We start from the raw sequence: 68,796 nt of genomic DNA, 5'->3' as shown, positions 1-68,796 counted from the left end.
TCTGTGCTTGTCCCAGGAGGTCCATCCACAGCTCCATCTCCATCCCAAAGACCACCTTGTCACGTTTTCCAACCAGGGATGAGATTTGCTGCCCAGGGAGACATTTGCATTGTCTGGAGATATTTTTGGTTGTCCCACCGGTGAATAGAACCTCCTGCATCTAGCAGGGAGAAGTCAGGGATATTGCTAAACATCCTACAATGCACAGGTTGTTCCCATCAGCAAAGAATTACCTGGCCCCAAACGTCAACAATTGAAGTTGGACCCTTACCTCACACCTTATAAAAAAAAATAACCAAAATGGATACATGACCTAAATGTAAAACCTAAAAGTATGACCCTTAGAAAAAACATAGGGCAAAATTTCACAATGGATTTGGCAGTGAGTTCTTTGATATGACACTAAAGGCACAGACAGCAAAAGAAAAAATAGACAAATCGGACTTCATGAAAATGTTAAATTCTTGTACGTCAAGAATTTGTACATCAAGATGTACAAGGGCTTCCCTGGTGGTGCAGTGGTTGGGAGTCCGCCTGCCAATGCAGGGGACACGGGTTCGTGCCCCGGTCCGGGAGGATCCCACATGCCGCGGAGCAGCTGGGCCCGTGAGCCATGGCCTCTGAGCCTGCGCGTCCAGAGCCTGTGCTCCGCAACGGGAGAGGCCACAACAGTGAGAGGCCTGCGTACCGCAAAAAAAAAAAAAAAAAGGCACTATCAACAGAATAAAAAGACAAACCACAGAATGGGAGAAAATATTTGCAAGTTATATATCTGATAAGGATTTAATATGCAGAATATATAGAGAACTCCTGAAACTCAACAGCAAAACAACAATTCAAAAATGGGTAAAGGACTTGAATAGACATTTCTTCAAGGAAAATATACAGATGGCCAATAAGCACATGAAAAGATACTAATCATTAGGGAAATGCAAATCAAAACTACAACGACATACCACTCCACACTCCTTAGGATGGTTTCTATCAAAATAAAAAAAGCCAGAAAATAGTAAGTATTGGCGAGGATGTGAAGAAATTGAAACCCGTGTGCACAGTTGGTGGGAAGGTAAACTGGGGCAGCCTCTACGGAAAACAGTAGGGAGCCTACTCAAAAAATTAAAAATAAAATTACCATATGATCCAGCAATTTCACTTCTGGGTATATACTCAGAAGAATCGAAAGCAGGCTCTGGAAGAGGTATCTGTACACCCATGTTCACAGCAGTATTAGTCACAGTAGCCAAAGTGTGGAAGCAACCCAAGTGTCCATTGGTGGATGAAAGGATAGCAAAATGTGATATGTTCACACAATGGAATATTATTCAGCCGTAAAAAGGAAGGAACTCCTGACACCTGCTAAAATATGGATAAAATCTTGAGGACTTTATGTTACATAAAAGAAGACAGTCACAAAAAAACAAATACCTGTGATCCCACTCACAGGACGTCCCTAGAGCAGTCAACTTCACAGAAACAGAAAGCTGGACGGTGGTTCCCAGGGGCTGGGGGAGGGGGAGTTAGTGTCTAATGGGACAGAGTTTCAGATTGGAAAGATGAGAAAGTTCTGGAGTTGGATGGTGGGGATGGTTGCACAGCAACATGAATGTACTTGATGCCACTGAGCTGTGCACTTAGACATGGTGGAGATGGTAAACTTCGTGTTATGTGTGCTTTACCACGTGAAAGACTTGGGCGTAAAATGCCAACAATGCTAAGGTTGAGGGACCCTGGATGAACCCTCCCAGCAATCTGCCAACGTCCCTCCAAGTCCTGCACACGCCCGTGAGTGTCCCCACCCCCACCCCCGCCCGCCACCAGCGCTGAGGCCACTTCCACACCCACGAGCTGCTGCAGCTGCTCTTCACGGCATCCCGCCCCCGTGTCTCCCCATCTGCTTTCCCTCATTTTCTCCTGCAGTCTGTGCTGCCGCGTGGACTGTCCCCCTTCAGCTGAAGGCTTCTCCTTGCTATGTCGTTTGTGTTTGTAGCACAGGTATGCTTTTGCTTATCCGAAAACGTCTTTATTTTGCCTTCATTTTGGAGGATACTTTCAGTGAGCATAAGATTATAGGTTGGCAGGATTTCTTTTCTTCTGCCACCTTTCAGACGTCATTCAATTTTCTTTTTAAATAAATAAAATCATTTATTAAGAGCATGTTACATTGGCTCAGGAATATGCAAATAAGAAAATTAGACTCTTACTTCAAACAAAAACTTTGGATTACTTGTCTTTTTCATACTGATTCCCAGAAATTCTAGTTTTCTGGATACTAATATCTGTTCTATGAATTGCAAATATCTTCTCACAGTCAATAGCTTTTTCTTTCTTTCTTCCTTTCTTTTTTTCATTTCTAAGGTGTATTTTCTTGAAGAGGAGTTTTAAAATTTGAAACTAACTTAACGATAAACCTATCTTTTGAGGTGTTTTATTTCACTTATGGTATTTTCCCTCCACCTGGAAGACAACATGGTTCTTATTTAGCTTTGGTCTAGCAAACTTGTAAGTATTTAGTCAGTTCGCTATAAGCTAATAAGTAACCTCAAAAGTGTGGAAAATGACATTCTCATCTTGAGACAGGTCACCTTGTTGCCTGAGAAGTATCTGGTCCAGCTCTGCCCCAGAGGAGGGGGTGTCCGTACAGCAAGAGAGTGGTGCCTTGTCTCTCCTTAATCGTAACAGGAACATAAAAGGCCATCCCAGTATCACAGAAATAACACAGTAATAGCTCCTACCTCACTGGCTGTGATAAAGATGAGCTGATATAACTGCTTACACTGTGTGCCCCACTGTGTCAGCTTCCTTGTTCTTTTCCTAAGGGGCAGATACGCTGGGACCCTGAACAGTGTGGGTGGTCCAGGCAGTGTGGGTGGTCCAGACAATGTGGGTGGTCCGGGCAGCATGGATGATCCATGCAGAGTGGGTGGTCTGGGCAGGGTGGGTGGTCCGGGCAGGGTGGGTGGTCCGTGCAGAGTGGGTGGTCCGGGCAGGGTGGGTGATCCACGCAGAGTGGGTGGTCCGGGCAGGGTGGGTGGTCCATGCAGAGTGGGTGGTCTGGGCAGGGTGGGTGGTCCATGCAGAGTGGGTGGTCCGGGCAGGGTGGGTGACCCATGCAGAGTGGGTGGTCCGGGCAGGGTGGGTGATCCATGCAGGGTGGGTGGTCCGGGCAGGGTGGGTGACCCGTGCAGGGTGGGTGGTCCAGGCAGGGTGGGTGATCCATGCAGAGTGGGTGGTCCGTGCAGAGTGGGTGGTCCGGGCAGGGTGGGTGGTCCGGGCAGAGTGGGTGGTCCGGGCAGGGTGGGTGGTCCGGGCAGGGTGGGTGGCCCGGGCAGGGTGGGTGGTCCGGGCAGGGTGGGTGGCCCGGGCAGAGTGGGTGATCCATGCAGGGTGGGTGGTCCGGGCAGGGTGGGTGGTCCGGGCAGAGGAGAGACAACCATGGAGACATCAGGCTGTACCCCTTTCCCCAGTGGGCTTTCCTCGAGTGTGGCTTGAGTGCTGGTCTGGGCGCCGCTCCGGCATCACAGCCAGGCCGTAACCCTGGGCGTCGTCTGGAAAACTGCTGCTGCCCCGGCGGCCTTGCCCTCAGCCTCTGCACCGGGAAGCAGCGGCTGTCCAGCAGGTGGCAGGCCCGTCACCTCCTCGCTGGGGCCACCAGCCCCGAGGTCCCCTCCCGCTGCTCGCTCCTTCTCTCTCTTCTCAACCCACCGCACAGAAGGAACGGTGTTGTCCTGACATTTTCCTGTTTCTTGGGAATGTACGTGCTCCTTTGGTTTATTCTCACAAGGTTTTTATACTTAATCAGAATTAAGGGTAGGAGGTCAGAATCCAGAGAGCACAGCCGAGAGCCCTCCCAGGAGCTCCAGGAGCCCTCGGGGTCCCTGAAAGGTGGCATGGGGGCCGCTCTTCCATCCCCGTGTTGGGGAGCAGGGGCAGACTCAGGAGGAGGGGCCTGGGCACATGCTGGTACTCTGCCCCCCTCCTGCTGGCCCCGCCATGGAGACGATCCAGGAGCACGGAGGTCGGCTCCCGGGCCAGCACTGGCCTCCAGAACCCCGAATCCTCCCCTGGCTTCTGCAGTCAGTCACGGAGAGAAGAGATCCTCCCAAGCTCCTCATGAAGACAGATAAGTAACTGTAGCTTCTTTTTCAGTATCAAAGCCCCCCACACGCCACTTAATGTTTCAACGTCCTCAGCTTGGGGAAGATTAACAAGTGTGACTCCGTAAGAAACGGTAGAGACGCCGGAGGGTCTTTACCTATTCCCTCACCGCCAGCGCAGCGGGGCCGTGGTGCACTGCCATCGTGGCACTGCCAGGAAGTGGGCCCGCGAGATCTGGACACAAAACCTGTGCTGGCCTCCCGCCTGCTTCCACCGGTCAGACCCCTGAGCGTCCATGCTTCCCTCGGCCCGACCCCACATCTTGGCCGCAGCCCCTGGTGGCCCAGGCACCTTGGGGAGTAAAGGTGCATCCCAGGGTCACCTGGAGGCCCCAGCGTCACTGACCTCCTGGCAGGCAGTGAGCTCCCTGCCTGCCGTTCATTTCCATTTCTGGCTAACGTTCCCTACAAATACTGGGGCTATGGTCTTATCTTTACATCAGATGTTTTGAATGGTAAATATCCAATGAACACGAAACAGCTGTGTCGCCCTTGCTTTGGTCCAGAATGGAGGCACGTCTGGGTTTTGTTTGTGCTCGAGAGAAGCTCTGGGGCCCAGCACTTAGCCCCGTGGTGGTCGCGCTGGTCTCTTCTCTGAAAGGAGCTGGGTGTGGGCACCCGGGGAGGGATGGACACGGCTTACTGTGTGTGGCAGGGTCCCTGGTGGGGCCCGGGGCAGAGGTGTATGGGGAGAGCTCTCGGACCCGCAGCTCTGGGCCCCTGGCGCGTCCCTGCAGCCCAGCCCAGCTGGCTGCCCTGCTTGAGGTGGGCCGCCAACCTTCCCTGGCGGGGCTGGGAGCCGTGGCCCTTCGGGGGCACCTGGGCAGCTGCCCTGCCTGCTGGGGCTCGGTGCTCACGCAGGTTATTCACAGGACAGCAATGCGAGGGACGCCGTGCAGGAGGTTCATAAGAGTTAAGCAACCTCGCGAGGTCCCTGGGCGGGAAGACCGCGCGCGCCTCGCCAGGGCACCGTCCCAGGTGTCACCCCCTCTGGGGCTCGTATTTATAGGAGGCTTGTGCCGTGTTGAGCATGGTTATACAAGTGGCCCAAAATTCCTTTGAGAAGGAGATGGGGTGAACACCCTAAATAAACAACCGGAGGGATGTGTTGAAAGGTAAAGACGCGTTTATTTCCCTCGTCATAAACCTGCCGTGGTAACGGGGCAGCGAATTCGGCGGCCGGGGCGCCTGCCGAGGCCCTCGCTGCTTTCGGGACCTTCTTGTAGACACGTGCTGGGCGGCTGGTATGAGACTCCAAACTGGGGAGGAAACGCCGGAAACAAGAGAACCAGGGGCTACCCCTCCTCGTGCGGCTTATTCCTGGCTCTCTCTGAGCGGGCCTGGCCGGTGCCCACAGTTCAGTCTGCAGCGCAGATGCTGGGCAGACACTGTCCAAATAACTCTTCTATTTGCTTGTAGCCATGTGTGTTCACTGTAAAAAATCTGGGAGCTGTAGAGAAGTATAAGTTGACGAAACAAAACCGCTCCCAAGTCGTGTGGTCTGGAGCCTGTCAGGACCTCGACGCACGGCCGTGCAGGCAGCATCCACGTGTGTGGGACCTTCTCTCCTCTGCTGTCAGCATCACGTTGCACACATGAGGTCCTGATTTTTTTTTTCTCCTAACATCACATAGTGAACATTTTCCCATGTCATTAAAATTGCTTGAAATTTTAAAGGAAGCTTAACATCATCAGATGAATACGCTGTAATTTATGTAATCAGTCCCTTGTTTAGGTTACTTACTGAAATGCATTTTATGGACCCAAGTGTGTGTCCGTGTGCGAACACTGACCCTTCAACGCCCCCATACCCAGCCCCAAGTGCAGATCCCACATGTTTCCTCCCCTTTCTGGTGACAAAGGGACTCTGTAAACTGTGCCCAGTCCAGAGACAAGACTCTGCCGGGGCGGTACTCAAGCTGGCATGGAATGGACACTCATTCACTGTGCACTTGCTGCCAGAGGACCCGGGGAAGGTGGCACCTGCAGAAACGGGCAAGGCCACCAGGTCAGGAGGCCGGCGAGACCCACAGGCCACAGCCACAGAGGTACCGGGTCGTTTGTCCCTCGCAGCTGCCCAGCGTGATATTTGGGGCAGGGGGGGTCCCTGTGGCTCTGGTCTCCTGGGGGGCAGGACAGCAGCCCCAGCACAATGGCTGAGGGACCAGCAGCCTCGGCTCCTGGTGCAGGTGTGGGCAGGGCCGGGGGCTCTCACCTGGCGCCTGGGCCTCAGGTGAGCGAAGCAAAGAGCCCCTTGGGTTCACCTGAGCCAGCAGCACCGCCCACGGTGGTCTGTCCCCAGGGCAGGCCACTGGCAGGAACCCATCCTGACCGTACTGCTCCATGGGCCTGGCTGCTCTGGGCCGAGCGGCCTGCAGACAGGGACGTCAGCAAGGCCCGCACAGCACCGGGCAGCACCGCCCAGACAAGCCGCACCCCGCCGGGCCCCGGGGGCCAGCCTGCCCCGTGCCTGGGAACACGGCCCCACACCTGCCTCGCCAGCCCCTCCCCGGCTGCCTGCCTAACAGCCCACGTCTCTCACCCCCTTTGCTGGTGCCAGGCTTGAACAGCCTTGACCCTGGGCCCCTGACCACACCCCCGGGCTGTGCAAGTGGCTGGACAGTGCCCGTGGCCCTGAGGTGAGCCCGGGAGGGCTGAGCCCCGGGGTGCTGATAACAGCACTTGAAGGTAGGGCTTCCCCTCCCCGGTCTGGCGGGCCCTGGGGGCGGGGGGGCCAGGGCCTGACCCCACTGCCTCCCGAGGGTGTCCGCTCTGCCGGGGTCAGGGTGGCAGGAGGGAGACCCCGGTCTGACGAGGCGCTCCTGGTCCCTCAGAGCCCCCGGAGCACACCCTCTGCCTCCTGGGCCCCCGGCTGGGCCTCCCTTCTGCCGGGGGTCCTGGGTGCCTTCCTGCTGGGTGTGAGCGGGCAGGAGATAGCAGCGGGGGGGACCCACGTTTCTGACCATCTGGAGGTTCCAGGCCCCCGGGGTGAGCTGTGGAGACAGCGCTCCTGCCTTGGCTCCCTAGCAGCAGGCCTAGCGCAGGAATAATGGGGTATCACGAGGTCCACGCCTGTAACTCTGGGGACTTTACTGGCAGGAGGGGCCGTCTCCCAGGCCCACTCACCTGTCTTCTAACAGCACCAGGCACGTGGTGCCCCAGCGCAGAGCAAGGCCACAGTGAGGTGAAGGGCAGAGGACGGTCCAAGGCCCCCCAGAGACCTGCAGGCCGGCTCCAGGGCAGGGCGCTGGCAGGATCTCAGCCTGGGCAGGCGCTGCCATGAGGTCCGGCAGTCACACGTCGTGGAAAAGCCGCGCGTGGGTTCCCCGGGGTCAGGGTCACGGTCACGTCATGGCGGGCAGGACTGCAGGGCCGCCTTTCCCGATAAGCCCGTGGCAGTCGCTGCGAACCTGGAGGGACAAAGTCACTTTCCTGCACGGCCTTCCCGGCACCTGCCCGGTACCTGCCCGAAGCCGCCAGAGGCCACAGAGGCCGAGCCTGCCGGGAACCCAGGAATCCACCGTGGGGTTGCGGGGACGTCCCCACCCTGCGCCCCTTGGGGTCCAGGGCCGATTCTCTGGGCTCTGTGGTGGGTGGTCCTCATGGCCTTGAGGGGGTGGGGAGGCGGGCCTTCAACCGGTTGGGGGCCGCATGGGCCCGGGGGCAGGAAGGAGGCCCGCTCGTGTCGGGGGGGGGGGGGGGGGGGGGGGGCTGCCACGCCTTCCCGAGAAAGGGCTGGGCCTGCTCTTCATCAGCTAAGATATAAGCAAGATAAGCAAGATAAGCGGCTTACCCTTGGGGAGTGGCCGGCCGGGCCAGCCTCTGCCTCCTGGGAGCCCCGTATCTGATGGCTGAGCTGCAGGCGTCACCACCCTCCCGCTGCTCGCACAGTTATAAAGCATCGAAGTCACACGGGGTGAAGACGTCCTGGGCGCCCGGCCCCTCCCGCCGCAGCCGCTGAGCCTCGAGCCTGCGCGTGGCGGAGCGAGCTTGGCTAGAGGTGACTTGATCATAAAACGATTGGCAGATCCTCAGCCCGAGCGTCCAGGCAGGAGCCCCACCCGCTATCGGGAGCCCTCGGGGCGGTGGGGGCAGGCCTCTGCTCTGAGCTCCCTTCTCCTTTGCTGCTGAGGGCGTCGTAAACCACCACGAGAGGCTAACAGCTGGGCGTGGGCAGGGCAGAGACTCCGGGGGCCCCTGAGTGGGCGTGCGGCCCAGCTCCCAGCCCTCGGGAACAGCCTCCACCCCACAAGCGCGGCCCTGACCACACTCGCTCTCTCATCCAGTGGTGACGTGGCCCCAGGGAGTGTCCCCAGAGGAGGCCTTGAGGCCTGCGGAGCAAAGCCCTCGGGGACCCAGAGCCGATGGGCGTCCAGCTGCGGCTCCCTAAAGCCCCGGCTGCCCCACTGCCGTCCAGTGCCCCATCCAGGGTGCTTGTGCAGAAAACCCAGAGGCATTACCGCCTGGGCGGGCTGAACTTGGGCACCGGTATCTTCCTAATAAACAACACGTGAAACAACCCTAGATGATCTCTCTTCACAACTTTAAGGTAAAAGACACCTGCTCTGACTGAAGCAGCTCTGCTGGTTCTGCTTCAGAGCCTGCTTCTGACACGCGCTGTTCGCACAGATTGCACAGACGGGGGCTGCCGGCGGGGCTGCAGCTGGGGCTGCGTCTCCCCTGCGCGGCCCTTCCCGACCACCCCCGCCCTCATCCCCCATTCGCAGGTTCATCCTGCACACGCGGGCACCAGGGGACCAGCACTGACTCGGGCAGAGAAACCCCGGCACCCAGCTCTGCGTCAGGGGGGACAGACACTACAGAAACAGAAGGGGTGCGCTGGGGGTCGCGGTCTTCAAGGCTGGAGGTCAGGGGAGGGGGCGGTGCTGCTCAGCACGGTGTGAGGACGGGCCTGCAGGGGGGCGGGCAGCACAGGCTTTGCGGGGAGGGCAGCTCTCACAGAGGCCAGAGGCGGGGGAGAGGTCAAGAAGAGGTGTGGGCGCAGGGGCCAGGTCTCAGGTGGGCTCTGATTTCTCCAGGGGGCATCAGCAGGAGGCTGATGGCCCGCCCACCTTTTAAAAGGATGGCCTCACCTCCTACAGGTCAAGGGCCTGGACCAGACCAGGGAGCTGTCACCAGCCAGGTGTCACGACCCCGCACGGCCTGTGGCCATCGCCACGTTCTGCTCATGCTGGGGAACTGACTGAACGCACTGTCCTGTGCAGACACACTTTGTTTTCTTTTCCTACTTTTTAAGACTTAATTTTCCTAGAGCAGTTTTAGGTTCAGAGCAAAACGGAATGGAAGGTACAGAGAGTTCCCACATACCCGCTCCCTGCCCCCCCCACAGCCTCCCCCATCATCGACGTCCCCCCCAGAAGGGACATTCGTTCCGACTGATGAACCTACACCGGCTCATCGTCTTCACCCGAAGTCCAGCTTACACTGGGGCTCACTCTGGGTGCTGTACGTTCTATGGGTTTGGACAAATGTACAGTACGTGTGTCTGCCTTTATGGCATCACACAGAGTAGCTTCCCTGCCCTAAAACCTGCCTGTGCTCCCCCTGTTCTGCCCTCCCACCAAACCCCTGGCAACCACTGATCCTTTTAACGCCTCCACAGTCTTGCCTTTTCCAGAATGTTCTAGAGTTGGAATCCTACAGGATGCAGCCTTTTCAGATCAGCTCCTCTCACTCAGTCACATGCATCTAAGGTTCCTCCACGGCGTTTCATGACTCTGATACCTCGTTTATTTTAAGAGCTGAAAAATATTCCAGGGTCTGAAGGGCACCTTGGTTGCTTCCAAGTTTTGGCAATGATGAATACAGCTGCCATAAACATGTGTGCAGGGTTTTGTGTGGACATAAGTTTGCTACTCCTCTGGATAAATCCCGAGTAGTGGCGTGATAATGGATCAGATGCTGAGAGAATGTTTAGTTTTGTAAGAAACCACCAAACTGTTTTCCAAAGTGGCTGCACCAGTTTGCATTGCCACCAGCAACGAGTGGGAATTCCTGTTGCTCATTGCCTGTGTCCCAGATAGTGGCTATTCTGATTGGTGTGTAGTGGTCTCTCGTTGTTCTAATTTACACTTCCCTGATGACATATGAGCGGAGCATCTTTACATAGGCTTACGTGCAGTGTGTTTCTCTTCTTTAGTGAGAGGTCTATTAACGTCTTTGGCCCATTTTCTAATTGGGTTGTTTGTTTTCTAAATGTTGAGTTTTTAAGAACTCTTTGTGTAATTTGGATAATAGGCCTTTATCAGATGTGTCTTTTTTTTTTTTTTCTTTTTTTGGCTGTGTTGGGTCTTCGTCGCTGCACGCAGGCTTTTCTATAGTTGCGGCGAGCGGGGGCTACTCTTCGTTGTGGTGCCCGGGCTTCTCGTTGCAACGGCTCCTCTTGTTGCGAAGCACGGGCTCCAGGCTCTCAGGCTTCATAGTTGTGGCGCAAGGGCTTAGTGGCTCCGCGGCATGTGGGATCATCCGGGACCAGGGCTCCAACCCGTGTCCCCTGCATTGGCAGGTGGATCCTTAACCACTGTGCCACCAGGGAAGCCCTACCAGATGTGTCTTTTGCAAGCATTTCCTCCAGTCTGTGGCTTATCTTCTCATTTTCTTGAAACTATCTTTTGCACAGCAGAAGTTTTTAATTTTAATGAAGGCCAGCTTATCAATTATTTCTTTCACGGGTCATATCTCACTGTTGCATCTAAAAACTCATCTCCAAACCTGAGGTCATCTAGGTCTCTCCCATCTTGTTTCTGGGAGCTTCAGAGTTTTGAGTTTTCCACTTAGATCCCTGATTCATTTTGAGCTGCTTTTTGTGAGGGGTGTGAGATCTGTGTCTCAATTCATCTCCTCTGTGGACATCCGTTTTTCCAGCACCATTTGCACCCTGGCTGACGTGATGCCCCTGAGGCTGCCACCTCCCGGAGCCACTCTCCCTCAGAGTACGAGCTGGAAAAAGCGAATCTATCTGAATATTTCCTTGAGCACATCAGTGATTGGCAGGGATTTCTTAGGGAATGAATACAAATTTTGCTTTGAAGCCAAATATGACTGTTGGATTGTCTGCTGTCCCAGGCCCCGTTTCCCGAGGGTGGGTCGCTGGGCGAGTGTAGAAGCAGGTCTCAGGACTGGAGCCCAGGGCCACAGGGCACAGGTCCTGCTCCGAGGGGCTCTTGCCTGGAACCAGCGCCCGCCGCCACAGAGGCACCTCTGCAGCGGCATCGCAGGCCGCGCTTTTGGGCTTAGCTGCTCCCTCCTCCTGCTCTGGGTCCTGGAGCCTCAGTCTGAGGAGATGAATGTGACTTCAGGGCTCTAGGGGATGCTACAACCTTAGGCCTGAGGGTCCAACAAAGTTTCTCATTTCCTTGTTGAAATTCTCCCCAGGGAAGACGAACTGGGTGACCTGGTGCAGCTCAAAACTGCAGCGGGACCCCGGGCTGGAACCACACTGGCCTCGGTCCACCCGCAGGGCATTCCACCACCCCCAAGAGCGCCTGCGGCAGGACCCGGGGGAGGCCTGCTCTCGGGTGGGCAGGGCCAAGAGGCAGGGCCCCAAACTGTCCTTGGTGAGACTCGTGCTGGGCATTTCAAGAAAAGCTTCCGTGGTCATGGTGAGAAAGCCACAGAATTGTGGGTGCCGGCCCTACCTGCTGCATGGCCAGGTGGGACCTCCCTTGGAGACACGGCCTGAGCACCTGGCCTGGCCACAGTGGGTGTGCAGATCTGGAGCTCCCAGGCGCCACCTGAGCTAACAACTGCCTCCTCTTAGAAGGGGGCTCGGCCAGTTGGCACCCCCTGCAACGCAAAAGTGGGGGACGGGGCTAGCGCCTGGTCCTCTCCTGGGACGTGGGGAGCCAGGGCGGTGTGATGGGCCCGGCACGCTGCTTTTTCACTTGAACCCCAAATAAGATGTGGCGGCGACTCCACCAATGCAGTCAAATTGTAACAACGCACCATGATTCCCCACAACTCACCCACAATTTCAGTCTGCCTACAGGCCAGAGGGATGGCCTTCAGGGAGAGCCGGTATCAGCTCGGCTCAGCCCCGGGCCGGCCCCCGCCCCAAGCCCCGCCCCCAAGGCCCTTCCCGGCCCCGCCCTCTCCTGCGGCTCTAAGGGGGAGGGGAGCTGAGAGCAGCCAGACCGAAGGACGAGGGCACAGAGGGTCAAACGGCCGGCACAGCAGCGCGGGGGGCAGATTGAGGGCACCGTGCAGCCCCGTGCCTGGCCTTGACACTCACCCTGCTTGTGAGGACGGCCTGCTTGTGACGGGGCTGGTCCAGATGCCGCCGCTTCCCCTTCTCCAGTCCCAGACCCTGGGGTCTCGCTGACCCACTGATTCTCAGGCAGGGACGCCCCACCTCCACGCCTCCGCTCCCCCAGCTCCCACTGTCCCCACCCCAGCTGGCCCTCCCTCCACTGCTGGGCTGGCTGGAGCCCGCCTCCTCGTCTGACCCCACTGCCAGGGGGCCCGCCCCCCCCCGCCCCCCGGGGCCGCAGGACAGACCCCCAGGTGGGGCTGGTCCACTCGTGCCTGCCGCCGGTGGGCACATTCTCAGGCTGGGGGCCAGAGCCCTCCTCTGGGCAGACTGTCTCCAGGCCTGAGGCCTTTGCCGGAGCCGCTCGTGGACACCGTCGTTGTGGTCACTGTGGATGAGCCCTGTCTGGACTGGCTTCCCGACAGGCAGTGGGAGGGGCAGGGGGAGGTAACCCGGGCTGAGCCCGCTCAGGACAAGGAGAAAATGGACGGTGTGCAAGTCGAGCCTGGCCTCTGGAGATCCCCGTGAGGAGGCACGAGGGAGGGGGTCTGCAGCTGGCCTGGGGGCGACAGGGGAGGGCCCGAGGTAGGAAAGAAGGCTCGGGGGCTCAAGGGAGGAGCCAGAGCCCAGGGGAGCCTCAGAGATAGGCAGGGGCGGCTTCTCCAGCCACCAGGCAGAAGAGACAGGCCTTGGGGCTCAGAGCGGGCGTCCTCCCCGCACTCCTGTTGCCGTAGAGGCAGGGGTGGCCAGGACAGCTCCCCGCATCCAGGGAGGGGGCTCTGATGGGGCCTTCGGGGAGGCTCTTTGGCCTGAGGCTGGACCAGGGGCCACCTCTCCTTGGAAGCCGCTGTCCTGAGGCACCCTCTGCCGTCAGCGTGAATTAGCAGGAGTTAATATGTAATTCTGCAGCCCGTGGGTATATTGCCAGAACCAGGCTATTGTCTGATAAGGATTGAATGAGAAGAAGGAGGGAAAACACCTGATAAGAGCCTTCTCCCATTGTGAGGCGCACCAAGGTCAGGAGGGGGTCCGGGGGAGGGCACAGACCTGCCCCTCCACCACCCAGGTGGGGCCGCACCTCCGGGACCCCTGGTGTTCCACCGATGTCCGCACCGCCCTTGGGGGACTTTGCGGTGATAGCTCAGCGCTGGTCTATACTGAAAGTGTCGAGTTATTGTGTTCTCACTACTCTGTGCTAACGGCTACCCTGGGCCACAGCCTTGATGAGGGGCTGGTCACTCAGGTCACCCGGGGTGCCCCGGCCTTTCCATCTCCATGGGCTTTTCCCTCCTGGCTCACAGACAGCAGCCCTGAGAGGCAGGGTCAGGGCGAGTGGCTGTAAGGTCACCCATCGCACGTACAGGCAGTTCCCTTCCTGCTGGCAGGTTCCAGTGGCAGGTCGGGCAGAGCACAAGCTCTTGGGGTTAAAGTAAGAACATGGTGCGTCATAAACCGGGCTCATGTCCCACCCAGCCCGAGCCCAGGGCCCTCACGCCACCTGTTTATGGGCCCGGCTGCCAGCGGAAGTAGGGCTGGTGGCTAAGGGCCCGTGCCTTCTGCTCCCCAGAACGATTCTGCCAGGGCGGGGTACTGGCCTCTGGGGCACCTCCGGCTCCGCTCAATGCCCCCGCGTGCAGGTCACACCTCCACCCTCCTTCCTGGGGTGATGGGCACCCTTGGGCACGGCCCCCTCTCAGGCGAGCAAACCTGGGAAGGAAAGGGGGGCACCGTGCATGTTAGAGAAGAGCCCCCGTGGACTATGACTGGGAGCGCCCCCCACAAGCTGCTCAGAGGTGTGGACTCACAGGAATCACCATCCGGAGTCTCAGGACACACGCGCTCACACACGGCTTTGCTGTCGGCGTCCGGTCCTGGTCGAGGACAGCCTTCCTGCCCTTGGTCTCCCGTGCTGCCAGCAGGTGGAGGGTGTCTGCCCGGGAGACGCCATGGGGCCGGGCGTGGGATGCCGCTGCGGTGCTGGCAGCCTCGCCTCCGCCAGCTGATGGGGCCAGGCCCACGGCTGGCAGAGCTGGGCCCCCCCGAGAAAGCCTGTGGGTGCGTGCAACCTCCTCCAGCCACCTGCACCGTGACCATCACGCACGCGACACGAGGTCCACGCTCTGCGGCTTTGTGGTGTCAATGAAAACACTGCTGTGTTGGTCAGCAAATGTCTGGTGGTCACCTGGCCGGCCCGCTGGAGACGCCATCTCCCCCGGAGACGCCGTCCTCTTGCCCGAGCACACGTGTGCAGACACACTCTGGGGCGGCCGCGGCCACACTGTCCACAGGTGGACAAGGCTGAGAGGCGGTCCAGCCGAGGTTCTCGGCGTGTCTCCTGAAACCTGCTGGCCAGGGACTCATCAGGGTTCCCGGTCGCCCCAGGCCAGCTGCTCCCCACCGCCAGGCCTCCCCCTCAGCCCTCATGCTTCTCCCACTGTGGACTCTGGGACGACGGTGCTGGGAGGTGAGCGGCGGGGGGCTTCAGGCCGAGGTGTGTGGGTGCGCACCAGGGAGGGGCGACTGCCACAGTCGGCGGCAGGCAGCCCGTGAGCAGAGCGCCTGTTACCCAGGGCCGTCTGGGCAAGTTCATAAACCAGTTGCTGTTATCACCATCACTCTCCTTCAGGCGAGCCAGCCCAGCTCAGTGGGGCACGTTCACTGTGGCTAAGCTCTGTGCCGGCCCCATGCCCAGGCAGTGGCTTCACTGGGACCATCACAAGTGGCCTTGGGTGCCTGCAGAGAGCACCTTGCTCCTGCACGGGTGGACAGTCGCCCACACCTCTCACTCACTGAGCCCAGACACTGGACCCTCACGTGGAGCCCTCGGGCTGGGCGCTCTTGCCATCACCCCATCTGACAGATGAGGTATTAAGTCACTCCCCAAAGGCAATACAGCCAGCCAGAGCAGGGGCAGGATTCCCCCAGGCCCTGGGGCCGGCGCAGGCCCACCCTCCACACTGCTGCCCCTCAGGGAGAACGGCCACGGCCAGGGCAGCCGTGGAGGCTCTGGGGGCCTGGCTCCAGGGCCACGTGATGCACGGTGGTTCACCAAAGCCTGCAGCTTCCTTGCTTTATGGTGGGATTAGGCGGCGTGGACGGGGCTCATGGGGCTCACTGTGCATGGGGTTCCCGTGGGTATCGAGTGAGATCAGGCACGCAGTGGGGGCTAGCGGCTGCTTTTATTTCTCTGTGCATGTAACTCCCGATCTCTAAATAGGGAAGCCCGAGCCGATGAGCATATTCATTTGCAGGCAAGCACGAAGGCCCATCCGTGTCCTGAGCCAGGGGCCCAGGGGGCAGGCAGCAGTGTGGCCGGGGAGCCGTGCGGCTGGCTCACAGACATGCACACGTGTGAGCAGGCCACAGATTCTTCCTGGTACCTTTTCTTAAATGCCAAAGGTGTGTTAAATGAAGGACACCTTGGCCCCAACACAAAGGAAAACTCCACAGACTCAGGAATTCCCCGCCACAGTCCACGCCGTGAGCTGGTTGTGGGCAGACGATATGCATGTGATAAGGTGTCAGAGTCGCAGAATTACTGAGAAAATATTTTCACGTGAGGGAAGTGGTGAGCAAGCATCCACTTGCCTCTTGCTCTTCGGTCGGTTTTGGCCGGCTGCGGCCCGGCGAGCCAGCCGGGAGGGGGCCCAGCCTGGCTGCTCTGCGGGGGGACCCCGAGCAAGCGTCCAAGAAACACACCCTTGTTTTCACACGCTGAAATGCAGGAGCAGGAGGGATTGATTTGTGAAAATATTATTCCTGAAATCTAAACCTGCCGCTGGTATTTCCCGGCAGCCTGGCTATTTGGGCATCTCCCATTCGGGATGACAGCATTCACCCTGGGCTTGGCTGGAGCCGCTCAAGGAAGCACATTTGAACTGGGGAGGAAAAACTTGAATTTCCATATTGTCTCCCCCGCCTCGCCCCACATCTCCGCAGTGACCTTTGCACCCGGCTGGCCTGGCCGGGGGTGGCGGAGGGGTGGGGTGGGGGGGGTGACTGCTGCAGGAGGGGTGGGGAGTGGCCCTTCCACACCCTTTCTGGGGCCACTAAACGGTGACTCAGATGGTGTTTCTTTCCCAATTCTTCCTCAGAATTACACTCAATAAACCTGGCGACTCTATTTCTGGAAAGAAGTCCGGTCTATGTCCCACACGGCCGTGTCTCCTTTACAACCCCCAATTGACCTCGGTCCAGCCAGGGCCAGCCCAGGACAGCCTGTCCTCACCGGTGCCTTTGCTGCCTGGCCCGGGCGGTGCTCGGGCCAAGCTCCAGCTCAGGAGTGGCAAGTGAGGATGGGCTGCATCCAGGATGGGGCAAGTCCTCCCCGGCGGTGGGGTGGGAACGGAGGCCAGAGGGCATGCAGTTGGACTCGGGAGGGGTCCCCTGGGCTGAGTCTGAGCCACCAGAAGCTGGTAGGGGCCAGAAGCTCCACAGCCCAACACCCGAGCTGCGGATGGGAGGCCCGCTCAGGCCACTCCTCAGGGAGACGGGCTCAGCGTCCCTTCCCTCTCCAGACTGGACCTTGGCCCGTGAGACTCTCAGCCTAGGGGTGTTGGCTCCTGCCCACGGGGTCCCCGCAGACAGGCCACCCTCACGCGCAGCCTAGGGCTGTCTCTCTGCGCAGGTTTCCCAGTCTCTCAGCCTCCCTCGATCTGCTTTCACCCTCATTTTACAGATGGGGAAACCGAGGCACAGAAAGACCATGTACCCAACAGTGCTCCACAATCCCCATGAAAGCACCAGTGTCCTGGGAGCCTGGTGCGCAGTGGCGCCTGGCAAACCTCATGCCACGAGCAGGTTGCCGGACATAGGCAGGATGCACTGGGGACGGGGCAGCAACCTGCAGAACGCTTCCAACAGGCCTGTGACGATGTCCACTGGGGGACCGGGAGACAGACTCGCCCCCCTCGGGGACAAGAGCTGGTCTCGACAAAGCATGGCTCAAGGCCCAGTCCTGGAGTCCCCGGCCGTGGGGCCGGCGAGAGGCGTCCCTGGAGAGGCCCTGGTGGGGGTGCGGGACTGGCAAGGGTCAGCGGGTCTCAGCCGTCTCAGGCCCCAAGGGGCGGAGCAGGGGAGCGCTCGGCCGACGCGGAGTGTCCCCGCACGCAGTACAGTCCTGTGGGAGGTGCGCTGAGGACAAGAGCAGGTTCGCTGAGCCCGGCTGACCGCGGGGCCTGGTGGCCTCCCGTCTTGGCTTCTGCGTCCCCGGGAATCCAGCACACACCCTGAGAGGGCAGGTCCCTGCTGGGGCCAAGGCCGGGGCATCTGGGAGCCTGGGGACAAGCATGTGGGGTCGCCCTGTCCTCTGGCTCCACCCCGTCACCAAGGAGGCCAGCAGCCCCGCTCCCCCAGCCGCTCCTGGCCCCGTGGCCCCGTGGCCCCTGTGCCCTACAGGGGAATGCCAGGGTCTTCAGGGACCAGGCGGCCCTACCTTGGGTCCCCTTCCTCCAGTGGGGACGGGCTCCTCCAGAGCCCTTATTTCTGTTTGGGGGTGTTTCTCAGGGGAGTCTGAACAAACAGCTGGGCTCAGGCAAGTCTGGGCCAGCAGGGGTGGCCCCTCATCGGCATGCTGCACATGTCAGCAGGGCAGGCGGAAGGGATCCCCAGACCCTGGGACAGGGGACACGCTCGTGCCCCGCAGCGTCCAGGCGGAGGGCCTCCCACGGCTGGGAGGAACGGCCTGGGTGCACAGTGGGTGCCTGGGCTGGGGTCGGCCTCCTGCCCGGACACGGATGGGTGCCCTGCACCGAGCCGGCCCCGCCTGCACCCAGGCCGAGGACTCCGCGAGGGTCACTCGGGACGGTGCAGGGACAGTGTGTCTGGGACCCTCGCTGGCAGGGAGCGGTGCCGTTTTCACAAAAGCACCAGCAGAGGCGTCAGGCCAGAGGGAGCAGGGCCGTCCTGACCGACCTCGCAGACAGAGCCCTTTGTCCTCCCTGTGGCCCTTCTGACGAAGGCAGGCAGCCCTCGCCTGGGGGCCTCGAGGGAAGAGGCTGTTGGGGGCGGGCGGACCTTGGCTGTGCCCTGGACGCCGAGTCCCCCAGAAGCCGCCCTGTGCCAGGCAGTCTTGCATGAGTGGCGTCGCCATCTGAAAGGCTAATGTGTGCAAATGAGTGTTCTGCTCACCGCAGCCCTGCCTAGGAATGTGCCTCCCCGCCACACATCCCACACGCTCCTCCCGTGAAAACTTTCCATCGTCAGCTGGTCCCGCCGCGCGCTGTCCTCGGGGAAGCCTCCATCCAGCTTCAGGCAACACCGGAGCTGGTCAGAGAGCTTGAAGGGAGGCTGGGGGCAGCTGCTCCGAGGCTCAGGGGGACAGGGGTCGGCGGCTGCGCGCTCACCGTCGGCTGGTTTCAGGACTGAGACTCTGGTCGTCGATTCCGCCTGTGAGTCCCCATGGGCACCCCGGCCCGAGCCAGTGTGAAGCTCCCCACACAGGAGCCTGTGGCATTCATGGTGCTTCCTAAATGGGGACAGTCCCGCTGGTGACAATGACAGGCCCCCAGAGCCAGCCAGAGCGCCAGCCTGAGTCACGACAGAGGCAGCCGGGGGTCCAGCCCCGTGGCCTCCCGCCACCCCAGGGCCCCGCCTCTCCAGGTTCTGCAGCTGCCCAGGCCTCCCGGCCCCTCTAGGGTGTGTGAGCCCAGGGCTCCCAGAAGGCTCCTGGCTCTCTGAATCCGCAGCCGGCCAACCAGACACGGCTCACACTTAAGAATGAGGGTAAAAGGACAGATGCATGAATCTGCTCACGGCCAATTTCATACATGTTAGTAGGAGTTCTAAAGTCACTCCTGGAGAAATCTCTCTGGATTCTTTTGGGGGGGGGAAGGGGCGTGGTCGGGGGAGCCATGCTGCACGGCTTGCGGGATCTTAGTTCCCCGACCAGGCACCGAACCCAGGCTGCCGCGGTGAAAGCACCAAGTCCTAACCACTGGACCGCCAGGGAATTCCCACTGTGGATTCGTGTAAAATAACTGCTGTCGGGGTGAATGTGTTAAGAAAGCTGGCGCGTCCCCGGCGAGTGGGGCTCGTCCCGGAGGACAGCAGCCCCTGCGGGAACACAGTGTTCGCTGGGCGGCACCCAGCTCCGAGGTCCGGAGCCTCCTAAGCCCTCTGCACACACCGTGCTGGCCCCAGACAAAGCCCAGCTGCCCTGCTCTCCCTGTCTGGCTATTGTCACCTGGCCTCTTAGGCGAGTGTTTGCTCTGGGCCTGGCCTGATACTATCGATCGTCAGGTGAAGTGGGGTTGCGGGTGAGGCGGCAGAGGTTTTCAGTCCCAAGGGGACCCACCGTGGTGCACATCGTGGGGTGCAGATGAGGCCACCGAGCCGTCCACACCTGTGCTCCGTGGTGGGCGGCCACCCGGGAGAACTCGGGCTCGTCAACATAGAGGAGACCTGGCCCGAAGCAGGTGGGCGTCTGGGAGCGGGTGTGGGCCCAGCGGCTTCCCGTGTCAGCGGCTCCAGGCCCTTCTGGTTTCAGGGGAAGCACGGAAAGTAAAGGCATCGGAGAGTCTGAATGCCCCCCTGGAGGGAGGATGCGTGTGGGGAGAGTGTTAGGGCTGGGACGCAGCTGCCCGACGAGTCAATTCCTTTCTTCTTCAGTCACGTCCAGCAGCCGGAGCGACGTGGCGCTGGGGGGCAGACCCGACGGCGACTGGGGCCCCCCCAGCCCATTCTGAATGCCCCTTCACTCACGTGGGTGCAGCCCTGCGGCCCCAGGACTCAGCGCCCCATCCTTCCTGGGCGGGCACTGCGAGTCCCCAGCCAGCACGCAGCCTGGGGGTCTGTCTGCATGGGCTGCAGCCTTTACTTTGGGGGTGAACGGGCCCTCCCAGAGGGTGGGCCTGGTAGGACTGGGCCGGGCCCAGGACAAATCCAGCGATGAGGCTGACCCAAAGGCTCAGCCCAGCAAGACCACTGCATCTGGCCCAGACACACCCCAGAGTCCGCGGGGGCTACTGGGCCTGGGAGGAGGCCAGAGGACGTGGCCCGGATGACCACTCACCTGTGAGAAGCCCCAGGAACTCCAACGACAGCCAAATTCTGTGTGAACGGTGACTTGGAACGCCGCAGGGCAGAGGCAAGCAAGACGGGACCACAGGAACTTGGGGTGGCGGTGAAGTGGTCCCCATGTGGCCGCTGCCACTTAGACTGGCCCTGCTCTGTGTCTCCAGGGCTCATGCGTGCCGTTCTGACATTTAGGCACGAGGGTCCACTTCCCATGGGTCGGCTGGGCAGCCGGGGCGTCGTTGCTACATGCAGAGCCTAGTGGGTCAAGCAAATCTCTGCTGAAGGGAAGTGAATATAAAAGGGGAACTCCTGGGGAAATTAACTGGCCCAAAAAGCCGAAGAAAACATTCGAGCACATGGAGACATTGGAGCTAAGTCTGAGCAAGTGATAGAGCAGAGGGGAGCTGTGGCCCCGGCGGGGTGCTGTAGGTGACAGGAAAGACAGGCACGGCAAGAAGCCCACGGCAACGCCCAGGTCCTGAACCCGGCGATCGCCATGCGCACGTGACTAGTTACGAGCAGATGCGTGAACGTAAACCTTGATGAGAAAACAAAAAATGCACTTTAAATATAAAGACAGATGGAAAGCAAAATGCACTTTAAATATAAAGACGGCTGGAAAGCAAAACAAAGGACAGTGATTCTCCATACACACATTAACCAGAAGAAAACTGGTGTGGCTACACGAGCATCAGAGGAGACTTCAGGCAAGAAGTATTAGGAGAGAGGAAGAAGGACCGTCCATGATGACACAGAGCCAATTCAACCTGAAGACACAGCAGTCCTCAAACACAGCTTAAACCATGGAAAGCAAGAGCTAATAGAACTAAAACGACAGACAAAGCCATCGCCAGAGAGGAAGGTTTTAACGTATCTCTCTCAGTTACTGAAATTAGTAACAGTATAGATTTGAACAACACAATTAACCAATTTGACTAAACAGACTAATATCAATAATAGAGCCCTACGTCCTTCAACTGCAGAATGTACACTCTTGTCAAGGGTGCATGGAATATTTACCAAAATAGCCCAGGTTCTAAATCACAAAGCAAGTTTTAACAAATGTAGAAGGATTGAAATCACACAGTGTACGTTCTCTGGTCATGGTGGAATTCTATTAGATCTCAACTACAGAAAGATAACAGGAAACACACCCAAATATTTGAAAATTAAGCAACTGTCATAAGCGAAACACTTATAAGTAACTTTTGTCAAAGAAGAAATTACAATGGAAATTGGAAAATATTTTGAACTGATAAGAAAATGCACCATATTAAATCCACCAGAATATCAGAGGGGGCTTTATAGTTTTTTTTTTTTAATTGAAGAAGTCACATACTAAAAAAAAAAAAAAAAAAAAAAAGGGAGAGGGCTTCCCTGGAGGCGCAGTGGTTGAGTCCGCCTGCCGATGCAGGGGACGCGGGTTCGTGCCCCGGTCCGGGAAGATCCCGCATACCGCGGAGCGGCTGGGCCCGTGAGCCATGGCCGCTGAGCCTGCGCGTCTGGAGCCTGTGCTCCGCAACGGGAGAGGCCGCAGCAGTGAGAGGCCCGTGTACCGCCAAAAAAAAAAAAAAAAAAGGAGAAACACTGAAAATCAAAGACCTAAGCTTCCAGTTCAAAAAGCTAGAAATAGAATATCAAATAAAAGCAAAGAAAGAAGGAAAGAGACAATGATGACTATGAAACAGAAGATGGAACTACAATAAAGTCAGCAGGACCAGAATCCAGTTCCATGAGAAGATTCATGATGTTGAGAAACCTCCGGTAGGACAGATCCCTAACAAGGAAGAAAACAAGAATGACCAACATGCTATGAGGAACTTTGTGTCAATAAACATGATATTTTTGATGAAAAGGGCAAAAATCCTTGAAAATTCAATTTACCAAAATGGACACAAACAGAAACAAAAAGTCTGAATAGTCTGAGATTTATTAAAGAAATTAAATCTATAATTTAAAGCTTTTCCACCTAGAAAAGTCCAGGCCCGGATGCTCCCCTGGAGAATTCTCCAACAGCATCTTGCACATTTCGTGATAGATTTTTTCCTAGGTATTTCGTATTTTTGATGTTGTGTAAATAGTCTTTTTTTTTTTTCTTTGCAGTATGCAAAGTGTGTGCCCCAGACCGGGGCACAAACCCGTGTCCCCTGCATCGGCAGGCGGACTCTCAACCACTGCGCCACCAGGGAAGCCCCTAAATAGTACTTTTAAATTAACTTTTAAATTACTTTTAAATTAACGTTTGGACTTCCCTGGTGGTGCAGTGGTTAAGAATCTGCCTTCCAACGCAGGGGACAAGGGTTCGAGCCCTGGTCAGGGAAGATCCCACATGCCGTGGAGCAGCTAAGCCCATGCGCCACAACTGCTGAGCCTGCGCTCTAGAGCCTGAGAGCCACAACTACTGAGCTTGTGCTCTAGAGTCCGTGAGCCACAACAAGAGAAGCCACCACGATGAGAAGCCCGCGCAGCACAACGAAGAGTAGCCCCAGCTTGCCGCAACTAGAGAAAAGCCCGTGTGCAGCAACAAAGACCCAATGCAGCCAAAAATAAATAAATAAATGAATTTTAAAATAATAATAATAAAGTAACTTTCATTCTCTAAAGAGTTTGTTGCTGCATGTAGAACTGGAGCTGGTTCTGTAGCCAGCAGCCCTGCTTGCCCACTTCTCCTTAATTCTAATAATTTGTCCAAGTCCTTCTGGGCATTGCTAAGAGTTCTGCTTCTTGTCTCTCTTGTCCTGAGTGGATTTTCAATTTCACCAAAGTCCCTTTCTGCCTCTGTTGATGGTCACCCACTTTCTCCCCAGTCTGTCAAATGATGGTCACAGGCTGGTTCTGGGGGCCGAGGGCTTAGGAGGGCCCAGCTGCGTCCTGCAGGCAGGGTTTCCTGGCCACTGGGCTGGCCTGGAGGCCGGGAGGGCAAGTCACCAGGCACGGGGTCCAAGCATGCCCCCACCCGAAGGGTTTTCGTGGGGTCTCAGTGCCAGGAGCACGGTCTGCGGTTTGGGGTCCCAGGGTCATTTTCGGGGAGCCGGTGCCTGGTCCCTAAGGAGTCCCAGCTGGGGGAGGGCATGGGATGTCAGGGGCATCTGTGGTAGGGGTCCCTCCCATAATGGGGGTCTTGCTTCCAGAAAAGGGGTCACTGAGACCCTGCAGGGAGGGGTCAGGCCCGGAGAGTGGGGGTCCCGCCAAGAGTCCCCAGCGTCAGGGCTGCAAGGACCAGCTGGGAGGGGAGTGGCATCAGTGAGAGAGGGGGTTGGGGGTCTTTCAGGTCACTGGAGTCAGGGAGGGTCTCCGGTGTCCTCGAGGGTGGGGAGGGGAGGACAGGCGTGGCCCCTGGTCAGGGTCGGGGTCTGCAGCCGGCCCAGCCCCCGAAGTCCAGAATGTGCATCGCCCTGGGGGGCCCATGGGGGCCTAGACCCTGTGGCGCAGCCCACAGTTCCCAGGACCTCGACCCCACCTTGGACCCTGGCCTGGCCATCCTGGCGGTGGGACAGTGCTGGGGGTGTGAGTCCAACCCCAAGGGGGGCATCCTGGGGGCACTTGGGACAAGATAGCACCTGCTTGAATGTCCAAAGGCTCCTTCCCTGCAAGCTCGGCCTTAGGCCAAAGGCTCCAGGCTCACCTGAGGCCTCAAAGCCTGACAGGCAGACCACAGAGGAGCTGGACTCACAGTTTGTTCGAGAAATGCAATTTTGTTCCAGCAATCAAACAAGAGAACATAAATATTCAATGATGGTGATTTTGGACAGCTCCCAGAGGGGCTGTCACCTGGACAGTCCCTGGCACACAGTAGGTGCTCAGCAGAGGGAATAAGGCAGTGCAGGAGCTCCTGGGTAATAAAACCTTCAGAGGAGCTGGAGTGACCACTGGGTAGCGGTGAGGAAGCCCTGTGTGCAGCCTCCCACATAAAACATAAAAACGTGACTCTCATCCCTGTGTGTCGTCAGCAAAAGCAGTAAGTCTCTGCCTCTTTATGCACAAGATATTTTTCACCAACGACATGAACGAGATTCATAACCAAAATTACCATGATGGACTAGATGCGATGTTTTCCATTTTTATTTTCTTAATTTTGCAGACCGGTTACTTGCATTTTTTTAACTTTTTAGGTTATGTTGTATGGTTGTGGCTTTTCCATGGGTGTTATGGACTGAACTGTGTCCCCCGGAAATTCCTATGTTGAAGCCCTGACCGTCCACTGTGATGGTATTTGGGGGCAATTAGGGGTAAATGAGGTCATAAGGGTGGGGCCATAATCCAATAGGATCAGTGGCCTTATAAGAAGAGAAAGAGAGAGAGCTCCCTCCCCGCTCCCGCCTGCACTCTGAGGAAAGGCCACAGAGGACACAGTAGCTGACAGCCAGGAAGGGGCTCTCACCAGAACCAGAACTCTGTCAAGCCTTGGCCTTGGGCTTGCAGCCTCCAGTTCTGTGACAAAATAGATTTCTGTTGTTTAAGCTCCCCTGTCTGTGGTGCTGTGCTCTGGCAGCACAAGCATCTGTGTGCAGGCAAACCTACAGGTGATCCAGGCCGAGGGGGAGGGGAGGGGAGTGGGGGCAGGGGGCAGAGAGGGGAGGCTCATGGCTGCCTGATGGCCACTGTGAGTAGCGAGTTATCAGGGTCCTGAGGACACTTCCCAACACGCCCTGCCAACCCTCCTCCCCAAACGCAAACTGCCCTCTGGGTACATTTGGCCTTGCAGGTGTGTCCTGGTGTGGATGGCAGCCTTGGAGTGGAGTCACTGCAGCCCTGCCTAAAATCACCCCCCAGTTAGAAGCGAGGAGGTCATGGAGGCTGCACACCCACCCACGGCCCCAGCCCACGGGGTGACACTGGAGAAGTGGTCGAGGGGAGGTGCCAACAGCTGGGCGTGGGTGTCAGAAGGGAAGGCACAGTGCACACTCCGTGCCCCTGCGCTGGCTAGGCTCACAGGCAGGCTGGCCTCCGCACCGTTCTTGACCATCTGCCCCGGAGATGCTGTCATCCTACAGGTGCCCACAAATGCAGCCAAACAGCCACGCTTCTCACCCGAGCTCTGCCTCCCGTGTGAGGCGCTCCAGCCTCTGCAGGGGCTTTGGGCTTCCCGTCCCCTTGTCCTTGGGCATCTTGTGGTCACCTCTGCAGCACCCCGTCCAACGGCCAACGATGGCATCACATTCCTTCTGAATCCGTGAGTCCACAGGGTAACGCTCTGCTGCCCCTTGAACGGCTTCTTGGGTCTCAGAAGCAGTCCCACTCAGGAGAGATGCCATGAGTTCTTAGGACAGGCTCTTGGTGAAAACCCCAGAGGGTGACATGAGCGGAGGGTCACTGGGCAGGCAGCACAGCACACACTGTTCTGGTGGAGATGTGGCTGTCCCGTGCGATGTGAGGGCGCTGTCTCCACAGAGGCCACTCTTCTGAAAGGCTTTGCTCAGGAGCCCTGACAAAGGGACAGGGGCGTGTGCTGGGCCAGAGGTACCCCAAGCTTGTCTGATGGCTCTGTCTCCGGGACAGGGGGCTGAGGATGGGGCCGAGGATGGAGCTCCGGACAGAAACATGGACACGGCTGAGCCCACCACAGCCCACTGCACCGGGCCACACCCCTGGTGCTGGGCGCCGTGCGCCAGACCCTGTGCTCGGCCCAGTCTAGCCCCGACAGCAACCCTGAGGCTGGCCTTCCTCCCCCTACTGAGCACCCCGGGCTACCTCACAGCAGAAAGTCCTCGAAGGGCACCCAGTGAGGACTGAACCCCCGGCAGCACCTGCCCAAACGGTCTCCCAGTTCCCCCCACACACACTCAGAGCTCAGCCGCCCACTGAAGCAGGATGCGAACCCGCTGTCTCTCCACTGCGCCACTGGTGGCCGCTTCCCATCAGCAAGAAACCGGGGAGAAAACCCGAGGGACAGGCATACTGCTCAGGTCTCCTGGGACTCCGACATAGACTCAGATACTAGAAGATGCACCCGCCCGCGTCCCCACCCACCTGCCCACCAACCCATCTGTCTTCTGTCCATCCAATCAGTGTGTCCTGGGTGCTCTGTGGGTCAGGCAGTGTGTCAGGAACTGGAGAGGCAGCCAGGAGTCTCACGCGCTTTATGGAGCCCCTCATTCAGGGAACGATCTCCCCACGGGGAGGGCAGGCCTGGCTGGAAGCCTGGAGGAGGGAGCCCGCGTGTCACAACTGTGAGATGCGATCAGCTGTGGTGGGAGGAGAAGGCAACACCTCAGGGAAGGATACCCAGAAAGGGTCTCCAAGGAGGTCAGGGAGGGAGCGAGTCCTTTCCTCTAAATAGGAGGGTCCCCAGACGGCCGACAGGGCAGGTGAAGGGGGCGGGAGGGAGGCTCTGAGCAGCTGCGTGATGGGCACAGGTGCTGAGAAGAGGCCAGGTTTCTTCTGGGTTCTGAAGGTGCGGCGGACAGGTACGCCGGGGGATCGGAGCAGGGCGCCTGCCTCCTAGGCCTGGGGCAGAAACCCTGGGAGAGGGTATGCCCGGTAGGTACTGAGGCTGCAGGGCGGGCCTGGGAGGAAATGAGGGCTGTGCTGGCCTCATCCAGGGCCCAGGTGAGCCATCCAGCTGACAGCACCAGCCAGAGCAGGTGGAGGGCTGGACGGGGAGCCGGGGTCAAGCCCCGGGGAGGAAGGGCCGGGGGTCCCCCTGCTGGAGGTCTGGGGGGTGGGGGGGGCTGGGCTCCCGGGTCGGAGGGGAGGGGCCCCTCATGCAACGCACAGGGGCAGCCCTGGATGGGGGAGGGCAGAGGGACTTGGTTTCTCCCTCACCAAGGTGCAGTGGGGAGGCCCTGGTTTCTGACAAGTTGTTGACCCTGTCAGGAACTGCAGGCTCCAGGCGGAGACACAGCAGGGGCCTTAAGGCCTGGCCCCTTCTGACCGCAGGCCTCTAGTGGGTTCGGTGCAGCCCCAGGCCCCCGCCTTTAGGGACGAGGAGCGCCTCCGGGTGAATGTGCCCACAGCGGCCCCAGGCAACTCAGGACTGGAGCCAAGGGGCGCCCGAGGCACCGACGCCCACACCCGGCAGCTGAGACCGCAGGGACCCCGGCGCTGCCCTCCGCCCCCAAGGGAGGCGGTCGCCCGGGCCTGCGCCCTCCAGCCCCGGGCGCCAGAGAGGGCGGGACGCAGAGCGCGCGGGGCGGGGAGGGGGCAGGCCGGCGTGGGTAGAAAATGAGGCTCCCAGGGCGCGGGGGTGGGAGGCGAGGTCTGGCGGCCCGGCGGGCGTGCGCCGCACGCCGGCGGGCGGGCCGAGAGCAGGCGACTCCGGCTGCGCTCTCGTGTGCGCGGCGAGGGCGGGAAGGCTCCGCCCCGGGGAGGGAGGGGGCGCCGGATTAAAGGCCACCCAGGCGGGCGGGGACCAGGACAGCAGCCCTCACCCAGAGCGCACTCAGCTCCGCGCCGCCCAGCGCGAGTCCCGCCGGCCCCGCTGGTCCGGCGGCCCCGGCGCGGCACGTCCCGCAGAGCGCAGCAGGGCTCTCGCGACCGGAGCATCTGGACAGGGCGCTGAGCGGTGGCGGCGATGTCAGGGCGCGGGGCCCCGGGCCCCGGATGGGGGCTGCTGCTGGCGCTGCTGGCGCTGGGCGAGCTGCCGCGGGCGCAGGGCGTCGAGGAGATTCCTGGCGGCGCGCACGGGGAGAGCCAGGGCTTCCAGGTGGTCACCTTCAAATGGCACCACGTCCAGGACCCGTACATCATCGCGCTCTGGATCCTCGTGGCCAGTTTGGCCAAGATCGGTAAGCCGGCCCGGGCTCCGTCGGCGCGCCGCGGCTTCCCCCCCCCCCCACCCGCTGGGTCTGCGGGTCCCTTCCTGCGCCCCCGGCGGACAGAGCCGGCTGCCTGCGCCGCCTTCTTCACGCGCTCCGCCGGGTCCGCGGTCTTCCCTGTGGAAGGGGCGCGTCCAAGGTCGGTTGCCCGGCGGTCCCGTCGGGGAGCGTCGCGGCCAGCCCCGGGGATTCGGCCCTTGGGTCGCTCAGGGCGAGGCTCGGGGACTGCGAGCCTGGCCGGGCCCGGAGTGGCAGTGCTCGTGGCCGAGGGCTACCCGGTCCCGGCCGGGCGGGCGCAGCCTCCTGAGTCCCCGCGTCCCCAGGTCTCCGCGGTCGGGACTCCCTCTGCCCCATCCAGGCCAGCAGACGTCGCGGACTGCTCCGCGCTGGGGCTCCCGCAGCCAGGTTTTCTGTCCGTCGGGCTTGTCGGGGCTGTTAGTGCAGGAGAGAGGGAATGTCCTTGCCTTCAAGCGCCGGAGCACTCCATCCCCAGTGCAGAAAGAAAAATGGTGTCACCAAGATGAAAGCCGGTACCGTCCTATTTATAGGAGCAAGTTTTCCACTGACGGTGTTTCTCTCTTCAAAATCCTGGTCTGTCAGATTTCTCTCCTCCTGACTGGCTCCACTGAGCCAGCAAAGTGGGAACTGCAGGTAACTCCCGGGCAAGGTGACAGGAAGGTCAGCTTTCTTAAGAGCCTCTGAGGACCAAAGTTTCAACGTGTTGATCAACACCAGGAAGGGTCTTCCGTGAGGTGTCGAAGATGTGAGGGCAGGTGTAATTAGTAGGTGGAGCAGGGGAAACCCTGTGAGGGGGTCTGAGGACTCCCCCCTCACCACAGAGCAGCCGGACGGGGATGGGTCCGCAGAGGTTTTGGAACGGGGAGGGGCCGGGGGTGCTGGCCTCCTCAGCGGGGCCAGGAGGGGCAGGCTCTGGGGAGAGGCGGTCAGAGGACTTTGGACCTGGCTTTGGGGGTTCCTGGTGTTCCCTGGCGGCTGGTTGCGGCTCGTTTCTCCTTCAGCCCTGCCCGCCCTGCGTCCTGCTGTGCCAGCGACCTCCCTTTAAGTCTCTCGTTTTGTTCTGTTTCTTTCAAAGCTCTCCGGCCCCTCTGCCTCCCCCTTTTTCCTCCGGTGTGTGTTTAGTTCCTTGGCCCTGCCTGCCCGGTCCCTGTGCCCAAGCCGCCCTCCACTCCTTGGCTTTTTTGTGGGGGATTGTGATGTCAGGAGTGAAATGTCGGCTCCGAGAGGCGGTCTCACGTGCTGTGTCCCCTCTGGGTGTCTCTGCCGCAGGGGACTTGCCGACACTGGCCACTTTCTACTGGCCACTTACGGGGCAGGTCCAGCCTCACCCTGGGGCTCTAGGAGCAGCACCCCGTCCTGAGGCTCCCCTGGGAGCTGACCGGTTTCTGGGGCAGAGCGGGGGTCTCCTCCTCAGCCCCCTTCTCTCTTCTGTGAAACCACAGATATGTGCAGGGTGGACCCATGACACTCCGGGGGTCCCCACCTGGGACCTGGAGCCCCCCTGTCGTGTAGAGCGAACATGTGCTTCCTGTGCAAGCCCAGCCCCAGGTCCTGCACCTGGAGGTCCAGTGTCTGTCATTCACCCAGGAAGAGCCTGCCCCGAGGTCTCCGGAGCGCTCAGCTCCTCCAGAGGGGACCTTCGGGGGGGGCGGGGCCCCCTGCTCCCACCAGCTCCGCCTCTCGTGGGCGGGGCGGGCCCAGAATGTGTTTGTCTGTGGCCGCTTTAGTAGCTCCGCCTCCCCTGGGGCTGCTGGCCCCATCCGAGGGGGAAGGGGGGCCAGCTTGGGTAGAGGCTCGGTGGGGGGCTGTAAGGGAACACGAACAGGACCCCGGAGAGAAGACCCATGGGGCCGGCCTAGCTGGCCTGGGAGTGCCCTGCCCTGGGCCAGGCCTGGCCCCGACGCTGCCCACGCTGTCCTGCACTTGGAGGGTCCTGCTGTGACGGCAGAGGGTCTCGCCCGTGAACAGGCTGCACAGAGGGCCCGTTCTCCCATCTTAGAAAGCAAGCTGGGACCCTCCCCAGGCCCAGCCCCCTCCCAGCCATGCCCCTGTCCTCTGGAACCCACTGCACTGCCCCTGCCCAGGTCCCCGAGGCTCTCCGGGTGGCCCAGCATGGGCTTCACGTGACCCCGCCTCTAGCCCAGCAGGTGTCTCTGCACAGACATCCCCCCCCCCCCCCGCACCTGCCGGAGAAGAGGAACAGGGGTGGTTGCGGAGCTCACAGACGCCGAGGCCCCAGGTCCCTATTCGCAGACGCATTGGGGCCTGCCGGGTCCCTACCTGCTGTCGCATCTTTAGGAGATGCAGAAGGGGATGAAGCCGGGGGGGGGGGGGGGGGGGGGAGTGGGCCCGCAGGGCCGAGGCTGAGGACCCTCCTGCGCTGGGGAGCGTCTGCCCCTGGGGCCGCGGGTGGGACGCGTGCTCCCCAGGGGGCCTCGAGTCTGCAGCCACTCACACCAGGGTCAGTCTGGGCCTTGGACCAGGGTGGACGCCCTCTCCCTCAGCCTGTCCCGCCTCCTCTGGCCTCCTCTGGGACCAGCGTCTAGTGGGCTGGGTGGGCGCGCTTCGGCCGTGCGGATGGCGAAGCTGTTGCAGCGGTGGGCGGGGCCCACCTGGGGGTGGGGTCCAGGCGGCTTCGGGGGACAGCCTGGAGGTGGCGGGTGACCGGGATAGGTGCTCCTGGAGGCCGCCAGGGAGACCCCGTGTGTCGTGCTCTGGCGCCGAGCCGGTGGGTCGAGGGCTCCGCTCACTCCTGGCCGGAGCTGCTGGGAGCGGTGATTCGGCTTCTGAGCTGCGGAGCCAGAGGGGCAGGCGGAACTCGCCGTCTCTGCTGTTTCTCCTCTCCCTCTCCGTCTCCTCTCTCTCTAAGTTGCCCCCCCCAGAGCCCACCCCCAAGGAGGCAGGGGGCTGCCCCCACACCCCGGCAGGAACACTTCGGGAAGAGCCCGGAGCCCGTGGGTCCCCCCGGACCCAGAGAAGGAAGCAGCTGGGGTGGGTGGCGCTGGCCCAGGCGTGCCCAGCGGCCGTGGTCCTCTGAGATCCTCGGCCTCTCCCCCATGGCCCCCGGGGTTTTGTGAGTGCTTCTGTTCCGTGCTTGGTCACCCCCTCCCTCTTCACCCAGTCTTGGAGGAAGAGACCCCGGCGGGGGGCGGGGTGTGTCTTTCCTGACCAGCAGAAGCCGGACGTGGTCCCCCGGGCACCCTGGGGAGTAGCCAGGGCCTTTAGGGTCACGCGTGCGACCCTGTCTGCACACTTTACCCGCTCTGCCCCTCGAGACTGCAGCACCTTGGCTCCTGGAGACGCAGGTCCCTCTTCCCACCTGTGCTCCAGCTGGAGCTCAGCCTTGGGGCCACGCTCTGTTCGGCTGCACGTGTCAGCAGCTGCCTTATCAGGTCAGACTCTGCTCTCCAGGCCCCTAGGCCCCGATGCCCGTCACTTGCAAAGCGCCTTCACTGTGGCTTCTCCTCTGGTCCAGCCCCAGCCCTTGCCAGGGGAGGGGCACAGCCCCCGGGTGCTGGGACACCCATGGCTTCTGTCCAGAGCACCTGCCACGTCGGTGGATTTCTCTGAAGTTCAGCCTTCGGGCGCTGGGTGTCTGCCCTGGGTTGTGCTCCCAGGCTGTCGGGGAGTGGTGGACAATATTTACCTCCTTGGGTTGACACCAGAAGCTTGTGGTTTTCGCTCCATGTGCTCTGGTCCTAAGACCAGAACCCCCATCGCCGCACCCAACCCCTGTCCCTCTTTCCTGTGGGCTCCCCGGCGCCCTCCACCATGCTCTCCTCCCTGTTCCCACCAAATTTCCCTTACACCGCAGCGTGAGCAGCAGGAGTCTTCGGTGGACCCCATCCTCCCAGGAGTAGACGAATCAGTGGGCCCTAGTGGACCCCAAGCCTGGCAGGACAGATGGAGTCAAGACCCATCATCCAAGGTCTTGGAACCAAGACCTCTCCCAAGAGTGTCTATGGGAGGGACATTCTGTGCTGAAAGTGTAAAGTCTCATTTGTCAGGAGCTGCCCGTGGGAGAATTAGCCACGGGCTGTCAAACAGTCCCCTGCATTTGGAGCTAAGGTACCTTTGTGGAGTATCCTGAGGAAGAGGGGCAAAGGTTGGGAAGTGCTGATAGCCCCAGTCCTGCTTGCTTGGCAGAAGGAACTCTCCAGGGATTTTCCCATCCAGCCCACTCCCGCGGTCCAAGAGAATCACAGCAGTGTTCCCAAGACTGCAAGTCCCAAAGGTCGCTGACACCTGCCGCTGGGCTCTCCCAGTCCGGTGCCTCATCGGCCTCACGTTTATTTCTTCCCAGCGTCTGAGTCCCTTTTGACAGCAAGTTTTCCCAGGAGCGCGTGGCAGAGTGGGGCAGGGGGCTCAGTGTGCGGTGGGCCAGGTCAGGGCTGGTGGTCCCGGGCTCCCTCCACGCCTCCTGCCTTCCCTCTGAGAAGGGACTCCTCCAGCCCTCTCTGTGCTGGAGCCCAGAGTGGGTGGTGACCTCCCTGGGCAGAGGTGGGCACAGTGGTGCCCCGTCCCCTGCACCAGGAAACCTTGGAGGCGCCTGGGCGCTTTCCTGGCGTGAGGTCCGCTCCACTGGGGTGGCCTTGTGCCCAACCCCCGCCTGCACCTTCGCTCCCAGCCAGCCCCGGCCTCCTTCCTGACCTTGCTCGGTGTCTCCTGCCCCTTCACCATCCCTTCTTCATACTGTGAGGTCTGTCTCCTCCATCTGCCCAGGGCAGGGGGAAGAGGGGTGTTGGCGGAACCCACCACCTTGCCTGCAGAGGCCGTCCCCACCCAGCCCTGCCTACAGAGCCCATCAGACTGGGGGAGTTGAGCTCCACGGGCCTGTGGGCCGGGTGGGGATGGGGAGGCACAGTATTAGTGGGGGGGGGGATGGGTAGGGGACTGGCGGGGTGGCAGAGGCCCAGGGAGCGCCGGGCACGGGAGCAGCAAGTCCCCGTGGGTGCGAGGCTGTGGCCCTGCCGGCTTCCCTGGGTTCTAGCTGAAGCCCGGCCGCTACCCCTGTCCCCCCTGCGGCCAGGCCAGGAGCCCCACCCACCAGCATCTCTCCCCCCTCCTCTTCTGAGCTCAGAACCCTCCAGCCCACTGGGGTCTTGAGGTCGCCCCCTCAACACTGGGGTCTGGGCTCAACCAGGTCAGCTCTGCAGAGGCGGGGGCTGCATCTGTTCGTTCCCGCGTGTCCCCAGCGCCTGAAGGCCGGCCTGCCCCGGCAGCGCTCCTGCAGGTGTGTGTGCAGACGCGTGTGCTCGGCCGGACGCGCGCTGGACGGGTGGCTGGACGGGCGTGTGAGTGGGTGAGGGAGCGGACACTCCACGGTGGTGTGAGCTTCCTCCAGACCCTCGAGATGCTAAGCTCCTTAGCCAGATTCTCGACCGGAATTGCCGCACGGGCACACCCGGTGACCGCCGCAGGCCGAGGGCAAGGCCGCATCAGCTTGGAGCACCGTGGGCTGTAGGTCTGAGGCGGGGAGCGCTCGCCCGCGCGAGGCCCGGCCTGAAGCAGCTCCCTGACGAGCTGAGTCGGTCAGTTCACACCCAGTCCTGCCTCCTGGAGCAAGACAGGGCAGAACAGGCCCGCGGGTCCGCTCGCAGGCCGCAGACAGACGCCCGCACGCCCTCTGGGCGGAGCCTGGACTCGGGCCCCAGCCGCGCGGTGTCCCCGGCCCGGGACGACATCTGGGCTCGAACGTGTGATTTATTCTATTAGTGCGGCCGCAATGCTTGATTTTTAGCGGCCACGGCTCTGAGCGCTGGTTTAACATTCATCTTACAAACCTTAATGCTGCCACGTGTCCGGCACTGCTGCAGGCCACGAGGACACGGCTTCCCACGAAACAGACCCAGACCTCCCTCGGGGTGTGTCACACCCCCCGGAGCAGGCGAGTTCAGCCGCAGGGTGCATGCGTCGAGTCCTGGCGGAACAGGGAAAGAAGGCAATAGCGCAGGTGGGGAGGAACGAGCCCTGAGGGTTAGGGGGACGTTTCCAGGGTCCAGATGGCCCTGCAGAGGCCCTGAGGTGGCCGTATGGGGGCATGTTTGCGGGGCAGCTGAGGAAGCCCCCCAGGAGAGGGGTGGCAGGTGAGGGGCCAGCGGGTCCACCAGCCACACGCGTCCCAGCGAAGTGGGGCCTTGGAGGCTTCTGGGCCGAGCACCCTTGACCCCTCTGGGAGGGACAGGACCCCAAGGGAGAGATGAGGGTGGGTCGGACCCATCACCCCCTGAGCTGAGCTGCCCCGTGGTGGTGTGTAATGTTTGCACAATCCCTCTGATTTTGTAAGATTCTCCCCATAAGCATGTTCAGGACAGACAAGCCGGAAAAATGGTGCGTACCTGCTCGAGGATTGGAAGGGAGAGCCAGGTCTGCCTTCCGGAGACTCTGAACAAGGTGTCTGAGCACTAAGGGCCCAGCCAGGCCGTGCTGCTCCAGCCTCTGCGCCCCCGGCGTCCCAGGACAGGGAGGGGCCTGGTGCTGCCTCGCCTCTGCCAGGACCCCGCCTGTAGGGCCAGGGCTGAGGTCCCACTGCAAGGCACTGGGCAGCACCTTGAGGTCAGGGGTCTTTCCTTGGAGCTGTCAGGGGTCTTTCCTTGGCGCTGGCCGCACCTCAGGTCCACATCTGTGAGCTGAGCGTTCGCTCATCGGTTCTAGAATGAATGGAGAGGCCCCAGGGTTTGCTGGACACCGGGGTTCAGAGTCCAGGCTGAGGGCTCAGGTGGTGGCCAGGGTGCGGGCTTCCCCTCTGCGGGGCAGTCGATCGAGATGGGCTGCAAAGGGAGGGGCCGGCAGAGCAAGAAGGGCTGGCGGAGGCAGGGCCGGGCGGAGACGCCAGCCCCGGGGCCCCAGCGCTGGCGGGTGGGAAGGTGTCAGGGCCGCTCCAGCTGCGGTGGGGGGTGGTCAGGGCCGGACGGTGGAGAGGTGGGACAGGCTGGAGGCTGTGGACTCGGGGGGTGTTGAGCTGAGTCACCCCAGGCCCCCGGTTGAACCCTCTGCTTCCTGCACAGACGTGGCCCTGGCGGGGTGGCCAGCTGTCGGCTCTGCAGGGCGTCCTGTGAGCCTGGACCTCCAGCCTCCAGGGCCGGGGGCAGACCAGGGTCCTCTAGGGCCCACCCTGTGCTCGCGGAGGAGGCCGCGGGCTGGAGGGCAAGGGCCAGGCTCCGTTTCCTCCTGGGTATATCAGGAAGCCTCCGATGAGTTCACCACCTGCTTAGCTCTCTTGCCAAAGTCCAACTGGTTTTGAGTTCTCAGCTGGGAAAGGCCCAACATACAAGCTGGAAGCGGCTGCTTCTCACAGCTCTTGGAACCACACAGAGGGTGGGAACCAGCAGTTCACCGGGGCTCTGTTTCTGCTCAGGTGTAGCGGGCCCTAGACGCGGGGGCACAGCGAACACAGGCCTGCAGCCTCCCAGCCTGCTTTCCTCGGAACGTGGCCCGCACGCGCTGGGTGCTCGCTGTGGACCCATCGAGGCAGGGCCGCCCAGAGGCCTTCGCACCTGCATGTGTGTGCTGGTGCCCGTGGGTTGAGGGTGTCACCTGTGGCACTAAGATCTAGTCCCCAGATGCTGGGGGCCTGAGGACCTGAGGTCCCCTCACGTGCCTCTGGGTCACCCTCTCCCTAGCAGGGTCTGTGAGGAGTGGGTGAGACAGGCCTGGGGCTCTGGTCGTGCTCACGTTGTCCTCACCCCACACAGCCAGCGGGAGCACACGGGGCCGTGAGGAGACCCCCGGGCCCCACTCCAGCAGGAGAAGCTGGGCTCCCAGGGGCGTGCTGGGAAGAGCCTGCCGGTGGGGGAGGAGGCTTGGCCCCCCGAGAGCTGTATCCTGGGGTCACAGAGGCCTTTCTGCTGCAGAAGCCGCCAGGCACCCCCAGGGCAGGGCCCCAGAGCAGGCCTGGGGGCGGCGGTGGGAGGGGTACGGCCTCCCTCCTGCTACTTTGCACAGGCCATTTCGGAGGCCAGGCTCTCCGGGAGGCAGTGTCACCCCCACGCAGCACCTGCAGTAACTCAGTAACCGGGCAGAACGTGCGAGGGTACCTCCACGTGTGACTGCTAACCCTAACCCTAACCCTTCCACATCCTGAGGCAGCAAAACCTTCATCCTCCTCCTTCAGTTGCCAATCCGGACGGAGACCCGCTGCCCTGTAGCCTGGGGTGGGCGTGTCGCCGGCCTCAGACTCTCATCAGCTTCTGGGAAGCCTGGCGAGACCCCCGGTCCTCAGTCCGGTTCAGTCTCCTGGGGGTCGTCGGCCCAAACATCTCGAATCAGAGCTCCTGGGGTGAGGCAGGGACCAGGCCCAAGCTTGTGGGTCTCCAGGGCGGGCAGCAGATGGTCGCTGTCCTGAGCAGACGCCACCCGGCTAGGCTCCTGGAGGCTGCCTGCAACCTCACAGAATTTGAGGACTCCCCAGGGCCCCCCACACTCTTGCACCTGCCTGACACCTCTGACACCTCAGCCTCCTCAGCAGGGACACGGCCAGGTTCAGCATCTCCCTCAGGTGCAGACTTAAACAGGTGCTGGCGGACATTCTGTGAACACTAGTTACCCTGCACAGCACCCGGCCTTAATAAGAGGTCAACGAACAATAGTTGAATGAAAACGAAAATGCCAAGACAGCCACACAATAACTACAGACACTAAGTCTGAGGTGGACGGTGGGAGCCAGGACCTCGCGGCACCAGCAAGGGCAGGGGCCAGTGTCCTTTAATGCCGGGGAAGGAGGGGACTGGGCAGTCCTGCCCCACACACACCTGTTGCCTGCAGCCTCCCGGTTCCCACCTGCCCTGGGATGGGAATGATTTTGTGGACTCGGCAAGGTGCTGGCTTTTACCCAGTGAGTTCCCAGCTGGAGAGGGTGTTGCATGGAGCTGGCCAGGAGTGACCTCTCTGTGACCTGGTGTCGGCCCCAGGCAGGTGCACCTCAAACCCCGGCTGTTAGGTGACCCTTTCGGTGCTGGGGTCTCCAGTACAGTGTCGCTGGGATTTGGGAGGGGGGGTCATGTGACCGCCATTTAGCAATATAATTAGCGAACAGAGCAGGGCTCAGGGGTGAGTGTGTGAGGTGGGGCCTGTGGGCACACACCCACGTGCAGGCTGTGAGGGTCCAGCCCTCCCCCGCTCATTCCCCCCAACCCCATACAGCCTACCTTCCTGGGGACAGACTACAAAAGGAGGGCAGTTTTAAGCTTCTGAGAAGGCCCTGGATGGAGAATGCGGCGTCTCTTGTCAAAATCCTTTACTCATTAACTTGCTAGGACCAAGAACGTTCCGATGTCAAGGGCGCCCTCAGCCCCAAGCCCTGTGCACGGCCTGCCTCGGGGGCCTGAGGGGAGCACATCCTGGCCCAGCACCCCCTCTGCCTTCCGCCAGGGCGCCCCAGGGAGGCCTGGCAGATGCAGGGTGAGCACACGTGGCCGGCTGCCCAGGGGTGAGGACAGGCTCCTTTCGCCAGACCGGGGGGACAGTCCAACCCGACTGCCCACCCGGTCCCATGCTCTGGGACCCTCTTCCCAACACGCCCATCCCCCCGGCCTCTTCCAGCTGGTGCGGGGGGCAGAGACCAAGGGAATTTGTCTCTGCAGCCCCCGCAGACCCCCACCTGGCCCTCAAGGGCACCCAGGGAACTGGCATGCGAGCAGCAGCTCCAGCGGCCTTTCCATTTACAATCCTGGTTTGCTCACGATCTGGAGAGATTCCTTTCAGTGTTAACGAGCTGAACATGTCTGGAAGGCAGGTGGAGTGAGCGCCCCCCCAAGCCACCAGCTGCAAGTCACTGCCGTCCTGAGCCGTGCTCGTGGCCCGTGGCCACGGGATCTCGGGGGAGGGGGGCCCGAGGCGGCCAGGAGAGGAGCGGGAAGGAGGCCGGCTGCCCGGACGGCCTGTTCTCAGAGGAGGCCTGGCCCCAGCCCCGCGCCCGCGGTGGCCGCCTCTGAGGACAGGCCGCCCGGAGCGTGTGGGACCACCGCATCCCCGCCCACCCCCGCCTGCAGGAGCCCCGGGGCCCGCACTTAGCTCTTCTCAGCCTAATCCACGCAGGCCCCACGGCCTGACTGCGGGAAGTTAAAGTTAAACGAGACAGATCGTCCGCTGTCCGGGAGCAAGGTCCTCCGCTTCGCAGCCGTGCACTCACCTGCACCTCTTCCCGGCAGCCTGGCCTGGGCCCACCCACCGGGGGCCCCCGGGGTGTGCGCAGGGGCGGGTCGCAGGGCTCGCCGCCTCGGCTCTCGCCTCCCGTGGAGCCCCCGGGCTCCGAGGACCCTACGTCGGGTGGTCGTCGGGGCCCCTCCTTCGGAGCAGGGAGAGGCCCGCAGGGGGGAGGAGAGGACGCTGGTCCTGGCGGCGAGGCCGGGCGCCCCGGGCGGGACTTTCTCCCCGGGGAGGTCCTCTCGCCCTGAGTCGCGCGTGAACGGAGCTCCCGGATCTCGGCGAAGCGCCTTGTGCCGCAGACTCGAAGGTCTGAGACTGCCACGCACCAGGGCTGACCGGCGCTGGACCGCGGGTCCGGCACGTTGCTGGCTTTGCCGTCGTCGCCGGGGCCGCCAGAGCTGGTGTCTGAAGCTGGTGCCGTCCCTGCTCGCGCACACCCACGCTCGCGCACGCCTCCCTCACCCCCTGCCCTCCTTGGCGCCCCGCCGCCGCACACCCCTCAGTGGGCAGGCCCCCTCCCGGGCTGGCGTCCCGGGTCCCGGACCTCACTCTGCTCGTCCGTGGGACCCCTCCCTGTGGATGGCAACAACACCCTTTGCAGTAAAAAGTGGGGCTTTTGTTTGTAAAAGTTCTGGGGGAGCCTTCCCGTCGTGTTGGCGCAGTAGAATCAGGACGGATGGTTGACGCTGGCGGGAAGATGCAGGCTGACGGACCGGGTTCTCCCTCTGGGTGACAAGCAGGCGTGTTGCCCAGCCCGCCCAGCCCGCCTTCTCGTACTCAGTGTGTCACCTCCATCCCTGGCCTGGCCTCCTGAGGCCACATCCCAGCGCTAGGCCCACCCTCCAGAGGAGCACCCACCATGGCTGCAGAGATGCTGGCTTTTAAAAATTAGTACACTGAATATTTGCAGTTGTAAATTTACAGGATCATTGAGCAGAGAGTCCAGAGAGTTCCCTGTACTCCCATCCCTATTCCCCTCCCCCCCCCCCACGCACACAGTTTCCCTATTGTCAACATTTTGCACTGGCATGGATCATTGGTTACAATAGATGAACCCATATCAATACGTTATTGTTAACTGAAGTCCAAGGTTTACATTAAATTTCCATCAGTGTCATACAGTCTATGAGTGTGGACAAATGTCTAATGACGTGTATCTACTTTTTTATTTATTTCTATTTTGTGGAATCTTAGTTCCCCAGCCAGGGGTCAAACCTGGGCCCCTTGCATTGGAAGCGCGGAGCCTTAACCACCTGACTGCCGGGGAAGTCCCAGCCACTGAGGCTTTTACCGTCTCCATGGTCTTGCCTTTTCCCGGAATATCCTAGAGTTGGAATCCTACAGGATGCAGCCTTTCAGATGGGCTTCCTTCACTCAGTCACAGGCATCTCATGTTCCTCCACGTCTTTTCATGGCCTGATGGCTCACTTCTTTTCGGTGCAGAATATTCCACTGTCTGGACGGACCACAGTTTATCCATTTCCCTGCTGAAGGACACCTTAGCTGCTTCCAGGTTTTGACAATGATGAATACAGTTGCTATAACCATCTGTGTGCAGGGTTTTGTGTGGACATAAGGTTTTAGCTCATTTGTGTAAATACCAAGGAGCACAATTGCTGGATCACGTGGTAAGAGTGTGTTGAGTTTGTAAGAAACTATTACGCTGTCCTCCAGAGCGGCGACGCCCTTCTGCATCCCCACTGGGGTTCCTGGAGCTCCACGTCGTCACCAGCAGTCGGTGTGGTCAGTGCCTGGACTTTAATGATTGTGGAGGATGAGCAGTGGTGCTGTTTCCGTGTGTGTTTCCAACAGCGCGTGGTGTGAGTGCCTCTTCGTGTCCTAACTTCCATCTGCACTTCCTCTTTGGTAAGGTATCGTTTAGTCTTGGGGCCCATTTTTCAGTTGGGTTGTTTTCTGATTGAGTTTTAAGAGTTGTTTGTATATTTTGGATACAAATCCTTTATCAGATGTGTGTTTTGCAAATACTTCATGCCTGTCTATGACTTTTCTCATTCCCTTAGCTTTCACAGACACTTCATTAATTTTAAGGAACCCCAACTTATCAGTTCTTTCTTTCATAGATCATACTTTTGGTGTTGGGTCTAAAAACGCATCTCCAGACCTGAGGTCATCTAGGTTTCTCCCGTCTTATCCTCTGGGAGTTTCAGAGTTTTGTAGTTTCATTTTAGGTCCCTGATCCATTTTGAGTTGATTTTTGTGAAGGGTGTGAGGTCTCGATTCATCTTCTGTGTGGACATCACTTGTCCCAGCACCATTTGTCGAAGAGACTGTCTCTGCTCCGTTGCGTTGTGTTTGCTCCCTTGTCAAAGGTCAGTGACCACATTTATAGGGTCTGTTTCTGGGCTCTGTTCTGTCGGTTGATCTCTATGTCTTTTCCGTCCCCGACACCGCACTGTCTCTGTTTCTGTAGCTTCACAGTAAGTCCTGGAGTCGGGTGGCGTCCGTCCTCCAACTCGGTCCTTCTCCTTCAATGTTGCCTTGGCTGTTCTGGGTCTTTTCCCTCCTCTCCATGTTAATTTGAGAATCAATTTCTTGATATTCACTTACAATAACTTGCTGGGATTTTTTTATTGGGGCTGCATTGTATCTGTGGATTACGTTGGGAACTGATATCTTGACCATATTGAGTCTTCCTCTCCATGAATGTAGACTCTCTCTCCATTTATTTAAATCTTCTTCAGTTTCTTTCATCCAAGTTTAGAAGTTCTCCTCATACAGGCCCAGCACATATTTTGTTAGATTTATACCTAAGCGTGGGTTCTTTTGGTGCTGATGTAAACGGTATTGTGTACTGAATTTCAAATTCCATACATTCAGTGCTAGTTTATAGGAAGCAATTGACAATCTATATCCTTCAGGCTTGCTATCATCACTTACTAGTTCCAGGAGTTTCCTCTGGATTCTTTGGGGTTTTCTACTCAGATAATCATGTCACCTGGGAACACAGCATCTGCCCTGCGGCCCCGCCCCCAGCAAGGCCAGTGTGCTCGCCCTGTGGCTCCTGGCTTTGCTGCCATGTGTTGGGCATTTCAAGCTATCTTGGCCGGGACCAGACATGAGGTGGGCGAGGCGGGAAGGAGCTGTGATGTGAGCTTCCCAGATGTGGGGAACCTGCCCCCACCCACGTGTTGCTCCCTGAGTTCTGACGTTCCCACCAAGGTTTCAGTGCCATACACTGCTATGACGACACGAGACGTAGCCTGGAATAGCACGGATCACTGTTCCATTTCCTGCACAACCGTTGGTTTTACCTAAAGTTAATTATTGTCTGGGGTCGGTGGTGCTATTTTCTATGTACTTAGTGACTCCCTGCCCCAGACCCCTGCGGGCTGCTGCCCCCGACACCAGGTCCCTGGGCTTCCCTCTGCCAGACACAGCACCGGCCCTCCCGTCACTCTGCCCTCCACGGGGCACCCCGCCTGGCATCCCATGCCTTCTGTCTTGGGGAGCCCCTCTTTGGTGGACTCATTCTCCATCAAATGTGACTTTCCCCCCTTCCTCTGGGGACTGGCTGTGCAGGGGAGGGTGACATCGACCGTCCTGAGCAGACTGATGACCTACTGGATTCATGCTGGGGACCCCCGCCCCTCTCCCCTCCCTCCTCCCCCCTCCTCTCCCCAGTAATGATGTGCTTTGAGGCAGATCTCATTTCATCTGTCGAGCTTGGTCCCTGGAAGCACAAGCCTTTCATCCGGAGACGTTTGTGGCTGCTTCGTCCGTGTCTCTCCCTCTGTCCCTCTTCTAGCTCCTTCTGAGAGAACCTGTGTCGTCCTCTTTCTACTCTTGAATGTCCTCTCCTGCATTGGTGTCTCTGTCTTTTTCCTCTGTCTTCTGAGAGATCCTCTAACTTCATCTTCCAACACCTCCGTTGAGTTTTGTTGGGTTTTTTTAGTTTTTTTTTTCTTGGCTGTCAGGTCTTAGTTGCGGCACGCGGGATCTTCGTTGCGCCATGCAGGCTCTTAGTTGCAGCCCTCAGGCTTCTCTGTAGTTGTGACGCGCAGGCTCCAGAGTGCGTGGGCTCCGTAGTTTGCAGCACGTGGGCTCTAGTTGAGGCGCACAGGCTCATTAGTTATGGCACACGGGCTTAGCTGCCCCGTGGCATGTGGGATCTCAGTTCCCCGACCAGGGATAGAACTCGCGTCCCCTGCCTTGGAAGGCGGATTCTTTACCGCTGGACCAGCAGGGAGGTCCCTCCGTTGAGTTTTTAGTTTCTGCTCCCATATTTTCTCATATAAACAGGAGTTCGTAAATCACTGACTGCACCCTTCGGCCTAGGATGCAGCTCCTTTTCCTGGTGTGGACCTGCCTCTCCCGGCAGTGTTTCCTCACTTGCCCTGCTTTACATGACTCGGCCGCTGGCTTTCAAGCCCAAGACCTCCCATGCCCCACTCCCAGGGGGGCTGATCAGGCTGGGTCCGCGCACAGGGGGGCCGACCTCACGGTGCCCAGCAGGGAGCGCGGGGGCTGCAGGGGTGGGGAGGCCAGGATGCCAGCGTCTTCAGACTGCCCCCCTTCCTGCTGGCCTGGCCAAAAATCTAAAAATAAAGAAAATAAATGACACCACTGCCCTTTTGTTTCCACCTTCCTTGCAGGAATCTGATTTTCATCTTTACGACAGCCCAGAAAGGTCTAGACTGTCATCTTATGATAAAGAAACCAAATCTAAAAGGAATAAAATAATAACTTGCTAGTGACCAGCAACACAGGTCCCTCAGAACGGAAGGCCCTCGAATGTGCAGAAACCCTGTCTCTTGACCCCCCGACAGGTGCTGTTCCTCTGGGTGGCCCCAGCATGGGGTGGGGGGCAGCTCCTGCCCTTGGTCCTGACCCCCCTGCACGCATTTGGGCCAAACGATGGGAACCTGGGGGTGCAAAGCAGTCCCAGTGAGGGTGTTGGCTGTGCCGCTCGCCCCCAGGGACAGTTTACATGGCTTAGTCCAGCTTTTCTCAAGACCCGGTGCCCGTGCAGGGTCCCCTGATGGTCTCCCCGCCTCGGGAGCCCTTTGCCCCCTGCAGCACGGTGTCCATATCAGAAGTCAATAGTCCCATCACTTCCTGCTGCTCTGGGTCTGGGCAGTGGCCTGTGACAAAGTCCTGGCTTCGGGGCCAGTGCTGGGAGCGCCCTGATAGCAGGGGCTGCGGTGATCCGGCAGCCACGTGAATGGCAGACGTGGTTTATGACACCTTGGGACATTGCCCACACACTTTATCTGCACAAAAGACATCCTCAGAGAAAATTTTTCACACAAAGGTATAAAGGTCAGCGAGATGTAACGTTGCTCCTCTGCAGGAAATCTGTTCCCAGATTCCCCGAAGCCACGCCAGAGTGGGGCATCCTGCATCCTGGCCCCGGTGGACTTCAGTGATTGGATCACTGCAGTCAGCCTCCAAACCTCCAGCCAGCCAGCAGCTCCACTGAGGTCAAGACTTTTCTCACCCACCATGGCTCCCTGTGATGTAACTAACTTTACGTTCTTAAATCCTAGAACTTTGAAGAATGCCTTTCCTGGTTTGTTTAGCCTCCAGGGCCAGCAGCCTCCAGCTTCCTCCTTCTGTGAAAGCAGAGTCACCGAGCACATGCCATCCTGGGGCCCTTCTTACACCTCCCGCAGAGAAAGGGAGTTTGTGTGGTCCCCGCGCCGGGATCTGTGTGATTCTGCTTTGGAAACCTTACCTCCACCTGCCTTTGCTGTTTCGCTGCTGTGCCTGTCACAGCTCAAGTTCAATGGCTTCTTCTGTGCAGTCAGGTCTCAGTGACCTGATTAGCAGCTACCTGCAGCAGTCGCGCCCCGTGTGTCATCACCCTGACGCCGTCAGCGTGAACCATCTGCCTTGGCTCTGCCGTGGTGATCTGCTTGGGCCCAGCTCTCCTCTTCTGAGAGCCTGGCCCCAGACCCCACCCAGCTCACCCCGAAGTCCAGGCGCCCACTTCACCTCTGACCTGCCGCTTTTAGGCCCTTCCCGCACCCAAACTTACCTGCCCTGGACCCTCAGCTTCACTTGAAGACAGAGAAATAGAAATCATCTAATCTGAAGTAGTTCTCAAGTCTATAAATTGATACCTTTCATCAAATTGGGGCCGTTTTTGGTCATTACTTCTTCAGATTGTTTTCTACTCCATTGCCCTCTCCTCTCCTTCTAGGACTCCAATTTCTTCTGATATTGTCCCACAGGCCACGGAGGCGCTGTTTACTTTTTATCTTTCTTTGTTCTTCAGATTGGATCATTTCTACTGCCACCTCTATCTGCTGTTAAGCCTATCCACTGACTTTTTTATTTCGGTGATTGAATTCTTCAATTCTAGAATTCCAGCTTGGTTCTTTTAGATATCTTCTATTTCAAGGGCCAGCAGACCATGCCCATGGGCTGGCTACCAGTTTTTGTAAATAAAGTTTTATTGGAACACAGTGGTGTTCATCTGTTTATGTATGTTACGACTGTTTTGTGCTATAGTGGCAGAGCTGAGTAACTGAAAAACAGAATGTGTAGCCCACAAGCCTAATTTACTATGTGGCTCTTTTAGAAGAAAATTGCCAAATCCTGCTGTATTCCACTGCTGAGATTTACTGTTGTTAATTCATTACAAGCATATTCTCCTTTACATTCTCGAGCATGGTTATAATAGCGGTTTTTACGTCCTTGTCTGCTAATTCCAACATCTGGATCATCTTGAGGTCTCCACTGATTTATGGATCCCATTTTCCTGTTTCTTCATATGTCTAGTAATTTTGGTTTGTTTCCAGGACACTATGACTGATACATTGTAGAGACTCTGTATTCTGTTATGTTCCTCCGGAGAGCATTGATTTTTGTGGTGGGTGTTGTTGCCGCACTGTGGTTTTGCCAGGACTGGACCAAAACTCCAGATGTGTCTCCCTGTGGTGACAGCAGCTGAAACCTCTGAATTTTTAGCTTCTGCTGGCAGCTCAGGACCTGCCTCTCTTGTGTGTAATTCAAGGACCAGCCAGAGATTTCAAGAGTTCGTGCACAGAACTTGGGGTTTGGCCTCTCAGGCTCTTTCCTTTCTGGGATTTCCCCCCTCTCTTTTCAGCTCCTGTGGTTGCCCTGACCTCTAGCCTCTGATTTTTCAATCCAGTCAGACTGTAGGTTTCTATTTGAGTTTTAGCTGCTCTGCATGGCCCCAGCTGGGACCTGCCCTCTGAAAAAAAGCCATAAAAAAACAAGGAAAAGTGTAGAGCCCATCTGGTGTCTGCCTGCATTTACTCTCTCTTCATTGTTGTGTTTGTTGTGGGTATTTTTTCCAGAGCTCATGGTCATTACCCAGAGGACAGTTGGCTGGACAACTATGGACAGTGGGTCCATTGCTGGGACAATGGGAGCTACTCCACTGGTGCCCATCCATGAGCTGTGATTGTCATGAATTCTTCTCCCAAGTCTTTAAGTCAGAGCCAATCATGAAATCATAAGAGAGAAAAGCTTAAAATGTGTGCTTCCTCGTATGTGGAGCACTTAGGAGCGGGCTGACACAGAAGAAGGATGGAAAAGCCCCTTGGGGAGAAGGGCACCGTGGGTGGAGCGGGGCTGGCGCTGGGGCCAGGCCACTCACTCATGGCTTCACTTGACAGCGCTTGTTAATTATTATCATTAATGTATATAATTATATGTGACATCACCAGTCACACCTGCTGTGTGGTTGCTGCCTGCCCTGCAGGGGATGGCATCTGGGTGGATGTCTCTGAGCACAGGACGGGGGTCCTCGGGCCAGTGCCTGCCCTGGGAGGGGCTTCGGGGACTCCACGGCGTGACTGTAGAGAGTGCTGGAGAGTCAGCGCTGGGAACTGCGTGTGTGTCTGTGTCCCTGTGTGTCTCTGTGTCCCTGTGTCCCTGTGTCTTGTGTCCCTGTGTGTGTCACTGCGTGGGTGAGTCTGTGTGTCTTTGCCCCGAGTGTGTGACATTTCAGGTCCCACCCGGACCGCTCGTCCCCCCGAGCGGGGGGCTCCCCTGTGCGTCCCAGTGACTTCCCGTCCTTCTGCTGGAAGCGTCTCACCGTTCATCTGGTTACTTTGAAGCAGAGCTGGACTTACCGAGGCTCGTATGTGTTAAAGTAAAACCAAGAGATTTACTGCGCCGCTGCATCGCGTGGACTCAGCTGAATCCGGCCGAGCAGTCCCTGGGGGCGGTGGCCACAGAGGGCCTGACCCTGGGCCCCGGGCTCCCGGCCGCGTTCTGAGGGGCGTGAGGGCCATTGGCAGCGACCTTCCGGTGCCCGCCCTGCCCAGGGCCCCCTCCAGAATGGCGGGCTGGTCGCAGGGCCTCCGGACCTTTACCGTCCGTCCGAGGGTTTGTAATTAGAAGTAAACACACGTGTCTCTGCTCTTACCGTCCTGCAGCCGTGCTTAATTAGCTGTGACTCCCCAGGCCTTGGCGATCAGAGACCCGTGGGCTCGCAAGTCCCTGTTGGGAGGCCTGGCGGGCGGGCAGCTCCGGCCCGGCCTCATGCGGCTCCACGGGGCCCTGCCGACGCGGCGCCCCTGCATTTGTGCTCCACAGAGACTGTGTCCTGTCTCCTGCGGTCGTTGGCGCTCTGCGGGGTCCCGGGTGTGTGTCACGTGCTCTCCCTGCATCGGCACCCGTAACACTTGTGGGGTCCCAGTCGCCCGCGAAGCTGCTGCCCGTGGGTCTCGGCCTGGCTCTGGCCCCGCGGCGGACGTGCACTTGGGCCCCGCGTGGGCCCTTTACACATAGGGCGCGGGAGTCCCTCGAGGCCTCAGGCGGCCTCCACCCTCCCAGCCTAAGGGTCGGCTTCCCAGCAAATGCGGGCCCCATGGGGAGGGCTGCCCCCGCCACTCGCTTCCCAGGGGCGCGGCCCCAGGACACAGGCCCTCGATGTCCGTGGCCCAGGCTCTGGGTTGGCCGGACGTGGAGGCCCCGGAGCTGCAGGGCCCAAGGAACCGAGGTGGCTGCTCTGAACTGCTTCGCGGGCCCTTCTGTCTTTGGAGGCAAAGGAGGCGAAGGTTGGGAGGGACATCAGGACCCGCGCTGCCGTTGGGGTCTCTTGGCGAGCAGGCCCCCGGCAGGTGTCCCCAGCAGGGGCCGGGGTGCCAAGGGGTGGCGGCGATGAGCCCCTCCACTGTCCTCACAGCTTCCCCAGAAGACCCGGCCGTCCGGGGCCGCGGATGCTGGAAGGAGGGGCCCAGCACGTGCTCTGGCCGCCGTCTCCACCCCGTCATCCCCGCCGTCTCGCAGAAGCTGCGACGTGCGTGACTGTCTGTCCTAACCATGCACAGTCCGCGGCCGAAGGAAGGGTCCGGCCCCCAGGGACCTGCCCCACCGGGAGCGGCCTCCCTCCCGGCTGGCGGACAGCGTCCTCAGGCACACATGGGCGCCCAGGCACCTGGAGCTTGGCCCACCAACTCCTAAAACGCCCATTATGGGCTTAATGGCTGAGCCACTAACAGATTGCCATTTAAGATCAATCCAGTCTTCAGTTTAATTAGCTCATTACAATGCGGACTGCCGTCTGATGGTGGTCACGGGAGAGCCGCCCGCGGGCCTGACCGGGCCCAGCTGGCAGGACGGCTCGTGAAGAATTCCCATGAAGCAGAGACCCCGGAGCTCTGGGCGAGGACGGAGAATGGGGCCCCCTGCACACTGCTGTTCCCCCTCCCCCCAGACCAGAAAGACAGACCAGGAGCCAGGGGCCAACCTGATGCCAGCGACCTCGGACCACAGGGGAGGGGCAGCGCCGTCCGCCCCGATCGCTCGCTCGAGGGAAGGCGCGTGGACCCACACAGGCCGCAAGTGCGCGTCAGGCCGTTCCCCCCACACCTGAGAGGCAGAGGATGCGGACGGAGCTGCGTGACACGGGGCGGCAGGGACTGACGCGGAAGCGGGGGTGGGGAGCGAGGGAGGGAGGAACCCCCTGGAATAAAACGTCACCCAAGAAACAGAAGGAAAGTCTCCGTGGAGCTTTACATCACAGACAAGGGTCAGAATACAGATTCAGTAAGACAGGAGCTCAAATTGAGACAATAAAATGGTGCTGGAAATGTCAAGAGCATTTTCCCGGCTGAGAAAACTGGAAAAGAACTAACACGGGGAGAGCTGAGCAATAAGCTCGGGACAGCAGGAACCAGACGGAAGGCTTGGAGGCAAAGCACCGGCCGGACGAAAGGTCTGAGAGATTGTGGGTGGCAGGCAGGTGGAGGCAGCCGCTGACTCCCTCCTCCCGGCACGCTCGCTGGACCCCACGGGCCTCCGCAGTCTGCCTGGAACCGACTGCGAGCAGTGAGCGCGCGGCACACACGTAGTTAGCGCGATGCCCTCGAGGAGCCGGCCCGGCTGCCGCGGGGATGGGGATGCCTCCTCGAAATGCAGGCTGAGCCAACGTCCCCGTATCAGAGGAAGGAGGAGAATCAGCGCTAAGATACACCCTTGCTACGAGGATGCTCTCAAAGACAAAACATCTTCTGACAACCAGACAGAAAAAGCAAGCAAACTGGCGACCACATGGGAAGAGTAAAGTAAAAACCGGGCTGGTCCGGCCCGTCCCCCGGGTCTGCGGGAGGCTAGGGGCGCAGCCGGGCAGATACCCGCAGACGTGAGAAGGTGGTGCCGACCTCTGGCCCCCAAGGGAGACGGGTGCTGAGACTGTCTGGGCGAGGGCCTTGCGGCGGAGGGAACGGTGGGGTCCTGACACCCACAGGGGCTGGAGGGGCCCCGCTCACTCGCGGGGTTTCGGGAGCCTTTCTCTCCGGAGTTGGGCAGGTCCTTCCGTTTCAGGACTATTTTTAAATATTTTCTCTGTGAAATTCAAGTAAAGTTAAATTGAACATCAAACCTTCAGTAGAAAACATAGGAGAAAGGAGGGCTTTTTAAAGCATAACACAAAACTCAGAAGCCATGGAGCAGAAGACCAACAGATTTACGTAAACAGGAGACATCTGCACGTAGCAAAACATGAACAAGAAGCTAAGTGACCACACCTTTGAAAGTGAAGATAACACCTGCGCCGGTGCGTGACGAGCTGCCCGTCGGTAAGAAAAGTCTGATAACCCAGTGACGCGGCAGCAGGTCCACAGAAAAGGAAGAAATATCTCCCAAATGGGAAGAGACGCTCAAACCTCACTCAGGATAAGGAAGTCAGCTTAAGATGCCGTCTCCCACCTGCCTGGGATGAGGGACAGGTGACCACCGCCCCCAGACCCCCCGTGGGCAGGTGAGACGGGCATCTGTGCAGGACACAGGTGAGCGCTCAGTAGGCCCCGCCGTGCACAGAGGTGTGTGTCCCACAGCGCCAGACACAGAGGTCGGAACGGCACGCCCGTCCGTCCACGCTGTGTGTGTATATATTTCTTTCTCAATGGGTAAAAAGTTCAAGTCACATTTTCTCTGGGTTTTCAGGGCTTCCTTCCAAGCAAGAGCATCTGGTGTGAAGTCAGCCTGTGTGTCATCCACCCGTTTTCCAAATTAATAAGATGTTCTGGTAACCGGCTGCTGTAGAGGAATGTGGCGGGGGGTTGGGACTCCGAGTTCCCCAGGGGCCGAGTTTTGTTGCTGTTGTTAAGGGCCACCTGGTTCCTCGGCACCTTCCTGCCCCGCTGGCCCCGCGGTTGTCAGAGGAGATTGAGGTCCGAGGTCCACTGGGAATGTCTAATCTGGGGAGACGTTCGGCTAAAGACTGAGCACGAGCCCCAGGACCGGAAGCCAGCCCTGGGCCGCCCCCCTCTGCCACCCTGGCAGGGGGTTCGCTAGGGGTCAGCGGGCACCGCGGGGGTGAAGGAGCAGTTGAGGGGCCGTCCCAGACGCGACCTCCGCTGGAGCCTGGCCGGGCCAGGAGGATAGCAGGAGACACCCGTTTCGTGGGGAGCAGCAGCTCTGGTGAACGGGGTGGGGTCCCGGGGGAGGCCCTCCGTGCAGTTTGCTCGGGGCTCGCTGGGAGTTTGGGGGGCAGGAGCGGACGCCTCACAACTGCCCAGCAGGCAGGGGACTCGGGACGCGCCTGCGGCTCTGGGCGGCTTTTCCAAACTCGGCTCCCGGCCGCCGAGCCCATCGGGAAGGAGAAGAGAGGACGAGCCCGCCGTCTGTGGACTTCAGGGAACCCCGGGGAGGTGCAGAGGAGGGGCGAGAGCCGCAGGCCTTTCTATACCAGCACAGCTCCCGAGCGGCGTCAGAGCCCAGTGCGGACTCCTGGGCCCAGGGCCTGCTGATCCTGGTGTCCGGGGGGGGGGGGGGGGGCCTGGGGCCTGCAGCGGTTCTTGCGCTGCCCTGTGCGCTTGGCCGTCGGGGCCAGGAGCCACGGGGCGGAGGGGGCGTGGGCACGGCCTCCCAGGTCTCCTCCCAAAGCCTAGGGTGGCCCCGACCGACCGTCACTCAGCCCGGGGTGCAGGAGTGTACCGTCAAGGGAAGACGCGTCTCTCCGGGTCCTTGCTGGGTGGCCGGGGGGGAGCAGATGCCGCCAGAATGGGGCTCTGGGGCGCCGGCCCGTCTTCCCCACGTCAGGGCCCCTCCGACGACGCTGGGCTCAGAGAGCCCCTCCTGGGGGCCGCGAGCCTGCCAAACCCCGATGCCCCGCGCTCACGGGCAGGGCAGGGCTGGAGGACTTCCAGGGAGCTGGGGCTCATGCTCGGGCATGGCCTCCCTTGCCGTACCCGCGGCGGCCACCGAGGCCTGGTAACTGTGTCACGTGGAAACGTTGAGGCATCAGCCTCCCGGCCTTTGAGTCCCCCCACGAAGGCGGGACCCCTCTGCTGGCTCCTGGGCACCTCTACTTGGGGAAGCAGCGGCCCTCACCTCCCACCTGCCACGTGTGGAAACTTTCAGAGGAAGAAGCTCGCTCCCAAATCAAAATGTGCAGCTGGTGCCGGGGCGCCAGCAGGTCCTCGGGTCCTGGAGGCAGTGCCCGTTCTCCCTCCACCGGCTGAAACCTGACCCTCCCTGGGCCACAGAGCAGGGCCCGCACCTGTCATGCTGCATCTCAACCAGACGCGGAGAGGACCGTCCCGGGGGACGAGGCGCAGTGACACGGGCCCTCCTTCCTCAGGGAGCCCCCTTGAGAGCCAGCATCTAACCCCCAGATGTGCCCTGGCTACCAGCGAGGACACAGGCCAGGGACAGGGTGCAGGGCTCCTGGATCAGAACCCGCGGGACCCGGCCCAAGAAGTCTTCCCTGAGACAGCTGGGACGGGTCAGCCTCTCCCACTGGACGCCCCGCCCCTGCTGCCCTGGGGTCCTTGCATCTCAGGAGACAGCTCTCCTTAGAATACAGAAGAAGAGCTCCCCATAACCAGAGCTTGCGTGAGTGAGGCGAGAGCTACCTCAGACTGCTCGAGCTGGAGAGCCACCTCTTCTGTCAACATTCCAGCTATTTTGAAATCAGACGTAACACAGGATTCTTATCACATTTTCCCTGAGTCTTAAAATAGAACAAAGGAGAAATGGCCCCAACTGTTGGAGTGCACGCCTCCCTCGAGGTCCTGGCAGGGTTGACAGGTGAGGGGGCCGTCGCTGGGGAGGCCTCTGCGCCCCTCTGTCCCCCGAGCGCATGACTGCGGCGGTGGGGCTGACTGCTGCTGGGGGGCCCTGAGACCCTGGCCTTACAAGGCTCTCATCCTGGGCACTCTGACCCCAGGAAAGCCAGGTAGAGGGGACGGCCGGCATGGGGTTCCTCCACGGAAGATCAAAACACAGCTAGGCTTCAAGCAGGGTGAGGGTCCCAGTCACCAGGTACGGCACGAGGGATGATGTCGGAGGGGGTCAGTGGGGCCTGGGGGCCTGCAGGCCCTGCACTCTGCCCACCAATCCGGGCCTCCGTCCCCAAGCCACCGTGCAGCCTCTCTGGCCTAACACAGGGGGCTCCCTGTGGAGGGGGGCCATTCTCTGAGCAGGAGGCAGGGGCACATCTGAGGAGGGTGTCCTTGGGGCCAGGGCGACTGGCAGGGCCTCCTCTGCGGCCACAGACCCGGACGTCGGGCCTTGTTTCCCGAGCTCATGTCTGTCCTGTGGTGCCAGGCAAGACCCCCCATTGCCCCCCCGTGGGGTCCCGGCCCCCCTGACCCCTCCCCTACCCCGCAGGCTTCCACCTGTCCCACAAGGTCACCAGCGTCGTCCCCGAGAGCGCACTGCTCATCGTGCTGGGCCTGGTGGCCAGACCCCCCATTGCCCCCCCGTGGGGTCCCGGCCCCCCTGACCCCTCCCTACCCCGCAGGCTTCCACGTGTCCCACAAGGTCACCAGCGTCGTCCCCGAGAGCGCACTGCTCATCGTGCTGGGCCTGGTGCTGGGCGGCATCGTCCTGGCGGCCGACCACATCGCCTCCTTCTCACTCACGCCCACGGTCTTCTTCTTCTACCTGCTGCCACCCATCGTGCTGGACGCCGGCTACTTCATGCCCAACCGCCTCTTCTTCGGCAACCTGGGCACCATCCTGCTGTACGCCGTCATCGGCACCGTGTGGAACGCGGCCACCACTGGCCTGTCCCTCTACGGCGTCTTCCGCAGCGGCCTGATGGGTGAGTGGGCACTGCCCCCCGACCGGGGGGCTCATGGAGGGTCCTGGGGGGTCCTCAGGGCGGGCTCCAGGCAGCCTCGTTTAAGAAAGCCCAGGACGAAGAACACAGACCTTAGGGGGAACGGTGAGCTTAGGGGTCATCAAGAGATGTCACCGGTGGCCGCGTGCCCCTCCTGGCTTGTAAGTCGTCAGTAGCCAGCCCACGCCCGGCCCCAGGCCGAAACACGTGTCCCGCTTGGGAGTAAAGTCTGGTCCGACCAGGTCAGGCAGTGGGTGGCGCAGTGGGAACAACCCAGCTGCTGTCCCGCCCCCTTGGCGGGGAGATGGGGTCCAGCCTCAGTCCCCCCATCTCCAAGAGGCCAGGGAAAGAGGAGGAGGCCCCTGTGGCAGAGGCTGGCATCCCAGTCCCACGATCGTGGAGCCCAGGTAAACCTGAACCTGAGCAGAAGGTTTGGGTGTCATTTCTACGCAAACCGGCAGGGAAGAGCCGCGCCAGCTTCTCCTCTGTCACCGTGGCGTCTGCGTCTCCTGCTCCCCCACCCCCGCTGGTGCTTCCTGCCGGCTGGTTACTAACCTCGGCCCTGGCATACCTCAGAGGTGCACCCCACCCACCTGGGAGCTGGCCATTATCCACCGGGGAAACCGGAGCAGGTGGGGCCTGGGCTCAGCTGAGGCCTCGCACAGATGTGCCCGATTGCACAGCCCTAAATGCAGCCCGTCCCGGCGTGGCTACGGCCGCCCCTATTCGCCTCCGGGCTCTGCAGTTTGAGCTCCTGGCATCGGGGACCACTGGAGGTGGGTGTCGGCACCCCGGGCGCCAGTCCACACTCAGCCTTGGCCTCAGACACTTCCACCAGCTGAACCAGACCCAGGGCCAGGCCCTCTGACTGAAGGAAGGGCACCCCCGAGCCCCACGGTGGGGCTCACGACCTACCTTGAAGTCGCAGTGACAAGACTATTAAGAAACAGGGGCCGAAGGTCCCCCGTGGGGAGGAGTCACCTCGGGACTCTGTCCTCACCCCGTGGGGAGCACGCGCTTCCGCGAGCCCTCGCTGCCGTCCGGCATCACCCCCAGGCCCGGCCGGGAAGCCCACGAAGGCTGGCGTGAGGCCGCACGCGCCCGGCCAGGCCTCCCAGGCGCCTGAGCCGCAGGGGCCGTGTGGGTGCGATTAGACTGCTTTCATCGGCAGCGCCTTAGGCAGTTGGGACAATCTAAGGCCATCGGGCCACCTCCAGCTCCCGGGCCCAAGGGTAGGTCTTGGGGTTTGGAACGGGCATTCCTGCTCCTCGAGGGCGCACAGCTGTCTGAGGCCTGTGCTCAGCCCTTGTGACACAGCTGGTCAAGGCCGGGTGTCAGCCAAGGTCATGGAGCAGAGCAGCGCCCAGGGGACACCCAGAGCCGGGGCCCTGCCGCCTGGAGAGCAGCGGTGGGTCTCTGCTGAGCGGCGGCCGGGCTCCAGGCTCGGAGGTGTGGCCCAAGGCCAGGGTGCGCCTCCGAGGAAGGGTCACCTGGGGGGCGTCTGGGCACAGCGGCCCAGCGCCCAGAAGCTCTGGGCCATAGACAGGCCCTGCAGGTGGGCAAGGCCGTGGCAGAAATGAGGTACTGGAACACACAGCCTGGCGGCCCTGAGCCCACAGTGCGGTCCCGGGACCTTCCTGGCAGGGCTGGTGGGTGGTGGACTGACCCGCCAGGGAGGAGGGCAGGCTGCCCCCCCCCCCACCGGGCTCTCCTGCCTGGGACGCTGCCCCCCCCCACCAGGGCTCTCCTGCCTGTGAGGCTGGCCCGCCCCCAGGGCTCTCCTGCCTGGGAGGCTGCCCCCCCACCCCGGCTCTCCTGCCTGGGAGGCTGTCCCCCGGGCTCCCCCCAACGGCCCATCGTCTTCCAGGAGACCTGAACATCGGGCTGCTGGACTTCCTCCTGTTCGGCAGTCTGATCGCCGCCGTGGACCCAGTGGCTGTCCTGGCCGTGTTTGAGGAGGTGCACGTCAACGAGGTGCTGTTCATCATCGTGTTCGGGGAGTCGCTGCTCAACGACGCCGTCACCGTGGTGAGCGCAAGCGGGAGGAAGGCGCCTGCCTCTCGGGGCCTCTGCGCGCGCCCCGCCAGCGCCTCTGCCGCGCTGTCCTGCTCCAGGGCCTCCTAACTCAGAATGACCGGCGGCTTTAGTCAGATTGTCTGGTTCTTAGAGCCCACTTCACACCTTCGCAGTTAGCGACTTTGCTGCTGAAATCCCACGAGCACTGTTCCCAGCTTTGGGTCCCGGCTGGGGCCCCCATTCCTGATTGTGGAATCGGTGGACGATCACAGTCTCACGGGGACCACGGAGGGGAATCACCTGCGCTGCTGGGAGCCCGCGACCCTGGCGGCCGGCAGGGGCCCACGTCAGCTCCGTGCGGGGTGGACAGAGGTGCAGGAAACGGGAGGCGGCTGTGACTGGACGTCGGCGTCCTCCGCGACACCGGGCCGCGGGCTGCGGGGCAGTGAGGTCCCGGGCGGGGGCAGCGCAGAGCCGCCTGCCTTCCCCGCATCGGCGGCGGAGCGTCTGAGCGCCAGCCCGCCGGCACCTGGCCCGCGGGTTCGCAGACGCGGCAGACGTGCGGTCTCCTCTTTGCTCTTAAAGCCCCGTGCTTTCGTGTCTCGTAGAAGCGGGAACCTCTGCCCGAGCCAGGGGGCTCTTCACCTGACCCCTCTGTGAGGTTCATCTCCCCAGGACCCCCATTCCCGTAAAGAAGCGGGGCGGCTGTGGTCTGGTCCCGTGGCCTTCGCGGCTGCGCCACGCCCCCCAGTCCCTGTGCGTCGGCACTGCGTGGGTTTCCTTCTGGGAGCACAGCTTTGCAACCCGCCCCTTGAGGGCCCTCTCCCCCGCTGGAGAGCACAGACTTGGGAGCACAGGGACAGGTTTCTTCCCTAGGGCCCTGCAGCCCACCCCGGGCTGCCCCTTGGGCCCCTGCCCCAGACGTGGAGCCCCCGCATCATTTAGGAGCTCAGAGAGCACGGCAGCGCCCACTCCCGAGGCCTAGGATGAGGTGTTGGGTGTTCATCTCAACGTCCTGGCGGGATAAGGTTTAAATGTCAAGAGGCAAAGATGCCCCGGGTGCCACCCCACAGTCAGGGCCCAACATCGCAACAAAGTCGCTGACGATGAAACTCTGGGTTTGTCCTGGGAAATGAAGTCGAGGATTGTCACCTTGGGCTGGCTTCGTGGTCGCCCTGCTTAGCCGACGGTGGGAAAGGCCAGGTTTTCTCTGAAGGTTCTCGCTCCTTCCAGGCTGCTCTCCTGCCCCCAGACCCCACACTGCTGCCGGGACGATTTCCTCCTGGGGGTTTTCGGTTTCCGTCCACACGGCTGCCACAGTCTTCTGACTCAGCTCAAGTCCCACAGGGCCTGGGGCCCGAGGCAGGGCTGATGGTGTCCCGTCCGCCTCTGTCCCCCCAGGTCCTGTACAACGTGTTCGAATCTTTCGTGACGCTGGGTGGTGACAAGGTGACTGGCGTGGACTGCGCGAAAGGAATAGGTGGGTGACTGGCGGGGCCATGCATCAGGGGAGAGCTGGGGCCGGTCTCTTCTCCAGAACATGGGCCCCTCAGGGCGGTGTCTGTGACGGCCTGGGACCCACAGCCCGGGGAGGAAACGGCGTTTCCACTTCCAAGTCTCGGCCACAGGTCCCTCCCTCCCCCACGTGTTTCACTGGCATGGTTTGATCAGGCCCAGGCACCCTGGCCGGCAAGGGTCATCGCCCCGTCAGGCCCAACAGGAGGCCGTGGATCCCGTATCCTGGGGGTCCCGGGCATTTCTCTGGGCAGGGACAGTGACAGCGGGCTGTCCCTGGGGGCCCAGGACCCAGTCCTTGCTGCCAATGCTCTGCACAAGGGCTCCTGGTCGCAGTGCTGCCTCCACGGGGGGCAGCCGGGCCTCCCTCGGGCGCAGGGCCGTCCCCTCCCCAGCTGTCCCTGTGGAGGTTGGAGCCGACGCCCAGCCTGTCTCTGTCCTCCGAGAGAATCAGCCTCTTGTTCGCTGAGCTGCCGCTGCCTCGGGGGGTCAGCGGGAGACCTCAACAAGGAGCGGTCCGGAGGCCGGCGGCCAGCTCGCCTACGCCGCGGCCACAAAGGGCCATTCAGGGGCCAGCGGCAGCGTCCTTGCCCTTGCAGTGTCCTTCTTCGTGGTGAGCCTGGGGGGCACGCTGGTGGGGGTCGTCTTCGCCTTCCTGCTCTCGCTGGTGACGCGCTTCACCAAGCACGTGCGCATCATCGAGCCCGGCTTCGTGTTCGTCCTCTCCTACCTGTCCTACCTCACGTCAGAGATGCTGTCCCTGTCGGCCATCCTGGCGTGAGTCCTCGCTTGCTGGTGGGCCACAGCCTCGGGGTCCCGGGCCCTGGGGGGCGGGGTGACCGCCCCCACGCGCCAGGCGGACCCGCCCAGGGGAGGAGTGGCCCATCCCCCGCCTGCTCTGCTTGGCCCACTTCCCCACGCTGAGTGGGAGCTCACTGTGGGCGCCAAGAATTTGATCTATTTCGTCCTTCCAGTAAGGAGTTGTTTTCACAGAACTGTCAGGGGCTGCCTCACCTGCTCTGAGCAGAGAAAGGGCCCACACGCAGCCCCTCCCGGCGGCTCTGAGTCTCAGAGCTGGCCCACTTTGGGGTGGGGACAGAAAATGAGGCAGCCCACTCCCCCGCAGCGCAGGGCCCAGGCCTCCAGAGGCCGTAAGCAGCGTCGGGGCGCGGGGGCCCACACGCCCAGTGCAGGGCACCGAGTCCTCAGGAGGAGCCCTGTGCTCACGAAGAGGAGGGCTGACCTGTGGGGCGGACGTTTACCTGGGCCGCAGAGGCCCTGAGGTGCCGCCTGCCCGGAGACGGGCCCTTAGCCCCACGGGGGTCCGGTGGGAGCTGAGCCTCGGCCCGAGACCTCACGGTGGGCCGGCCCGTCCCGCAGCATCACCTTCTGCGGCATCTGCTGTCAGAAGTACGTGAAAGCCAACATCTCGGAGCAGTCCGCCACCACGGTGCGCTACGCCATGAAGATGCTGGCCAGCGGGGCCGAGACCATCATCTTCATGTTCCTGGGCATCTCGGCCGTGGACCCTCTCATCTGGAAGTGGAACACAGCTTTCGTGCTGCTCACACTGGTCTTCATCTCTGTGTACCGGGCCATTGGTGAGGGGGCGGGGGGCATGGGGGGCACTGGAGGGAAGATGGGGATGACGGGGGCATGGGGACCACGGGGATGGTGGCAGGATGAGGGGACACAGTCGGCCAATGGCAGGGATTGGTTGCAGGGAGTCTGTGGAGCCCCGGACATGCTTTTGCCCCCGGCCCCCAGCCCCCCAGCCCCATGAGTGGCAGGTTCAAGAGACCCTGGGGAGCCTCAGGCTGGCCTGGCCACTGGCCCTCCTCAGTGAAGGGGCAGGCCTCCTCACGACCTTGTAGCCTCACAACAGAAATAGGACAACCTAGAGGTCAGAGTGGAAGGTTCCAGCACCCCACGTGGCTTCCCACTGACTCACTCTGGTGTGGCCACTCGGGGACAGCATCAGTCACCATGGCACGTGAGAGGCAGGACCCTTGCTGCCCGCACCCAGCTCAGGTCCCTGGTCCCTGGTGTGCGGCGCTGACCCAGGGCCAGGGAGGGGAGGAGACAAGAGGCGGTCCAGGTGGCCCCCACGCGCTCTGCCCACAGTCACTGAACTGCGGGCTCCAGGGAGCAGATGCTCTGCGGGCAGGTGGCATCTGGTCCTGGAGCTGCTGGGCAGTTCCACCCGTGGTCACAGTGAGGCCTGAGAACTTCCAGAGCTGCTGGGAGCAGAGCTGCGGGGTGTGCGGAGGTTGGCTGGTGGCCCAGAGGGCAGGGGCCTGGGTCCAAAGTGGACAAAGGGACTTGCGGGGAGGGGGCTGCAGGGTGGAGTTTCCTGGTCCCACGTGCAGAATGCGGCTGCAAGGAGGGCCTCGGCAGGGATGGAAGGGCTGCGTCCCCCTCCCAGAAGTGCTGAGCGCACGCTGGACCCTGCAGGTGTCGTCCTGCAGACCTGGGTTCTGAACCGGTACCGGATGGTGCAGCTGGAGATCATAGACCAGGTGGTCATGTCCTACGGCGGCCTCCGCGGGGCCGTGGCTTATGCCCTGGTGGTCCTTCTGGACGAGAACAAGGTCAAGGAGAAGAACCTGTTCGTCAGCACCACCATCATCGTCATCTTTTTCACTGTCATCTTCCAGGTACTGTGCCCTCCCCTCCCATAGTGGGCGGGACCCACTCTCACAGGCTCCAGGCCCAGCTGGGTTTGATAATTTTAGTAACTAGGAGAAGTTTTGTAGGTTTCCACGTGGCCCCACTGGGGATGCAGCGCAACTTGCCCTAAAAACGTCCTTCCTCGGTCCTTGCTGGTTAACGAAACCCCAGTTAGTATTTCATTGACCAGACATGCCCGGGGAAGGGCCCCACTTCGCCTTGCTTTTGGCTAATCTAAGGAGCCGGCCAGGGGCCTCCAAGGGTGTCCGGTGACCCGCAGGTGGCAGGGGCTCCTTCCCGCCGGGAGGTGGGCACGGACCACCCGGAGCCTGGCTAAGGGGCGGCTCCTTCCTGCCCATGCGGGTGTGTGTGGGTGCTGGCTTGGTGGGCCACAGTGGGGCCTGCCCCAGCCTCAGGGTCCGGGTGCCCTGTCTTCTAGGGCCTGACCATCAAGCCCCTGGTGCAGTGGCTGAAGGTGAAGAGAAGTGAACAGCGAGACCCCAAGCTCAACGAGAAGCTGCATGGCCGGGTAGGGGGAGCGGGGAGAGGAGAGGAGAGGAGGGAGGGGGAGGGGGGAGGGACGGGTCTGTCCAGGTGATGCTGACCCACTTGCCTTTCCTCCCAAAGGCTTTTGACCACATCCTCTCAGCCATCGAGGACATATCAGGGCAAATTGGACACAATTATCTCAGAGATAAGTAAGTGGCTGGAGTGGCCCTGACCCAACTGCAACAGGAAAATTCAGAGGCACGTGTGTCTCGGCTGTTAACTGATGACTGCGGGACCCCCAGGCTATAGAAGGAATCTCTGGCATCACCACAACCCTAACCCCACAAAGCCCTAGTGACCTAAGAATACTGCCCTCAAAGGCGCCAGAAGCCACTTGCCCACTTGTCTGGGTCCCCCCTCCCCCTCCTGCCCCTTCGGCCGCTGGAGCTCCCTCCTCCCCCAAAGCCCACTGCTCCTCCTAGAATCCCTCTCCTTCTTTTCCTGGGAACCCCCTTCCCTCCTTTAGATCCCCTCCTCCCCCTGGGCACCCCTGTCCCCCCATGTCCACTGTGCCCATTCAAGTCTGGCCCAGCCACCTCCTTTTCTGACCCAAATAACCCAAATATTCTATTTGTGTTGGAGTTAAAGCCTCCTTCTGAGCAGGCTAGTTCTCTAAGTGTGAGAGCTCAGGGGGCTTCTCCCAGCCTACCACTGGTGCAGGTAAAATGCACCCCGGGCACTGTAGCCAGAGCCCCGGCCCCGCCCCTGCCGGCCCACCCCGCCCTCCACCCATCTTCCTGGAGGGTTAGGCAGTCACGGGAAAACTGCTTGCAACGTGGCATTAGAGGAGAAGGTGTAATCCCACTTTTACGCACAGCACGCTAATGACCACGCTGCCGTGACAGGAAGGTAGGAGCGACGCACACGACGGGGAGGCAGGGGTCAGGTGGCAGCACGGAGGCGTTTGCGTCCTTTCTTTCAAAGCTCGCCTGTGTGGTTGTCACAGGAAATGGAAATCAAGGTGTCCCGCCCCAGCAGCCAAACACGGTCCATCCCGAGTCCGGATGGTGGGAGGGGGCCCCTGCTCCCCACAAACGCCACCAGCGCCCCTCTGTCCTGGGGCCTCACCCAGGCCCTGCCGAGCGCTGACAGCTATTGGTTTGGCCCCCCAGGTGGTCCAATTTTGATAGGAAGTTCCTCAGCAAAATCCTTATGAGAAGGTCAGCCCAGAAATCACGAGACCGGATCCTGAATGTTTTCCACGAGCTCAACCTGAAGGACGCCATCAGCTACGTGGCTGAGGTACCAGACGTCTCGTCTGCTCGTTTTGTTGGAGTCGGGGTTGACGCAAGACAGACACACGTGTGGACAGCTGCTGGGGTCCTGCACCCCGAGGTCCCGGGGTGGGGCTGGGGCAGCTGGCGGGCGACGCACGGCCTTCTCGAGGCCTTAGCCGCGAGCTCACCTGAGCTCCCAGGTCCTCAGGCACTCCCGAGGATGGCTCATGTCACAGCCCCCAGTCTGTGGCACTGGTGGGTCTGAGATCGCAAACCCCAATGTGCACAAGCTCCAGGCTCCAGCAGGGGCGAGGCCAGGGGATGGAAGCTACTGGAAGGACTGTCATCTGCACCTCCGACCCTGGCTGAGAACGTGCAGCGCACGAATCCCGCCCCTGTGACTGCGACGCCTCCGAGGCCTCGCAGCCTGAACGGGGCTGGGAAGGTGGGAGGGAGGTGTTCTCCTGGGGGTGTCCCCCTCTGCTGGCCGCACCCTCTCTCCCGGGGACCCTCCGCGGCCCCCAGTCCCCAGGAGGTAACACAGGCTCCCAGCAGGGCGCCAGCCTCCCCTCCACCCGCTGCTGCAACGTCAGTGCCTGTGACCCAGGCCTGTGGGCGCCTCCCTGCTCAGACCAGACGGGGTGGCATGTCCCCCCGGGCTGTGCCTGTGAGCGGCGGCCTCTGGCAGGCCCGCCCGCAGCATCCGCTCTGCCGTGGCGGGGTGGCCCCCGCCCGGCCACCCTTCCCGGCTCCACCCCCCTCTCCTAGAGCACCCCAGCACACGGCGCCGCACCCCGCTCGGCAGTGTGACTACTGTTGCCCCAGGGCTCTGCTCCGTGTGGTTTTAATCTGATTCTGGAGGCCTGAGGATTCCCTTCTGGGGTAAACGAGGGCAGCTGGTCTGGAGCCCCCAGTGGGGACAGGGCCACCTTCCCAATCCCGGGGGGATTCGTAGTGTCTTCCCGACACTCCCCGAGGTGCACCAAGGCGCCGTGTCCTTCGCACGATCGTCTGCGAGCCGTCCAGCTCCAGCACGGTCCCCACCATGGCTTCCAGGGCCTCGGCTCTCCCGTGGCTGCAAGGTGCCTGGGGGCCAGCGCACAGCACCTCGCGGCAGCTGGGGCCCTCTGGCCGCACCCGGCTCTCTGCAGCCAGGCCGTGGGTGCTGATGAGGCCGCCACCTCCTGCAGGGAGAGCGCCGCGGGTCCCTGGCCTTCATCCGCTCCCCCAGCACGGACAACATGGTCAACGTGGACTTCAGCACCCCGCGCCCCTCGACCGTGGAGGCCTCCATCTCCTACCTGCTGTACGTGCCCCAGGGCTGCCACGGGCCAGGCTCTCCCCGGGCCCCCCGACCAAGCCGCAGGCACCAGCAGTGGGCACGCTGGGGCTCCTGGCACGGAGCGGAGGGAGCGTGGGAAGGGGGCCAGGGCCCCCGCACCAGATTCCCCCGTAGTGTCAGTCGGTGCTGGTGGTGGCACCGGGCGGCAGATTTAAGGCCGGAGGCCTCACTGGGAGTGCCCCCTCCCCCGCCACGAAAGACAGGGCCACCGGTCCTGGATTTCAGGCCTCCAGCCTCTGCTCCGCCGGGGTGCTTGACTGGGGCTTGCGGCCAGCTCAGGGCTATTCTGGACATCACCCGCCGGCAGCCATGTGCCGGAGAGAAGGTCGGGGCTTTGGAGGGGCGGGTGCACTGCTAGGAGGCCGAGAAGCCCTTGGGGGGACGGCCCCCAGGGTGCGTCGCAGCGTGCACTCACCGAGGCCCCGCACAGGAGGGAGAACGCCAGCGCGGTGCGCCTGGACATGCAGTCCCTGGAGCAGAGGCGACAGAGCATCCGCGACACGGAGGACATGACCACTCACCACACGCTGCAGCAGTACCTGTACAAGCCCCGGCAGGAGGTGGGCATGCCCGGACCCCTCCCGCCAGAGCCTAGGGGCGGGGCAGCATTCTCCCTGCGCCCCCCACCCCCACCCCGCCCCAGACAAGGCGGGTCCTTGCTTGGCGCAAGACGGCTCCAGCAGGCCGGGAGGGGGCGGGGGAGGGTCGGGGCTCAGTCCCCGGGCTCACGTCCGGGGGCAGCCCTGGCCCTGCGGACACCACCAGCTGTGACTGTCCGGCCCCCCTTTCCCCCCAGTACAAACATCTCTACAGTCGACACGAGCTAACTGTGGACGAGGACGAGACGCAGGACAAGGAGATCTTCCGCCGGACCATGCGGAGACGCCTGGAGTCCTTCAAGTCGGCCAAGCTGGGCGTCAGCCCGCACAAGAAGGCCTCGAAGCTGCTCAAGAGGGAGCGCGTCCAGAAGCGGGTGAGGGCGCCATGCTTGGGCTAGCCTCACCGAGGTGGGTGCCCCGGCGGCAGGGCCGGGGGTCTCCCGGGGGGTGGACAGGCGGATCGGGCACGACCCAGAGCTGTGAGCAGTTTCCTTCCGTTTCTCAGAGAAACAGCAGCATTCCCAACGGGAAACTGCCGATGGTGAGCCCCCTGCACGATCTCACCATCAAGGAGAAAGGTACGGCTGGGCCGCAGCAGCAACGCTGGTCAGCGGGGACTCAGGAACGCGCGAGGGGCAGGCGGGTGCAGAGCGCTGTCCTTCCAGGGAGACCCTTCCCCTCGGCACGCAGGACCCTCCTGCACAGGCTGCTGCCCTGCTCTTCCCGCTGCAGCCGCTCTGGTGTGCAGTGCCATGGAGCTGGGCTCCGCATCCCCTTCCCCTGTGGCCACGTGGTCCCAGCCCCTCCCTTCCAGCTCGCCCCCGTCCTCAGAAAGGCCAAGTGTGGCTGGGGGGGGGGGGCAGCGGGAACCCCCGGTGTGGTTCTCTTTGCCCAGCCCCGTGCTGGTGCGACCCTGAGGGCACCGCCGTCCGTGAGCTGCCCAGAGGCTGCTGGGGGAGGCGGAGGCAACGACAGCACTCGGGCTCGGCAGGCCGGTCCGGAGCGCCGGTCAAGAGCGCGGGACGAGGTCGTCTGCGCCTCCAGCCTGTTCCCCTCATGCTGCCCCTTCCCTGCCACCAGATTTGGAACTTTCAGACCCTGAGGAAGCCCCCAGCTATGATGCCGAGGAGGTGAGCAGGGGGATCGAGTTCCTGGCGAACATCACGCAGGACGCAGCGACAGACTCCCCCTCAGGTGAGGGGACGGCCCTCTGCCACCCCAGAAACGATCACTGGCGGGAGGGCCGGGCAGTGGAGCGCTGGGTCCATGTGGCCGCACGGTTGTGGGCAGCAGGCCGAGGCCTCTGCTCTGAAATAAGGGAGAGCGAGAGCCGGTGGCCCCCAAAGGCCCGTGACCCTGACCTTCCAGGTGACCTTCCAGGTTGTGGCTGCCCGCCGGAAGAGCTGGTGTCTGACGCCAGGGCAGCTCCCTCCCTCTCTGCCCTTGGGTGTGCCTGGGGAGCTGATGAGCCGCTGCCCTTTCTCCTAGGAATTGACAACCCCGTGTTCTCCCCGGACGAGGACCCCGGCATCCTCTCTGCGGTGCCACCCTGGCTGTCTCCTGGGGAGACGGTGGTGCCCTCCCAGAGGGCCCGCGTGCAGATCCCCCACTCTCCCAGCAACTTCCACCGCCTGGCACCCTTCCGCCTCAGCGGCAAGTCCGTGGACTCCTTCCTGCTGGCCGACGGCCCCGAGGAGCAGCCCCACGCCCCGCCCAACTCCACACCCATGTAACTGGTCCCTCTAACCCCGCCTCTCTCCTCTACTCCTCTCGCAGCGCCCGCCTCCTCCCGCCTGGACCTGAGCTTCTGCACACTCTCTCCGGCAGCTGCCTGCCTCCTTCTAAGCCTGTTCTCACAAGCCTCTTGTTCCAGCGCACGTTTCTTAAAAGACCCATCTGACTTCCTGCTTCTCCAACCGAGCGGGGTGGGGGATCACTGCTGTCGAAGGACGTGACTGTTTTAGGCTGTCGGTTAGGAGAACGTGAGCTCAGAGCGGGCGGGGCACAGGGAAGGGGAAGGTGCTTTTCTCCCTGAAGGCCCGCGGCCCTGGAGAGCCCACTGCCTGACAGAAGTGAGTCCAGGAGAGACCCTCACACCGAGGGCAGTGCAGGGGGGCTCCCCGAGGGCCGGCGCCTCTGGGGCAGTCTTCTTCCCGCGGCTTCGCCTCCGGGCCTCGCACCCTCCTCGGGCCTGGGGTGTGGTCCCCGGTCCCGCCTGGGCTGGGGGCGCCGCGCTGCCGCGCGCTCACGCCGGCTTCTCCCGCAGGTGACACCGGCTCCGACGCGCCGCTCACCGGACGCTCGTCCCCGCGCGAGGCCCAGCCCGCCGCCGAAAAGACCCCGCGCGTGCGCGCCCCGAGCCCGGCCCCGCCCAGCCCCGCGAACGCCCCGCCCACTGCGCCGCCCGACCCCGATACGGGAGCCGGGCCTGCTCCGGGGACGGGGCCAGAGCGCCGCGGGCTACCTGGCGCGCACGCGCGGTCGGCGGCGGCGCGCCGCGTGCATAGCCGGCGCTCTTTCCAGCGGCCCCGCGCGCGCCGCCGCCCCGCGTTGCTCAAGCTGTCTTCGCTGCAGCCGTCGTGCTACGCGCCGCCGCACGCGCTGGAGCAGGAGGAAACGCCGCTGTGATGGCCACCCACCAGGGGTCTGCACGCACGACCTCGCCCCCGGGGTGTGCCCCACGGCGGCGCCCCCCTGGGGTCTCCGCCCCCCCTCACGGCCGCGCCCCCATGGGGTCTCCACCCCCCCCCATGGCCGTGCCCCTCGGGGGGTCTCCGCCCTCATCACGGCGGCTTTCCCGGGATCTGCACCCATTACCTCGCCCCAGGCGATAACCTCAACCCTCACGACTTCGCCTTCCAGGGGTCTCTACCCCGCCATAGCCGCCCATCCGGGGATCTGCTCCCATGGCCGTGTCGCCTGGGGTCGTGCCCTCCATGGCCTCACTCCCAAGGGGTCTTCCGGTCGCCTGGAGTAGCCCTGGACACTCACCCATCCACTTGGGTGCTGGGGTGGACAGGAGCTGGACTCCCCGGGGACCAGATGTGCAGCAAGGCCTGAACCTCGGCATTGCATAGGGTTCCTGCAGAGAGGCCGCTGCGGGCCAGGAAGTGGGCCGTGAGCCTCCTCCACCTTCTGGGAGGCCTGGGCAGGTGCCCTTGCCGGGAGACTCCATTGTGGGCCCTCTGTCCCGTCCTGGATTTGAACTGAGCCGGCACTTGTGTGTTACTGTTTCCACAGTCACCCCTGACTCAGGGACAGTCTGTGCTTGAGTTCTTGCCACCGGTGTCCATTCTCATCACTGCTGGGGAAACTGAGACCCAAACCAGATGAGATTTGCCCACTGTGATACCCACCCAGGACTCCAGGCCAGGCTGGCCTCTCCCAAAGCCCCCAGGCTTCTCACCTTGGGGCAGCCCTGACTCCAGGGTGGGATGCGGGATATCTTCGTGTCCACTCACCAGGTCTTTGAACCACCTGTCACCTTAGGGACTGTAGGTACAACCGCAGAAACGTTCTCCGTTTGCTCATCCTTTTTGTGCTGAGATTCCCAGAGCCCAGCCCTCGCCCCGCAGACACCCCAGTCTCAGTATGGTGGCTTCTGGGTCTGTAGGCTGATGTGCAGATCTGCTCACCACGTGAGCCGCTCGCTGAGCCGTCACCAGGACAGGAGTGACACACGGTTTGCAGTACTTGTCCCCACACTCGCAGCCATTTTGACCCACTCTGTGAGCACAAAAGCCAGCCATTTGTCTGACGCACAGACCAAGGCACATGCTCCGTCCACTCGCTGCAGGAGTGGTTCACCCAGAGCAGGCTGGCCGGTGCAGACTCCACAGCCCAGCCAGCCCGGCATCTCCAGCTGCCTTAACAACTCCCCTGGACCGCTGGACCCAGATCTGATTCCCGGCTGCAGGGCCAGAGGCTGAGCCGGGAAGAGCAGCTCTGGACGGCCACTCGACACAGTAGACAGTAAGCCTGCAGGTGGCCAACCTCTCCTGGGCTGGCTCCGCAGCCGGTGTTTTCTGGGAATGGGAGGCAGGCTCTCTGTGACTGGCACAAGCTGAGTGCAGCATCGTGGAGTGAAGGTTCCAGGCCGGACATTTCAACCTGAAAGACTGTGTTTGGTCTGTGACACGGTGTTATAAACCCTAGTACCGCGGATACATTTCATAAATGAGAATCCTAGCTGTTCTTGTCATTGTAAAACAGAATGTAAACAGTCTTATGAATGTATTTCCTTAGGAAAACTTGTAAAATTTTTTATTAGGAAAGAATTCTTATTTATTTAATACCGAACTTTGGCCTACTTTGTGGTAGACCAGAAAGTACACAAATTTAGGAGTCACTCTCACCTCTGTAGTTACAGTGCTCGCATACTGTGTACTATTATCGATCTCTATTGTTAAAGGAGATTTAATGGAGAAATTGCACTGAAACTGGAATTGGAATGCATTTTAAGCTATGAGTGGTGAAGACTGTGAATGCTAGTTTTGTGAATGTAGTCTAGTCAAGCAAGCTTTGTGTGACCCGAATCACAATCCACGTGCCTTATCGAAGTCCTGCCCCACGTGCTGTCGGCAGCGTCTGGGCAGCGCCCACCACAGACCCTACGACACCTGCTTGATCAAGTCCATTAAAAATGTTTCAAGGCGTTTGGGAGAAAACTTTGTTCACAAGTGAGAGTTCGTATCAAGGAGGCTTTAAGAAGCCGTCTTCGGCAGGCAGACTGTATTCTGGCCCTGAAATTAACGCGTATGCGCCTGTGCGTGCGTGCGTACGTGTGTGCCCGCATGCGCGTTAGGCTCAGGGGTAGTGCACAGGCTGTGGCACGGCCTGGGCCCTGGGAGCCAGTCCCTCCTCAGCAGAGCCTGGACATGCACCACTCTCTGGCTTCTGCAGCAGGGGCAGCCCACCCGGCCAGAGTGGGAGGACCAAGCACCTGTCCCAGGCGTGGGCCTGGGGCTGGAAAGAGGTGGGTGGGGACAGCGGGGTCCAGAGCCTGGGGGGCAAGGAGGCGGCTCTGCAGGCTTGAGAGGAGGCTGGTGGGGGAGGCAGCCAAGTGGGCAGACCCCGTCCCCCAGGTGGAGCCGCCCGGGGCTGTGGGTCATCTCCTGCAGGTCATCCTTGGGGCCTCCCTGCCAGAGACAGCCTTTGATTTTAATAGTTAGAATTTTTAATTTTACTATAAAAAGAAAACAGCAAGTCCAAGTGGAGTCCACAGACACTGTTTCCAAGAGGAGCCTACCCAGTAAATTTACAGCCCTTTCCATGTTGGTGGAAAGCACAGACTCCAGCAAGGAGGGGGCTCTTTCCTGCGGCTCCCCGCGCTCCCTGGGATAAGAAAGTATCACAAAGCAGGTGGCTTCAAACACCACTTACTGCAGGGAATCGGCATCAGGTGAGGGCAGGGCCGCGCCACCTCGGGCCACTTCAGCCTCTGGTGCTCCTAGGCGGGTAGCAGCTTCACGACAACCCCGTCTCCACGTGGCGTCGCCTCATCGGGACAGCCACGTCTGCTTAGGGGCCCCACCTCCACTCTTCCCACGTTGGCTGCCCACGCAGGAGGGTGCACGGGGCAGCTGGAAGCCCCGTGTTGTCCCCCAGCCCCAACTGACTTCCTCGGGAAAGGAAGAAACCCCTGCTTCCGGGCTCCGTCGTGGGGTGTCCTTGTTACGGCAGCGTGGACCGTACGTGGGCAGGTGCAGGGGGACAGCACGCCAGGCAGTGCGACAGACACACAGGGTCAGGCGCCCCTCCCCCCTGCTTTTTGGAAACCCGCTGAGTAAAACTGAGAGTTGGAAACTTCCCGACTTGAAAGACGCTTTTCGACTGAACGGCAGTGTATAGGGAGAACCGCCCCAAGACTCGGTGAGTCTGCCACGGCCTGACAAGGTGAAGCTGCCTTCCGGCGTGGGCCGCAGGCTGTCCGTCCTGGTGCACCCACTTCCCCCGCCGGGCACGTGGCAGCGTGATCAAGAGGCAGGCACTGGCCTTCGGTGTGGGTGCCTGCTAGCCT

General features: G+C 61.1%; 1 protein-coding gene across 2 annotated transcripts; it reads left to right on the top strand.

The window, feature by feature from the left end:
- Window positions 1-27,952: 27,952 nt before the first annotated feature.
- SLC9A3 (solute carrier family 9 member A3) lies at window positions 27,953-64,510 on the top strand. Of its 2 annotated transcripts, none has more exons than XM_060145967.1 (16): window positions 27,953-28,166; window positions 52,549-52,851; window positions 54,737-54,897; window positions 56,287-56,365; window positions 57,000-57,177; window positions 57,781-58,001; window positions 58,855-59,057; window positions 59,537-59,599; window positions 59,698-59,768; window positions 60,732-60,861; window positions 62,027-62,142; window positions 62,609-62,738; window positions 62,975-63,151; window positions 63,283-63,355; window positions 63,858-63,971; window positions 64,266-64,510. In XM_060145967.1, the coding sequence occupies exons 1-16, from the start codon at window positions 27,953-27,955 to the stop codon at window positions 64,508-64,510; spliced, it is 2,478 nt and encodes an 825-aa protein (XP_060001950.1). The 2 variants fall into 2 exon arrangements, with proteins under 2 accessions (XP_060001950.1, XP_060001948.1); XM_060145965.1 differs by having other exon boundaries at window positions 59,510-59,599.
- Window positions 64,511-68,796: the final 4,286 nt, after the last annotated feature.

This window comes from Lagenorhynchus albirostris, chromosome 3 (assembly GCF_949774975.1).
Source record: "Lagenorhynchus albirostris chromosome 3, mLagAlb1.1, whole genome shotgun sequence".
Lineage (NCBI taxonomy): Eukaryota > Metazoa > Chordata > Mammalia > Artiodactyla > Delphinidae > Lagenorhynchus > Lagenorhynchus albirostris.
Note: the sequence above shows the minus strand (reverse complement) of the source record. Positions and strands in the feature narration are given on the sequence as shown.

Coding starts and splice junctions, on each gene's coding strand:
- SLC9A3 (XM_060145965.1), top strand. CDS start 27,953: ATGTCAGGGCGCGGGGCCCCGGGCCCCGGATGGGGGCTGCTGCTGGCG. Junction 57,178..57,780: donor TCCCTGTCGGCCATCCTGGC/GTGAGTCCTCGC, acceptor CCCGTCCCGCAG/CATCACCTTCTGCGGCATCT. Junction 59,600..59,697: donor ACGAGAAGCTGCATGGCCGG/GTAGGGGGAGCG, acceptor TTCCTCCCAAAG/GCTTTTGACCACATCCTCTC.